This window comes from Nycticebus coucang, chromosome 4 (genome assembly GCF_027406575.1).
Source record: "Nycticebus coucang isolate mNycCou1 chromosome 4, mNycCou1.pri, whole genome shotgun sequence".
Taxonomy (NCBI): Eukaryota; Metazoa; Chordata; class Mammalia; order Primates; family Lorisidae; genus Nycticebus; species Nycticebus coucang.
Genome location: NC_069783.1, coordinates 137045886 through 137117974, shown reverse-complemented (window position 1 = coordinate 137117974; position 72089 = coordinate 137045886). Strand labels below are relative to the sequence as shown.

At 44.6% G+C, this 72089-nt stretch overlaps 1 protein-coding gene and 1 long non-coding RNA gene across 2 annotated transcripts; one reads left to right on the top strand and one right to left on the bottom strand.

Moving 5' to 3' along the window:
* Positions 1–25554: 25554 nt before the first annotated feature.
* LOC128583851 (transcription factor BTF3) lies at positions 25555–26319 on the bottom strand. Its single transcript, XM_053588473.1, has one exon. It carries the CDS (start codon positions 26302–26304, stop codon positions 25816–25818), a length of 489 nt encoding a protein of 162 aa, XP_053444448.1. The 5' UTR covers positions 26305–26319; the 3' UTR covers positions 25555–25815.
* Positions 26320–34291: 7972 nt separating this feature from the next.
* LOC128584951 (uncharacterized) lies at positions 34292–68384 on the top strand. The gene is made up of 5 exons (XR_008379771.1): positions 34292–34413; positions 36304–36551; positions 36989–37091; positions 63147–63283; positions 68257–68384. It is a non-coding gene; the product is annotated as an uncharacterized LOC128584951 (long non-coding RNA).
* Positions 68385–72089: the final 3705 nt, after the last annotated feature.

Sequence of the window (72089 nt, the reverse complement as noted above, 5' to 3'; positions counted from 1 at the left end):
AACAGAAACAACTACACAAAATATTTCAAAACCCATGTTATGTGGAATTAAAAGAATTTTAAAATAAGTTTTGCCTCATTCATTTGATAGGAAACATGTAACTGTCATCAGCATTTCCAAGAAATTACAATGCCTTTCACAGAGATCACAAGTTTTACTTCTTGAATTAATTAGCAATTTTCTTAGGATGGGGAACATTTTCAGTTCATCAATAATGATTCGGTTTTTTAGTAAAAGGAAGACATTGGAAACAGCCAGGATGATGGTGACAGAACTCACACACACAATTTCCCATTTCCTACTTGTTTCCCTTTATTTCCCTGAGCCCGCCCTCCAACACCAAGATCAAACACTTACACAGGATCCCAACATGTCCCCCAGTTTTTTCATATTCTGTAAGAAAGAGGCAAAAGCAGTTACATGACAAATAATTATTAGGACCTTTTGCTCAAGTTCAAATCTATTTGTAAATGTCTGAAGAATACTATCAGGCATTTTGAAGAAGACATCTCCAAAATTGCTATAAGGTCTGACTGACTATGGAAGCTTGTGCTTGTTGTGATGTGAGCAGGGCAGTCCCGTAGAGGAGGAGGCAGTCAGGGGTTACGTGAGATGAGCAATAGGAAAAAGTCCAGATATGAACTTGAGTGAGAAACCAGCAGGGGCCCAGGGACGTAGAGCTGCATCCCTGCCCTTGTGTGCAGACTGTGCAGTGCAGGCTGCAGGAGCCAGGCCAGCTGCAAGGGCTGTGTGCCTGGTGGCTCTCCCTGAGCAGAGGCCGAGCTTCCAGGGACAACCCAAGGCTCTTCAGGAACAGGCAAGGCAGCCAGCAATGGACCATGAGGCCTCATCTATAGATCAAAGTCTGTATTAAAGGCAATTGCTATGTAGAAATATAGACCTGTCTCTGAGCTGGCTTGCTTGGTTAAAAACAAACTGCAGAAAGTAATCAGCTGAGATAAAGTTCTCTGAAAGGAACTTATTATGTGTAATGTTTTATGAGAAATTTTCAAAATCATAGGGGATGTATTCTCCTAGTCTACAATGTGGGCCATTAGTAGTGACTATGGGATTGTTTTTTGATGGACCCTCTGAAAAATAATGACATGATAGTAATTTAAGAAAAACAAAATGCTCTTGTGGTTTCTGGATTCTAGTTAATTAACTTCTATTTGAATCCGAGATTGGTACATTTACAAATGTAATTGTATGACTCATGTTATCTTCTTACATGCACAAGAGAAGTTGCTGAACAAGTTGTGTGTGGGGAGGGATGTTGCTCACTTAGACCTAAGAGGGAGCTGAGCTCCTGTTGTTCCCTTTCCTGGCCTGAAGGGGGCAGTGTTCTGGTGAGTCTCCCCCGTGGGAGGGACTGTCCACAGCATCCCTACTCACACCAGGCACATGATTCTTCCTCTACCTACCATAGAGTTTCAGTTTGTACCTTGGAGAAAATACTCTTAATTGTTCTTTATGTTCCTGAAAATATTACTTTAAAAAACGTCACATACATTCTCCCTAAATCATCTATTTATAGGAAACAGTAATAATCCATAATTTAGATTGAAAGACGAAAGAGAGAAAATGCAATTACGTCCATGTTGAGGCAATCAAAGAGTCCATAATCGGATTTTGGCACCTGTGAAAGAGAAACAGTTAATGGAGACACTTCCAGCGATGATAATAAATTAAAACTTTAGACTCTGAGTTCCTTGAAGGGTAGGTCTCTGTGTGTCCTGGCACAGAATATGATTGTCTATCTCTACAGATATTCAAGAAAATCCTGTTTACAGAATGAATGAACTTGCACGCCATCCTCAGTCACTGATCCTGTCTAATGCCAGGACGTGTGATCTTCAATAGTCCTCAGTGATAATCACTCTGCCCGTTGTGCCATCTGAGCCCCAGTCCTGCACCACCTGCCACTCGGGTTCTGACTGTTTGCAAGTCTAGGTCCCCCAACACGACAGCTCCCTGAGAGCCATCTTGGCCATCTGAGGCGCTGCCCCCTGGAATAAGGACCTGGGCTGTTCAGAGAAATACTGATGCCTGGATCACACTCCAGACCCATGAAATCCAATTTTGGTGGGTGGGACCCAGACAGGCAAATTTTTGCCTTTGATCCCAAAGGGAAGCCCACCTAGAGAAGCACGGCTGTGGCTAGCACAGCGCCCACCCCCCATCTTGATCGAAATCCCTTATTTTTCTAAAAAGCAGAATCTCTTCAATAGGGTGAAGAGCAGCTTTCAGAGCCAAACCAACTCTAGTTATGAAGTTTGTGGCTTTGGCTCTCATGCTTTTTGTTTTGTCCCTGAGAATTTCCTATAACTGGAGCTCACAGTGTGTGGACCCAAGCTAATCTAAAGAAAGAGACATCAGAGGTTACTCACTGGTGTGCACTGGGCTGTGATGAAAAGGAAAGCGAGCAGAAGCACCACCTTCATCTTTCCCTGCTCAACCTACAAGCAGAACAATGTATTGTTTGCAAACTTAGCACATGTGAAGCTGTTTCCTGTCCTGCAGCCTGGCACTGGCTCAGGGGAGCTGTGAAGGCTCAGGGCTGAAGGTGGGGCTATTGGAAGCAAAGGATATGTAGACTGTAGACTTGGAGACTGGGGGAGATTTCACAGCTGGGACACAGATGATGATTCACATGCCTTAAGGCTAGTATGTGGCCCTAACCAGGATTTAATTCATTCAAGTACATTGTGAAGCATTTAATGCTTACCAGGAAGCCTTCCCGTTGAGTTTAAGAGAACATGGTTCATCTTGCTCAACTTCCTCTTGAACACCAATGATTCTGAGATTTTGTATTTTGAGGCAACTTTCTAAATCTCATGGGCAACCCTGGTGGCTTCTCCTTCTGTTGTGTTTCTCCTCTTTGTATTTTTGCTCAGCTGATATTTAAGCCTGCTGATTCTTTCCTCTCCTTGAATGAGTCTACTGTTGATCACCTCAAATGCATTTTTCACTTTAGCAGATATATTTCTCAGTTTTATGATTTGTTTGATTTTTTGTTATTATTTCAATCTCTTTGTTGTCTTACTCTGATAAATTTCTGAATTGTTTTCTATGTTAACTTGGAAATCACTGAGGTTCCTTAAAACTATCATATTGGGGTGAGCCTAGTGGCTCACAATTGTGATCTTGGCACTCTGGGAAGTTGGAGGGAAGAAGCCTTGTAATCAGGAGTTGAAGACCAGTCTGAACAATAGTAAGACCCATCTCTACTAAAATAGAAAACTCAGCTGGGCGATGTGGTCGGCACCTGTAGTCCCAGCTACTCAGGAGGCTAAGGAAAGTGGTGGTTTGCTTGAGCCACTGAATTTGAGGTTGCAGTGAGCTATGCTGACACCATGGCAATCTCGCTTGGGCCACACAGCGAGACTATGTCTTAAAGCAAAAGGAAGAAAGAAAACTATAATGATAAAAGAGGGAGTTACTGACCTTCAGGGAAGTGCAGATGGGACAAGGGTTTCCCTTGTGGGGCAACACCTCATGGTTGGGTAAGACCTCTGTGGTTGGGTAAGACCCCTGATCCCTGTTTGATTTTAATGGGTTTTTGTGTTTGTTCAAGGAATATGACTAATCCTTTCAGGAGCCTCCAGGCTCTTGTAACAAATAGTGACAACTGCAACATCTAGAAATTACCATAATGTATCAGCAGGTTGGCTGGGAAATGCAACTAAATTTTCAACTAAAAAGAGAATTTCAACTAAAAAGACTTAAAATAAGGGTGGCACCTGTGGCTCAAAGTGGTAGGGCGCCGGCCCCATATGCCAGAGGTGGTGGGTTCAAACCTAGCCCCGGCCAAAAAAGTGCAAAAAAAAAAAAAAAAAAAGACTTAAAATAAATCCACGCAATTATACAAATCATGCATTTACACAGGAGGTTTTGTCCTCAGCCCATTTGGTGTGGAGACAAGTTAGGTGGTGGCCTGAGGAGGGAGCCTCAGACTGAGCATCATTTCCCGTGTCACTGCCAGCCCAGCCTGTGTTGCTGCCACCTGCTGAAGGGCTGCTCAGCTCCCCACCGAGACATTCTCCAGGGCTGTCCTTCCCAGGGTCCAGGCCGCAGCTGACTGGGTGCCAGGGGAATAAGGAAATCCTTCCCTCCTCCCCGGAGTGCCCATCTCCTCCCAGTCTGCCTGACAGGATTAACACCGGTCCCCTTTAGAGGAGCCCCGCACTGTCCAGTTCTCCAGGATTCCCTTCTATGGTACAGAAAGATCAATGCGGGGTCCCCAGCATTTTACCAAAGTCTGTTACTTGGTTTTATATGAAGTCACCTGTGGCCACCGATACATCAGCCAAGTCAGTGCTTTGCCAAGTCCAAGCCCTTTCCCCAGAGTTGGATTCAAAGCAATGAAAGCATTTGTGTCTCAGTGTACTTCCCAGGGTGGTTCTGGTCTCCCAGTGCCTTCTGACCCAATGCCTCATCCCAATGGTTCATTATGATCAAATTAGAAACACAGAGCTCCCAGCAGAAACTCTTTCTGAACTAGGTCACTCCCAGAGTTTGACATTCATAACAGATGCCAATGGGGTTGCTGGGAACAGACACCCACATGATGAAAACAGCCATGAATCAAACTCCACCCTCCGCCAGGTGTGGAGAGACAGACCGCAGCGGGAGGGAGAGCACTGGGAGCAGAGTCAGGGGCCTGAGAGGCAGTCCTGGCTCCACAGGGGGTAGCTGTGTGGCCTTCCGGGACTCCAGCCTCTCTGACCTCAGTTTGTCCATCTATGAACTGGGCTTGCTATCTGTCCCATGGCGACCAGGGCTCTGCAAACCTGCTCCAGAGAGGCTGGGGGAGCCCAGAGAGAAAGACAGAGCCTAACACACCCCGCTCCTCAGGAAGAAGTAATGAAAAAGCACTTACAGACGGAAGCGATGTCTCAGTGGCTGAAGGATGTTGGTGCCTGCTACCTGCCTTGCTGGCCTTTATAAAGCAAGCTTTTAGGGTAAAATATGTGCGGTTGGTCACATCTTGAGATTTCAAACACACTTGTGTCCACTTGGGGTGGTTAGATAAGCATCTTTATCAGGGTTATCTCTGCTACAACTATTTTCTAGCGAGCTGAGAACAGGACACTTTGGTATGTGAGAGTCAAACGCTGATCATCACGGGGGTTTCACTCCAACATGCATCACTCTTGTCACGCAATAGGCTGTTTTCCTGCACTATCGCTGGTTCTTGTTACCCTAAGGGCTTCAGAAGACCATCTACGTGTTATATGAAAGTGACTTGAGAATTACAAAATGCTACACAAATAGCAAGCCGATTTAGTAATACTGTAATAGCTGCTTCCAAATCTGGGCTAGAGGCCTATTTACTTTAGTAAATACTGTGATACAGGGTTTCAAAGTTGAGAAATAGGAATTGAAAGATTATTTATTTCCTCCTATTATAAAAAGCCGTGGAAGTTCTCAGAGGACTGTCTTGGAACACAAAAAAGTGATGAATTTCAGATGCTTTTCAGGGAGCAGAAGACAGTCACAGAGGGAAGAAAACAAGGGAGGGACCCCTGAGAGGGGCCTCGCCCCCAGAGCCTGCCTGTCCCCGTCTTCTCTCCTTCCTTTGGCAAACGTTTCTTGTGAGGCTAGCAGATGTCTTGCACTGGGGACACAGACGTGGATGGTAGCTGCTTTGTGCATTGAGGACGGGAAAGTCTAACAGAGGAGACGGGGGATTCATGAATAATTAAAACCCAGTGGGACAGTGCGAGGATACAGGTGTGCCCTGCCTGTCCATGGGGTGCAGAAGAGGAACCCCTAGCTCAGAGGCTTCCTGGGGGAGAAGACGACTTCACGGGACCCTAAGTGCTGAGCATTATTCTCCTAGGAAGGACAGAGAAGGCACTGGAGGCAGAGGGGACAGTGTGAGCAAAAACACCAAGTGAGAAATGATCTGGGGCTCTGGGGGATGAGAACAGTGCAGTTCGGCTGAAGAATGCTGGGCAGGAAGGGGCAGGAGAGTCTGCACGTCTAGTGGGGGTGCAGGAAGTTCACGTGGGTGGGTGAATCTGAAGCCAGAACATGAAAGCAGAAACCTCAAGACAGTGGCTTTCACTTCTATCCAGGGAAGAGGCAACTTCAATAGTAAACAAAGTGAGAAGGAAAACATCAGAATGAGGGGGCTCTCAGTTCACATATCAAAGGACCGATTTTCTTCATATAAAGATCTTAAAATGAGTTAATAAAGGGTTGATCACAGTAGAAAAGTAGACCAAGAACATGAGTGAGCAGTTCCCAGAAGAGGAAATCCTGGTGCAATCCAGGTTGGCGACGTGGAGAACACACAGTGCTGGCCTGAAATTCCATGTCTAGGAATGGGCCTTGGCCGTGCGAGTGTCCAGCAGGAAAGGCAGACCTACAGAATGGTCAGTAATGTCCTCTGAGTGTCCAGCAGGTGAGGACTAGTCAAGTAGTTATAGTCACCCCTACACTGGGATGGACGGGGAGAACCATTAGAGAAAGCCGAGTAGATTCCCCTGTGAGAATATGAGAGAAATGACCAAGATACATTCTTAGGTGAAAAAAGCAGGAAATGTATCCTGTAACTTCACATGTCCTTTAAAAACGATATGTACCAAGATGCTAATGTGTCAACAGTTCTGGAAGGATGGGAACAGTGGTTTATGTCTGGAAGAATATACACTTTAAAAAGCCATTTAATGCATTATTTGAGTTGGATGTTACCTTTATCAGGAAATATTGAAATACACATCAGTAGTTGTTAATGAGCTGAGTGGGTTTTAAAAAGCTATACTTCTCTCAAAAGTGAGCATAATTTGCTGAGCAATGTTATGGACATTGCTTTAGAATAAACATCTAGAACATTCTGCTACTAGTATTTCAACAATGACTGTGGATCCCGCACTATGCTGCTTCTCCCCAGTTCCAAGGGGAGTGACACCAAATGACCTCATGTTCTGCTCTGGACCCTGGTTCTGTCCCTGCTTTCCCTGGGTCTTCTCAGAAATCTGCCCCTTTACTTGAGGTAACAAGACTTAGACCTTTCCCGTCAAGGCTAAAGTGAAAACATGTTTTAGCAAATTGGTGTTTTGGCAGGGATGCTGTCTGGCCTGTAATCTCAATACTTTGGGAGGCTGAGGTGGGAGGATCTCTTGAGGCCAGGAGTTTAAGACCAGACTGGGCAATACAGTGAGGCCCCATCTCTATAAGAAATATTTTTAACACTTGGTAGTTTAACTCCTTTATGTTCTTAAACATACATTTTCTGAGTGAGATTATAGCAAATATACTATTGCTTTAGCCATTTCCCAGATAAACTATATCTAAGGAGGTGTCAGTTGATCAGTGTTTGTTGCTGTCCAAATAAAATCAAGAAAGTTAAAAATAGGGTCACTCAATAAATAAAAATCATCTCGCCTGGGCACAATGCCTCCCTCTAATACCGGTATTCACAGAGGCCAAAGCAAGCAGATCTCTTGAGCTCAGGAGTGATGACCAGTATGAACAAGAGGGAGAGCTCACCTCTCCTGAAATAAAATCTAGCTGAGCGTTGTGGCAGGCGTCTGAAGCCCTAACTACTTGGGAGGCTGAGGCAGAAGGATTGCTTGAGTCCAGGAATTTGGGGTTGCTGTGAGCTAGGCTGAGGCCATGGAACTCTACCCAGAGTAACACAGTGAAACACTGTCTGAAACCAAACCAAACCATCCTGCTGTGTCTCTCTCCACTGAAGTGCAGCATGGGATAAGAATGACAAGGAACATGGGGTAGCTCCTGGGTAGCTGGGACGAATTGAACATATTTTACAAATTTAATTTTTGTCCAGGTGTAGGAAACTCTGGTTAGAATATGGCTTTACATCTATCCCTGAGAATGAATTTTAGGAAAATAAGTTATGTGAGTAAAAATGTTATATTTAGAGTTTTCATTTCTTCTAAAGTGAGTGAAACAACTAGTTTTCTTCATTGGGGGTGGAGTGTGTGTGTATTTGTGTGTGTATCTGTGTGACATAGTGATGAGGAATTCCAGAAATCACATTTTAATCTTGAATCTCTAACACATCAAATGTGTCAACTTCTTGCCAAATTCTCTTATGTTTTCTCTGTATTTTATGAAACATTTGATATTGCTCGGGTAAGGATCATCACTTACAAAATTCTCTTCCTAGATAATATCCTCTTTCTGTGAAAATTCATGTCCCCAGTCAGTATTCTGTGACCTTGTCCAGTGAGGGAGGCACTCCAAACCCCCTTCCCCTCCAGGTCCTCCCCAGGATAAATCATCAGCACACGGGGTCCTCAGGGGGCTCTGGGCATCTGCTGTGCTGTTACACAACAGCAAATTATCCTCAGTCTGGGCATGAACAGGCCGGTAGTTCAGTCCCTGAAGCTGCTGCTGAGCTCCGCCCCCAGTGTTTCTATTTCCTAATGAAAAGTTGGGAGTCCTGATGTTACATGAGGATTTTAGCTACAGCCTCTTTCCCTGCACCTGTAATTCCATCATCCTTGCTCTGATTAGGGGGGAAGTCCTCTGAGTTCGAGGTTCTCGCTGTGGCCATAGATGAGACTTGCCTTTGAAACCTGCTGTTGACGCTAGCTTCCATCCTGAGACCCTCTGATTCAGTGATCTAGCGTGAGGCCTGGGCCTCAATCCTTTTAAAAATACCTCCTGAGATGGTTTTAATGTGAAGAACCACAGGTCTAAGGGACTTGTAGCCTGGAGACCCTGTCCCATGTCCTCCTGTCCCTGAGCTGACACCCTGAGCACCTGGTTTGCTGCTTGCTGGACCGTCCAGGGAAGGTGGGTCACACAATGTGCTTCCCTCTAAGAATGGCAGAACCAACAGGCCATCCTGGTCTTTTGAGTGGAAGTCAGCATGGCCCCAGGACCTTGTGCTTTCTCCTAAAAGCTCAGGAAATAGACACATTTCTCTGAGGAAACTGTAATAACGAGAGGCCAAACCAGACGTCCATGAGGTTCCCAAATAGGAGGCAGCTGTCCTCACTAATTTGGGGCCTGTGTGTAGCTGTCTCGGGAACAACAATCTCCTGCTGGGAGATTAGGGAGGACGCCTGTGAGGACTGCTGGTCTCGGGGGCTCTGGGCTCTGCAGCTCACACAGGTGGCTTTTTGGGGCTCCCAGCTGTTTCCAGTTGCCAGTCAGTATCAGCGAGGACTGAACACTGATGGCCGGAGTTCCAAAGTGCCGTATGATGCCGCCAACAGACATGACCTCACAGCCGTCCAGGTGCCCTGTCATTCCCAATGGTGAAACACAGGGAAACATTCAAAGTAGGATTTGTCTTCCCCCTCCAGATTAGAGGGAGGGGAAGAATGCGGCAAAGTGAATGTGACCTGTTTGGTCTGGAGGGCCTCCCTGGACAGCACCGTGATGTCACTGGAGCAAGGACTAAGGTGACATGGGAGCATTTGGTTGGGGGACTTGGCCTTAGAAAGAGCAGTGGACGAGAGGGACCTACCTAACATATGCAAATATTTAACCTAATTGTATCCTCACATTAGCCTAAAATAAATAAATAAAAATAAAATTAAAAAAGGAAACAGGATCCTTAAAAAGAAAAGGGAATAGAGAATAAAAAAGAGCTATTAGAAATTAAAACAGTAGAGGATTGGAGAGCAAGATGGTGGCCGAGTAACAGCTTCTTTGCATCTGGGCACCTTGAGTCTGGGGAGATAAGACTCCAGGAATCTCTGGCTGGTGGGATCTGCCTATAATCATCTCTTTTAGGATACAGGGAGTCAGCGAGAGACTTCTGGACCCCAAGAGGAGGACAAAAACAGTGGAAAACTGTCACGGGAACTTAAAGAGCAAGAGGAAGTGAAAGGAAAATTAGGGCAAGGAAACAGATAAAAGAAATCACTCATGAGGAAGAATCAGCAGAAAACTCCAGGCAACATGAAGAACCAGTCCAGAACAACCCCGCCAAGGCACCATGAGGTAGCTACTGCAGAGGATTCCACCAATGAAGAAATGTTAGGAATGACAGAAAGGGAATTTAGAATACACATGATGAAAACAATGAAGGAAATGGTGGAAACAATGAAGGAAACTGCTAATAAAGTGGAAAATAACCAAAAGGAAATCCAAACACAGAATCAAATAAGAGCTGAATGATATGGAGAATATAGAAAGGATATAGCAGAGCTGAAGGAACTGAAGCAGTCAATTAGGGAACTTAAAGATGCAATGGAAAGTATCAGCAACAGGTTGGACCATGCAGAAGAAAGAATTTTAGAGGTAGAAGACAAAGTTCTTGAGATAACTCAGATAGCAAAAGAGGCAGAAAAGAAGAGAGAGAAAGCAGAACGTTCACTGTCAGAATTATGGGACCTTATGAAGCATTCCAACACACGAGTTATAGGAATCCCAGAAGGGGAAGAAGAATGCCCCAGAGGAATGGAAGCCATACTAGAGAATATTATAAAAGAAAATTTCCCAAATATCACCAAAGATTCTGACACTCTGCTTTCAGGGGGATATCGGACCCCAGGTTGCCTCAACTCTAACCGAGCTTCTCCAAGACACATTGTGATGAACCTGTCCAAAGTCAAGACAACAGAAAAGATTCTGCAAGCTGCCAGGAGTAAGCGCCAGTTGACCTACAGGGGCAAATCCATCAGAGTGACCGCAGACTTCTCTAATGAAACTTTCCAAGCAAGAAGACAATGGTCATCTACCTTTAATCTACTTAAACAGAACAATTTCCAGCCCAGAATTTTGTTAAGCTTTGTTCAGCTTTGCTAAGCTAAGCTTTAAAATTGACAGAGAAATCAAATCATTTACGGATATACAAGCATTGAGGAAATTCACCACAACAAGACCAGCTCTACAGGAAATACTTCAACCTATTCTGCACACTGACCACCACAATGGATCAGCAACAAATTAAGAACTCAGAAATTAAAGGACAGAACCTAACCTCCACACTGATGCAAAAGATAAAACTAAGCAATGGACTCTCACAAAATAAGATGAGTAGAACACTACCACACTTATCAATTATCTCAATAAATGTTAATGGCTTGAATTCCCCACTGAAGAGACATAGATTGGCTGACTGGATTAAAAAACACAAGCCGTCCATTTGCTATCTGCAAGAAACATACCTGGCTTCAAAAGACAAATTAAAGCTCTGAGTCAAGGGTTGGAAGACAAGTTTTTAGGCAAATGGTACTCAGAAGAAAAGAGGAGTTGCGATCTTATTTTCAGATACATGTGGATTTAAAGCAACTAACGTCAAAAAAGACAAAGATGGTCACTTTATATTGGTCAAGGGAAAAATACAACAAGAAGACGTTTCAATTCTAAATAGTTATGCACCCAATTTAAATGCTCCCAGATTCTTGAAACAGACCTTACTCAGTCTGAGCAATATGATATCTGATAATACCATAATAATAGGGGACTTTAACACTCCTCTTACAGAGCTGGACAGATCCTCTAAACAGAAATTAAACAAAGATATAAGAGATTTATTAATTTTTTTTTTTTTTTTGTAGAGACAGAGTCTCACTATATGGCCCCTGGTAGAGTGCCGTGGCATCACACAGCTCACAGCAACCTCCAACTCCTGGGCTTAAGCGATTCTCTTGCCTCAGCCTCCCGAGGATATAAGAGATTTAAATGAGACCCTAGAACAACTGTGCTTGATAGACACATATAGAACACTCCATCCCAAAGATAAAGAATACACATTCTTCTCATCACCCCGTGGAACATTCTCCAAAATTGATCATATCCTGGGACACAAAACAAATATCAACAGAATCAAAAGAATCGAAATTTTACCTTGTATCTTCTCAGACCATAAGGCACTAAGGGTGGAACTCAACTCTAACAAAAACGTTCAACCCCACCCAAAGGCATGGAAATTAAACAATCTTCTGTTGAATAACAGATGGGTGCAGGAAGAAATAAAACAGGAAATCATTAACTTCCTTGAGCATAACAACAATGAAGACACAAGCTACCAAAACCTGTGGGATACTGCAAAAGCAGTTTTGAGAGGAAAATTCATCGCTTTAGATGCCTACATTAAAAAAACAGAAAGAGAGTGCATCAACAAACTCACAAGCCATCTTATGGAATTGGAAAAAGAAGAACAATCTAAGCCTAAACTCAGTAGAAGAAAAGAAATATCCAAAATCAAATCAGAGATCAATGAAATTGAAAACAAAAGAATCATTCAGAAAATTAATGAAACAAGGAGTTGTTTTTTTGAAAAAATAAATAAAATAGATAAACCATTGACCAGACTAATGAGAAATAGAAAAGTAAAATCTCTAGTAACCTCAATCAGAAATGATAAAGGGGAAATAACAACTGATCCCACAGAGATACAAGAGATCACCTCTGAATACTACCAGAAACTCTATGCCCAGAAATTTGACAATGTGAAGGAAATGGATCAATATTTGGAATCACACCCTCTCCCCAGACTTAGCCAGGAAGAAATAGAGCTCCTGAACATACCAATTTAAAGCACTGAGATTAAAGAAACCATAAAAAATCTTCCAACCAAAAAAATGCCGTGGTGCAGATGGCTTCACGCCAGAATTCTATCAAACCTTCAAGGAAGAGCTTATTCCTGTACTGCAGAAATTATTCCCAAAAATCGAGGAAGAAGGAATCTTCCCCAACACATTCTATGAAGCAAACATCACCCTGATACCAAAACCAGGAAAAGACCCAAACAAAAAGGAGAATTTCAGACCAATCTCACTCATGAATATAGATGCAAAAATTCTCAACAAAATCCTAGAGAATAGATTATAGCTTATTATCAAAAAAGTCATACATCATGATCAAGTAGGTTTCATCCCAGGGATGCAAGGCTGGTTTAACATACGCAAGTCCATAAACATTATCCATCATATTAACAGAGGCAAAAATAAAGATCATATGATCCTCTCAATAGATGCAGAAAAAGCATTTGATAAAATCCAGCATCCTTTTCTAATTAGAACACTGAAGAGTATAGGCATAGGTGGCACATTTCTAAAACTGATTGAAGCTATCTATGACAAACCCACAGCTAATATTTTACTGAATGGAGTAAAACCCAAAGCTTTTCCTCTTAAAACAGACAAGGTTGTCCTCTGTCACCTTTACTATTCAACATAGTGCTGGAAGTTCTAGCCAATACAATTAGGCAAGACAAGGAAATAAAGGGAATCCAAATGGGAGCAGAGGAGGTCAAACTCTCCCTCTTTGCTGACGACATGATCTTATACTTAGAGAATCCCAAAGACTCCACCGCAAGACTCCTAGAAGTCATCAAAAAATATAGTAATGTTTCAGGATATAAAATCAATGTCCACAAGTCAGTAGCCCTTGTATACGCCAATAACAGTGAAGATGAGAAGCTACTTAAGGACACAACTCCCTTCACCATTGTTTCAAAGAAAATGAAATACCTAGGAATATACCTAACGAAGTAGGTGAAGGACCTCTATAAAGAAAATTATGAAATCCTCAGGAAGGAAATAGCAGAGGATTTTAACAAATGGAAGAACACACCATGCTCATGGATGGGCAGAATCAACACTGTTAAAATGTCTATACTTCCCAAAGCAATCTACCTATTCAATGCCGTTCTATCAAACTACCAACATCGTACTTTGAAGATTTGGAAAAAATTATTCTGCGTTTTGTTTGGAACCAGAAAAAACCCCCGTATAGCTAAGGCAGTTCTTAGTAATAAAAATAAAGCTGGGGGCATCAGCATACCAGATTTTAGTCTGCACTACAAAGCCATAGTGCTCAAGACAGCATGGTACTGGCACAAAAACAGAGACATAGACACTTGGAATCGAATAGAAAACCAAGAAATGAAACTAACATCTTACAACCACCTAATCTTCGATAAACCAAACAAGATCATACCTTGGGGGAAAGACTCCCTAATTCAATAAATGGTGTTGAGAGAACTGGATATCCACATGTAAAAGACTAAAACTGTACCCACACCTTTCCCCACTCACAAAAATCAATTCAAGATGGATAAAGGACTTAAATTTAAGGCGTGAAACAATAAAAATCCTCAAAGCATAGGAAAAACACTGGAAGATATTGGCCTGGGGAAAGACCTCATGAAGAAGACTGCCATGGCAATTGCAACAACAACAAAAATAAACAAATGGGACTTCATTAAACGGAAAAGCTTCTGTATAGCCACGGAGACAACAACCAAAGCAAAGAGACAGCCTACACAATGGGAAAGGACATTTGCATATTTTTAATCAGACAAATGCTTGATAACTAAGATCTATAGAGAACTCAAATTAATCCATATGAAAAAAGCCAACAATCCCATATATCAATGGGCAAGAGACATGAATAGAACCTTCTCTAAAGAAGACAGATGAATGGCTAACAAACATATGATAGAACCTTCTCTAAAGAAGACAGACAAATGGCTAACAAACATATGAAAAAATGTTCATCATCCCTATATATTAAAGAAATGCAGATCAAAACCACCGTGAGATACCATCTAACCCCAGTGAGAATGGCCAACATCACAAAATCTCAAAACTGCAGATGCTGGCGTGGATGTGGAGAGAAGGGAACACTTTTACACTGCTGGTGGGACTGCAAACTAGCACAACCTTTCTGGAAGGAAGTATGGAGAAACCTCAAAGCACTCAAGCTAGACCTCCCATTTGATCCTGCAATCCCATCTGGGCATCTACCTTTTATCTGTCCTTTTATCATAAGGACACTTGTACTATACTGTTTATTGCAGCTCAATTTACAATCGCCAAAATGTGGAAACATCCTAAATGCCCACCAACCCAGGAATAGATTAACAAGCTGTGGTATATGTATACCATGGAATACTATTCAGCTATTAAAAAAAAATGGAGACTTTACATCTTTTGTATTAACCTGGATGGAAGTGGAAGACATTATTCTTAGTAAAACATCACAAGAATGGAGAAGCATGAATCCTATGTACTCAATTTTGATATGAGGACAATTAATGACAGTTAAGGTCATGGTGGGGGGGAGGAAAAGCAGAGAGAGGGAAGGAGGGAGAGGAGTGGGGCCTTGGTGTGTGCCACACCTTCTGGGGGCAAGACACGATTGCAAGAGGGACTTTACCTAACAATTGCAATCAGTGTAACCTGGCTTATTGTACCCTCAATGAATCCCCAACAATAAAAAAAAGAGAAAAAAAAAGAAAGAGCAGTGGAAACAAGGAGACATGAGGGGCCCTGACATGCTGTCCTCTGTGCACAGCCCTGATGTAGTGTGAATGTCTACTGGCCAACAGCCTGGTGTTGTCTGCAGGTGACAATGAGGATCATATGGGGCAGACAGAGTAGCACATGCTGTCACCGTGGATAGCCCGGAGCCAGGAACACAGTAATGCCATCGTCACCTGTAATGGGTAAGACCTACGTGTACACTGCCTAGACCCCATGGTAGGAGGAGCTGTGTAACCAAGGTCATCGCCTTACCTAGGAGTTTGCTATCAATGCTACTGAATGTGTTTAAAAAATGATTTTGCAGTAAAATAAACCTAATGCAAAGTTTACCATTTAACCATTTTGGAGTCCGCAATTCCTTGGTATTAAGTACATTCACATCGTTGTGAAACCCTAGCCCATCCATCTCCAGAACCTGTCGCCTTCTCAAGCTGAGACCTTGTGCCTGGAGTGTACTGTCAAACCAGATGTCCAGGTGACTGCTGTGCACACGAAAGGTGGAGGCACCAGCCGGGGGCTTGTAGTCCTGCAGATCTGATCACAGCTTGGAGCGTGGACAGTGGACTCCACATTCTTGAGGCCTCATCTCATCAGATCCTCCCAGTGACCTGACAAAGGTCCCATCATAAACTCCCAGCACAGATGGGGAGAGACCTGGGCAAGGTTGCACACCTGGGGGGTGCACCTGGGCTGTCACCTGGGGCCAGTGATTCCTGAGTGTGCCTCCCCCCTCCAGATCATCCAGGTGTCTTGCATGTGAGAATGTGCACTGAGGAGGGAAGATGCCTGAGAAAGTAGAGGGAGGAAGATAAGATCCCCCTGCTCATAGTCTGCATTTCTGTAGTTTTACACAATTCGTGCTTCTGTGAAAGAGTTTGGGAAACCTGGGAGTCTGTTCTCCTAGCTTTATTTTCTTTTGTCTCTCTGGAACCTTTACCCTCCTGAGCCAGATTTTCTTTCCTTGCTTAGGCATTTCAATTCATCCTAATCCTTAGTTTTCAGACCCCTCCGTAGAAAACAGGGAGGTTAAAGGGGATGTTTGTGCTAGATGGGGAGGTGCAGCCAGGAGACCTGCTCCTCTATATCAAACCCCAAAGTCTCAGAGCTCAGCACGAATTAGGTGCCAACTTGGGAATGTAAGACTTGAAAAGCAGGTCAGGAACCCTGACTGGTTTCCCAAGCTCATATCTGAAACTTGGAAATTTACAAAACCCAGAGGTTTGTTTGATTAGAAAGGGTAACTCCCCTGTAAGGAAGAGAAAGCCAATAGAACATTCCACCGGGGATATCTGAAAGTTATAGACCCTTGTGTCAGCAACTAGCAGGTCAGTTGGGGCCAATGGCCACACAGCGTGTTGACCAGGTCTGTGCTTCCAGGGATTAAACACCTAGAAGTTACCTCTGCTCATTAAAGTTGCCCAAGAACTTTGTAAACTAAGACCTAGTCTTCCTGATGGCTGTCTCAGAACTGTTCATTGAACAAAGATCAGTCTGACAAGTGGTTCTCCAGCCTGTCTAGACAGTAGAATCAGTCACCTGCCAAGATTTATTTCTTTTATTATTATTTTTTGAGACAGATTCTAAATTTATCACCCCTGTTAGAGTGCCCTAGCATCATACCTCCCTCAAACACTTGCGCTCAAGTGATTCTCTTCCCTCAACTTCCCAAGTAGCTGGGACTATAGGCACCCACCACAACACCTCGCTCTTTTTTTTTTTTTTTTTTTTTTTGTAGAGACAGAGTCTCACCTTATCGCCCTCAGTAGAGTGCTGTGGCATCACACAGCTCACAGCAACCTCCAAATCCTTGGGCTTAGGCAATTCTCTTGACTCAACCTCCCAAGTAGCTGGGACTACAGGCGCCCGCCACACGCCCGGCTATTTTTTTGTTGCAGTTTGGATGGGGCTGTGTTTGAACCCACCACCCTTGGCATATGGGGCTGGCGCCCTACCCATGAGCCACAGGCGCCACCCACCTCGCTCTTTTTTAAAGATGGGGACTCGCTCTTGCTCAGGTTGATCCTGTGAGTAACCTGTGAGCTCAGGCAATCCACCCGCCTTGGCCTCTCAGAGTGCTAGGATTAAAGGCATGAGCCACCAGGCCCAGCCTGTGAAGATTTATTTAAACATCACATTGCCTAGGACTCATGCCCAAAAGTTCTGTGTTTTAGTCTGTGCTGACACCAAGGCCCAAGTGTTTTTCTAATGTCTATCTAAGTTTGAGGAACACTGAATTAGACAAAGTAGAGCCAATGTCCTGCTCATCTTTGTATGTGCAGTGCCTGACACAGTATCTAGTGGCAACTAGTAGTTGGGTGCTGTGTAAAGATTCATGGAATGTGTGTCTGAAGAAATGGTCCAGTGTCACCACATAGAGAGAGATTTATCAACACTTGGGTTGCATTTCATGGGTTTCAAAATAGTGTTGTAGCCCCCTGTCATTTAGTGTTGAAAAGGAAAATGGAGGCTCAGCATGGGAGCTTATGCCTCTAATACATACTGTGTTGGGAAGCGGAGGTGAGAAGACTGGCAGGAGTTTGACACCAGACTGGGAAACACAGTGTGTTTGTATCTCTATAGGTCTCCAGCATCTCTATAGAACTATAGTTCTAGCAAATTGAAAGGCTGAGAGGGAAGTATGGCATGAGACCGTGTGTTAAAGGTTACAGTGAGCTATGATTAGGCCTGGATACTCCAACCTGGGTGACAGAACAAGACCTTGCCTCTAAAACACACAAACAAATAAACAAACAAAAAAAGACCACAACAAACCAAAACCCGGGAACTTGGGTATAATCCACTTTTTTTTTTTAATAGTTTGAGCAAACAGCAATTCATGAATTGGGCAGCTCCAAAATAGACGTGGTTCAGGGCCTCCACTGAAGTAGCTTCAGGGATAGTCTCTTACAGAGTGAATGCATCAGTAATGGAAATAAAATATTTCATTGGTTACAAAGTTGCCTTAATTGGCCTGGGTGGCTGTTAGTCTCCAGTTAGGTAAGTTTGTTGGTTCCTTCTTATTAGTTGAGCTTACATTCTGTTTTTCTTTAGCACAGCCTTGTACAAAAAATATCTGTTCATGTTTTACTTCTGTTTGCAAATCAAGCCAGGGGAAGGTCACTTCTGAGGAGTAACTGGTTTTGTTTGTTCAAGGTTTCTTTGGGACTGTCTCAATTTTCATTTACTTTATTTATTATTATTATTATTACTACTATTATTATTTTGCAGTTTTTGGCCAGAGCTGTGTTTGAACCTGCCACCTCCAGTATATGGAGTCAGCGCCCTACTCCTTAGATCCACAGGTGCCGCCCAATTTTCATTTACTATTAAACAAGTCTCATAGGCCTTGCTAAGTGGCTCACACTGAGAGGCCTAGCACTCAGGGAGTATGACTTGGGTGGATTGCTTGAGGTCTGGTGTTCAAGAGCAGCCTGAGCCAGAGTGAGACTCGGTCTCTGAAAAAACCTAGCATGAAAGTGGGTGCCTGTAGTCCCGGGTACTCGGGAGGCCTAGGTAAGAGAATCACTTGAGCCCAAGCTCATAAGTCTCCTTTGAGCTATGAGCCAACAGCACTCTACCCAGGGCTACTGACTGATACTCTATCTGAAATAAAAGAAAAATAAAGAAACAAATCTCTGCCCATTTTATAGATGAGGAAGATGAGATTTAATGAGATTAGGTAATTTCACCCCAAAATAAAAAAAAAAAAAACGTGACATGGACTCTGTTTATCTGACTCACAGATTTAATGACTGACTGGGATGGTTCTCATCTGGATCCAGTTGGTTTTGAGCAAGTTTGTTTGAGTATTTGCCTTGGCAAGTGTATCATTTATTCCTCCCACCATAACATCAAGGTCTAAGTATTGAGAAAATGCTCATTGCAGAAGGATTCAAACACAAAAATCTATGAAAATGGTGTAATAACACACTCTGTAATCATCATCCTGCTTCAACAATGACCACATTCAGGGCCAGCCTGGTTTTGGTCAAAGCCCCACGTATTGGCCCCTTTTTTGAAATAAATCCCAGAAAAGATATCAGTATGTATGTCCTGGGACTTAACAAATCCTCAGTGTCATTACTATATCTAACAATTAATAATTCCCTCCTATCACAAATGGTCAGTATTCACATCTGTGTCTTATTAAAAACAGCCAGGTTCTTTGAATAGGGACCCAAGTAAGTTCAATGCACTACAGTTGGTTATGACTCTTATGCTTCTCTGGGTCTATAGGTTTCCCATCCATCTACTTTTGTTGATCTCCCTATAATTTATCTGATGGAGAAACCCTCTGTCCTGTAGAGTGCTCATAGTCTGAATTGTGCTGACTGCAACCTCTGCAGATTCCTCTTGGCTGTGTAGCTCCTGTAGTTTAATAGGTGGAGCCAAACGCTTGGGTACACTTAGGATTGTTTTTTTCCAAACTCCTTCCTAGGTGATTGAAGTTTTGTTAAAGGTAAACTTGCTTTGTCATGTTGTTAAGTTGAGGCAGCTAATATAAGTCAATTCAGGGCCCAGAATGACAGAGGGACCTCAAGGTCTCCCTTGAGGCTGAGAGCCTCCCTTTGTCCTAGCCCTAGCCCTCCTCACCCCTGTCACTGTCCCCACCCCCACCTCTGTGTGTTGAGGGCTCCCCTCTTCTGACCGGGCCGCCTGGCTCCAGCACAGGCTGCGGTCTATGGGGACTCTTCCTGGGAGTCAGCATTTCACCAGGACCTGATAAGGTGGCTGTTTCTAGCTAGCTGGTGACAAGGGACCAGCATTTTTGTAGCAGGTACTATTATAACACAGAGCATTTACTCATAGTGACATCCAGGGGCTCTTAGAAAATAATCTCTTGAGGTATAGTGGTCCTTTTTGTAGGGGACGTTGAACTAGTTTCATTTTAAATAGGTATTTAGATGGTATTTTTTCTTTCTTTTTTTTTTTTTTTTGCAATTTTTGACCAGGGCTGGGTTTGAACCCACCACCTCTGGCATATGGGGCCGGCACCCTACCCCTTTGAGCCACAGGCGCCACCCTATATGGTATTTTTTAATGACAAAAGTGTGTTCCAGAATTTCACTCCAGGCTTTCCTGGTGTCCCATCTGAACCAAAGGTGGAGGTGGCAGAGCCAGCAACTCCCAGAGTAAGTGCAGCTGCCTGCAAACCATCCGTGAGCGGCTGCTCAGTCCCTGACAGTAGGGGGCGGAGGGTAATTCCTCATCCCATCCCTCGTTCATAAACTTTGGAGCAGATGCCACTTTTTCCCTATTACAAACCGTGCTCTCAGGAATTTCCCTGTGTGTAATACTTAAGTTCCTTAGAGATTTCTGAAGATAGTCATGGAGAAGTGAGGTTACCGTGTGCCAGGGAGTGAGCATGGGCTGTGCCCACACACACCTGTGCCAACACTGTGTGAGGCTGCCTGTTCCTCCGTGTGTGCTCAGCCCCAGAATATTATCACCCAAATACAAATCTTTTTCTTGTTGGGGTTTTTATCTTTCTGAGCAGAAGAAAAAAGAATTTTCTTCATTGTTGTTACCAGGATAAGGTCAGGTTCTGTGTGATGACAATTTGTTATGCTCATTAACCTCCCTTGAAACATTTCGGAGTGAGTTTGTCACTGGTGGTGAATTCCAACTGAGACCCAGCACGGTTATATTCATGATGTCAGATTGCACTTGTGGCGTGCCCACTGTGTGCCTGAGCAGATGCAGAGGAGAGAAGGTGAAGAGGACAGGAAACCACCCCTGTCTGGGGAAGGAGGAGGACTGGGCAGGCTGGGGGGCAGAAGGCAGTGGGGGCGGCAGAGAGGGGCGAGTTTCCTGGAGGAGAAGGCCTTTGAGCTGGATGTTGAGGAATGAGGGCCAATCCCACAGGACGGTGGGTGAGTCCTGGACAGGGAAGCAGAATGGGAGAGGGGCTGTGATTGGAGTGGGGAGGGAAACCCAGGTGGCTGGAAAGGGTTTGAGAAGTCGCTGTGAGGGAGCCTCAGGTGTGGCACAGGCTGCATCACAGAGTTTGGCCCTTATGTGCAAGGCTGATGTTTCTCAACCTCTGGATACACTTCTTTCACTTTTTACTTTTATATATATTTCTTGAGACAGAGTCACGCTCAGTTGCCCTAGGTAGAGGGCCGTGGCATCATAGTTCACAGCAACCTCACTCTCTTGGGCACAAAAGCCGTCCTTCTGCCTCAGCCCCCTTAATAGCTGGGATGATGGTCACCCACCACAGGGTCCAGCTAGTCAAACTTATAGTGAAGTTTAAAGATAAGAAGAACTTCCAATAGGATGTGATGCCAGTGAAACGTTTTGTCTGGGTTTGCTCTTTGCCAGTGAAATGTTTTGTAATGAACATATTGTTTACCGCAAAGAAAGAAACATGTTTCTTCCCCTGCCCTCGTCAATAATGCCTGTGGTACTAGGAGGGAGGGAATATTCCATTGATGCTTTCTAAGCAAGGTACAAAAATGCCTCCTCTCTGCACCCTCAGGGACTAAGGTGATCTTCAGTGAAGGCTCTAGATTACAGATCCTTGTAAACACTGATAGTTAGATGTGTTAGGATATGTTTGGAAATCTTTGTGTTACACAACTCTACGTTGTCAGCTAGAGCAGTGGTGTCCAAACTGCGACCCGAGGGCTGGGTGCTGATTTTCTGAGGACTTTTTTTGCTTATCTGTGCTGTTGGAAATCACATAGACTATGCACGGACCTTTTCTTTTCTGTTTTTGCTAATGAGCTTTCATTAGTGTTGTGTATTTAGTGTGTGGCCCAAGACAACTCATATTGTTCCAGCTTACAGCAGAGAAAAAAAAGTTGGCTTCTCCTGAACTAGAGCACAGTGAACAACTTGCCTCTGCGTCCTGACCTGTGTCTGTGTTAACACCATTTCTCTGCTGGCACACCGTGGGGGACCTGCAGGGTGTTCACGGTGAGGCCCGTAGTCCCTTCCGTAAAGGGCCCTAAGCTGCAGTTTGCAGTCAGACACATGTTGGTTTGTGATATTGGTGGGGGTGGTGGTGTTGTGGCTGTGTAGTGCTGTGTGATTTGTGTGTGTTTATCTGGTCTCCCCACAATCAGAAGCTCCAGCTATTTATTGACAGAAGTTTATGGGACATAACTGATGAATGTGTTAAAGCCAGCCCCAGAGACCAAGCAGAGCATGCTATAGGAGAGGATTTGATTAAGAAGAATAAAGGAAATGGATGAAATATTAGATTCAAAATTCAGTTCGTAGAGAGGATTCTTCAAACACAAAACCTGTGAAGGGACGAGATTTGCTTGCAGCTCAAAAACAAAAAAGGAGGCTTGGCGCCCGATTCTCAGTGGTTAGGGCACTGGCCACATACACTGAGGGAGGCGGGTTGGAACCTGGCTGGGCCTGCTAAACAACAATGACAACTGCAACAATAAAATAGCCAGGTATTGTGTAGGCAGCTGTAGTCCCAGCTACTTGAGAGGCTGAGATAAGAGAATTGCTTAAGCCCAACAGTTTGAGGTTGCTGTGAGCTGTGATGCTATAGCACACTATAGAGGGCGGTATACTGAGACTCTGTCTCAAAAAAAAGGGGGGTGTTGTTAGTAGCAGAAAGATTAAAAATGTGATTTCTATACTTTCCAAGTTCTATTCCCACTGGAATGTTTTATGAGGCTATGATTGCAGTTTCACTGGGGGGCGTGGGGGGCGTGACAGGGACAGCCACATGCAATCCAGAACTCCAGAATCTTTTCTTTAGAAAGCTGCAGTGGCTGAAAACATTTTAAATGCAAAAAGGGGGTGGTGCCTGTGGCTTAGTGGGTAGGGTGCGGGCCCCAGATACCCAGGGTGATGGGTTCGAACTCCACCCCAGCCAAACTGCAAGAAAAAATAACTGGGCATTGTGGCAGGCACCTGTAGTCCCAGCTTCTCCGGAGGCTGAGGCAAGAGGATTGCCTAATCCAGGAATTGGAGGGTGCTGTGAGCTTAGACTCTTGAAGGGTCACGTGACTCCAAAAGCAGTGAGGACAGTGGTATAGAGCATGGGGGACAAGCCTGGTGCCCCAGCACATTCTCAGCACCCAGGTGGTGTCTCCGGAGCATTTTGTGTGGAAACTGCCTGTGGTCGCGACTAGAATGGTGTGCTGAGCCCACACCTACCACTAGTGAGACTGATTCAGTGAATGCATGGGCTGGAACTGCTGAACTAGCTCATTGGTTTATTTTTTTCTTTTTCTTTTTCTTTTTTGAGACAGAGGCTCACTTTGTGACCCTGGGTAGAATACTGTGCCGTCCTCATAGTTCACAGCAACTTCAAACTCCTGGGCTGAGGCAATCCTCATGCCTGAACTTCCTGAGGAGCTGGGACTATAGGCTCCCACCACAAAAGCCAACTAATTATTTTGAATTGTTTAGTGGAGACAGGGATGTCACTCTTGCTCAGGCTGGTGTGAATTCCTGGGCTCAGGCAACACATCCCCCTGGACCCCTGGTGCGATTATAGGCGTGAGCCACCGAGGCCATCTTAAACTGGCCGATTCTAACTTTGCAGTACTTAATCCTCATTTCTTCATCTGTTAGAAAGATGAAGGAGACCTGGTTTGTTTTTTTCACTCTGTACAGTTTAAGAATAATATTTAGAAGAGAATTCAATCATGATTTCTACACAAACATATCAGGAATAGGGTCAGAAATTATATTTAACTCACAAACTGAGAACTGGCAAGAGGGTACAAAAGGTTAAAAAGAGAACTCAAAGCACTACGAGTTTATGCTCAGAGAAGGAAGGGGAAACGGTGTACACAGTGCCACACGGGCAAGAGCGAGTTCTCGGCCCTAAGGGGATCATCAGTTGCGTCCTGCCAGGTGCAATTTCCATTTCTAGGCAGAGGGTTTAATTACATTGCTATCAGTTTGTACAAGGGAATGTGCAGCCTTACTGAGTCCTAAAATAGTCACAGTCATGGGGGAGACGACAGGAATAGGTCACTACCAGAACACCTGAGAAATTTCACTTTTCCTCACAGCCCCTTTTCTCTTAGGATTTTTTTTTTTTTTTATAGAGACAGAGTCTCACTGTACCGCCCGAGAGTAGAGTGCCGTGGCGTCACACGGCTCACAGCAACCTCCAGCTCTTGGGCTTACGCAATTCTCTCGCCTCAGCCTCCCGAGCAGCTGGGACTACAGGCGCCCGCCACAACGCCCAGCTATTTTTTTGTTGCAGTTTGGCCGGGGCTGGGCTTGAACCCATCACCCTCGGTATATGGGGCTGGCGCCCTACTCACTGAGCCACAGGCACCACCCATCTCTTAGGATTTTTTTTATGACGAGCCTCATATGTGAGCGGCCACCAATTTAGAGTGACTCGAGGTATTATCGCCCCAAGACATTCCTCCTGCTGGAAGGCCCCTGATTTCCTCCCAGGAGCTGTGGTCTCCCTGAGGACCTTGAGCTACCGGGTTCAGAGCACCCCAAGGCAGCATCTGCAGGGCACCCCAGATCCACACACACTTTCATGTGCACTGACATGAGAACCCATTTTATAAATGATGAGACTGGGAGGAGAGGGGATCAGGACACACCACCCCCCAATCTGCCACTTGGCATGAGTTCAAGGCAAGTGAGTAACAGCAGAGGCAGGAGGAGCTCCCTGCCCTTCCCTTTCCATCTCAAAGCAGGGCATCAATTTCCCTCAGTGACGGGGTCCTCCCTTCCCACTCTTGACTTGAAGACACTTCTCCCTGGAGACAGTGTCCTCTGGAGTCTGCATGACAAACCTTATTAAATGACCCTTACTTCCATTAGTTCCCCCCACGCTTACGTGCCCACCATTGACCAGGTGCCTAGAAGCCCCAACCCCTCGTCCTCTGTCCTGTGGCTCCTCTCAACTCATCACTCTTTGTTAAATGGCAAATAAGCCTCCAGGCCCAACAAGTTTGTGACGGTTTTACCTCTTTGCTGTGAGGCCTCCCATGCTCACACAAATTACAAATTTTCTCCTATTATTCAGCCTTTGCTCAGTATAACTTATAGGCCGTGGTACTGTCCCTCAACGGGTAGGAGAAACTTTCATCCTTTCCCACAGAGCAGACCCAGTGTCACACAGGCCTAGTGAGCACTTGCACCCAGAACTTCTGATTTCACCAGGTGTCTACTTTCTGCTATGCTAACATGCTCTAAAATTCTCTGCTCCTCGCAGAGCTTCCGTACTGCTTGTTCATTTGAGACAGGGTCTTGCTCTCTGGCCCAGGCTGGTGTGTAGTGGCATGATCATAGCTCATTGTAAACTTGAATTTCTGGGCTCAAGCAATCCCATCTCAGCCTCCCCAATAGCTGGGACTAGGACGCCATACCTAGCTAATGTTTTTAATTCTTTTTTTTTTTACTAGGCAAAGAACTTTATTAACCTTTCTTTCAAACTTTATTCCCAGGCTTCTTCAGCTTAATTAGCTGCAAAGAATGAATTATGTATAAGCAAAAACTGAAAAGAGCTGCAATGTCCAAGGGCTTGGGCTTAAAAATATTAGAGATCTAGATTTTATTAGATCCATAAACAAAAACAATTTTAAAAAGCAGTCATAATATAAAATAGCAGCTCCCAGTAACTTCTTCAAGTTTCATCTTCAGAAGTTGACTCAATTCAGTTTGCCTCATTCTTGGAAGCCTCGTCAAAATTCTCCACAAGATCTGGAACTTCATCATCATCATCCTCTCCAGTAGCAAGTGGTGCTTTTCCATCCACAGATTGTTTAGGCAGAGCTTCAGCCAGCCTCCTCAAGCTTGTCAGACTGTCTGCACCAAGCTGGTTTAAGATGCTGGGTAGCATTTCTGTCAGCTGCTTTGTCTCAGCATGGCCTGTAATGGTGAAAGTGTTTGCTGCCAGAGATGCCTGAACTTTAGGGTTGTTAAAGTGGATCACTGTTCCTTGGTTTGTAAACATATTCACCTCTTCAATACCAGAGATATTGTTTACCCCTAACTTCTTTAAGGAGAATTGAAGTTTTTTATCATCTGCTGTAGCTGTTCTATGAACCACCTTCTTCTTTCTGCGAGCAGTTCCTTTCCCACCAATGCGCACTTGTGCCTGTAGCTTGGCAAGTTTCTCTTGGTTCATGATAGTTTCTTTCATCTTGTCGGAGCGTAAAGGGGGCCGCGGTGGGGACTAGGGTTGGTGCCCAGGGGGTCTTGGGTGGACCAGCTGAGTTTAAGCGCACACACGCGGAGACGCAAGATCTGTTTTTAATTCTTTACTGTGTAGAGACCAGGTCTTGCTGTATTGCCCAGTTTGGACTCAAATTCTTGGCCTCCCATGTGGTAGGTGCAGGTTTGAGCCACAACACCAGGCTAGGAGGAGAGGTTCTCTTTATTCAGATGGAGGCGAGCAAGGAAGAAGCGAATTTGCACTTGCTTGCAAAGTCCATGGACACAGTCACCAGAAAGGGGAGATTCATTCAACAGTGTTCTTTCTTCTTTCTTTTTTTTTTTTTTTTTGAGCTGGAGACTGTATTCCTAGATAGAGTCCACATGTCCTCATAGCTCACTGCAACCTCAAACACCTCCTACCTCAGCGCCTCCCGCCTCCCCCCAGTAGCTGTGACTGGAGCCATGTGCCACCACGCCCAGCTAATTTTTCCAATTTTAGGAGAGACAGAAATCTCATTTTTGCTCAGGGTGGTCTCAAACTCCTGAACTCAAGCCACTCTCCCACCTTGGCCTAGCAAAGTGCTCGGGTTATAGGCGTGAGCCACGGCGTCCAGCCTCATTCAACATTCTTTTCTCTGATATTTATTGAGCCCTATTGCAGGCTATGTCCTGGGGTCATAGGATTGAACAAACCAGATAGCGTCCCTGTCCTTGGGATTTATATTCTAGAAGGGACAATAGACACCAAACAACTAAATCGCTACGAGTTATCCCGTTAGACTATTAGAAGTGCTACCAAGAAATGTGTGAGTGCCCTGAGAATATCTGGGATGACCTGACTTAGGGGATCCGGAGGGAGGGTCGGGGAAGTGTTCCTTAGGTAGCAGTTCTTACTGGGCTGTGGGGACAGGGGAGGGCTGCAATGGGGGCGACATGGAAGGAAAAGTGTTAGGCAAAGAGACCATCATGTCACAGACTGAGACAGATCCTCACATCTATCATTGTCCTTTTCTATCTCCCTCTAACATCTTCAGAGATTAAACCTACACCTAAAGCTTTTTCCCAGGTGGAAGGGTTGTGGAGATGCACTTGAGCACCAGGGCCTCCCCCTCATCCAGTTTGCACCCCATCTTTCTACTCCGGGAGGAGAAGGTCAGTAACTTGACCGTCATTGCTGAGAGTTTGCTGACTCTCGGGGTAATTTTTGTCTCCCTCATTTGAGCATAAATGAACTTAGACCTTTTATGAAAGGAGGAATGGATATGCCAGGTGTGAAGTGGGGGAAATAATGAACATAGTCAATCCTCTATGCAGAGGATCAGACGTCTGGATGCCCCGTAGCCTTTGTAGTACCCAGTCTGTTATCCCAGAGCTGAGTCCGGACGTCTGCAAGGGGAGGAAGCGGGAGGGCAAGGATGAGTGTGTCCTCAGCCCTGAACTGTGAGACCTGTGTGGAGAGAGAACAGAAGCCACGTCCGGGCTCCTGCTGAATGACAGGGAAAATGACAGGGGAAACCCTTCCAGATAAACGTGTGTGTGTCTGTACTTAGGTGACGTCTTCTCAGTCAGTCTTTGTTTTTATTGATATAAAGAGACAGAGTGCTGCTGTGTTTCCCAGGCTGAATTTGAACTCCGAGACTGAAGAGACCCTCCCACCTCTGCCTCCTGAGTAGCTGGGATGACAGGGGCACACATTATATTTTATTTTATTTTTTATGGTTACACTAACTGTGTACAGTGGGGGCTGGAGAGGGTGGTGTGGAGGCAAAGGCAGGAGAGGGCAGTGTCAACAGGAGGTGGGAGAGTCAGGGTCTTAGTAGTGGACAGGACTTGGCACCCTGACTTTGTAACCTCTGAGAACCTCACTTTCCTTGTCTGTAACATGGGGACAGGACTAATGGCTGCTGTATTTCACAGGGCAGTGGCAGCTAGTAAGAACTCAGCCAACACTGGGGAGCAGCAGACGCAGGAGGAGGCGCTTGGATCGGGGCCTCAGCACCTGCAGTTCGGGAGACACAGGTCACTAGCCAGGAGCCGAGTCACATTCCCTATAGGTAAGGCTGCGCAGGAGCTTAGGAAGGTTCCTGTAAATTTCTGTGTCTGGAAGGTTCTACCATAGCCCACAGACCATGGAGATTAACAGCTTAGGATGTCTCTGGATGAACATCAGTTGGGGTTGGTGCAGCTGTCTCTCCGGGAGGAGAGTGACCAGCCCAACATACAAAGATCAATTGCAGGCCAGTTCAGCAGGTCAAGGGAGGGGACCGGATTCTTGTTTTTTTTTTTTTTTTTTTTAGTTTTTGGCCGGAGCTGGGTTTGAACACGCCACCTCCGGCATATGGGGTTGGTGCCTACTCCTTTGAGCCACAGGTGCCACCTGGGACCGGGTTCTTAATCCTGGTGCTCTCCCGGCTCCTTTCACACTCCTCCCACATCCCCACCCTGTCCTGGATTTCCCCTTCCCCGTGGGTGTGGGAGAGAGGGACGGGTGGGTGCTGTGAAGCCCGTCCTGGGGCCTGGGACACAGGCAGCCCTGCACAGGCTTTCAGCTTCTCTCCTGACTGCTGGGCTGTGAGCTGGGCAGCGTGCAGACATAGAGGTGAATACAACAAAGGCCCCGCTGTCAGGGAAGTCAGAGTCTACGTAAGAGAGGAAATGAGGGACTGGACATTGGCCACCCTGCCTCCTGCATGTTCCTCACAGTCACCACTCATCACACGTCTGGGAGAGAAAGCGTAACCCGAGTGTCCCCAGGCCGAGTGACCCTGAGCAGAACCCAACACAGCTGTCTGTCTCCATCAGAAGGTGGAATTTTCTAAGCAAGAAATACTGAAATAAGAGTGGTCTGACAATCAGGCCCTGAGGAAGCACTCGGCACCACTACGTCCTGGGTGTTTGCTCCCCCGGGTCGCTGCAGCCCTGTCACAGGAGCACATGCAGGTGCCCTGTGTCCACGGCTCTGCCCTCGTGGAGTCACCCAACACCGAGGTGACATTCCAGGGGGATTGGGGAATGGAGGTGGTGTCTGTACTGAACACGTTGCAGACTTTCTTCTCCCTGTCATTACTGCCTAGACAGGGCTGTCCAACCCTCCGCTGAGGGCTGTATGTGCCCAGGGTGGCTGTGAAAGTGCCCAACACAAAACCCTAAACTTTCTTCTGGCCCCACAATTCTCCCGCCGAAGCCCTGGTCCCTCATTTGACAGCCATCTGTATTGGAGGAGGGGCCTGTGGGTGGGAATTAGGTTTGGATGAGGTCATGAACGTGGGGCAATCTCTTCAGCCCTCGAGCCCAAACTGAAAAAGACTCTGTGGCTTTGTGTGCTTTCTGACAAGGGACTGACACGGGCGTGACGTCGCCTGGACAGCACCCGTCTGTTCTCAGGATTGGTTTGGGGACATCGTGCTTCCCCCAGCTCTGCAGCCAGCTGAGGCCCTGTCATGGCACCTAATTACACAGGGGGAAGCTCGGGCTCCAGAGCCAGGCCAGGCCAGAGTCTGAGCTCACACATCTGTGTTCCCCAATACTGGGGATCCTCAGAGCAAACCCAGCCACATCTTGTGGACAAGTGGCATTTGAAATTCTGTGAGTGCCATTGTACTTTTATTCCATCTGCTGATAAAAAGTCACACTTGTTGTCAATTGTAAGAAAAAGATAAGGAAGTTGTCAAATCATAATTAGATGAACTTGTATCTCACCCGTTGTAGTGATCTTTGTCTCAGACTGTTCTGTATGCAGAGATTTGTGATCTGGTTGGTGGTGACTGTAAAAGTTCTACTCAGGACATAAACAATGCTCCCTTCTCCCCATTTCCTGTGATGCCTCTCACAAGGGCCATGGATACACGGAACATGGGTGTTCTGCGCTGAAAGCAGAAACACGGGTGTCTGTCGCCAGGACACTCATCAGCAGGACTGTCCACAGCAAACTTGCACAACTTACAGGAGAATTACTTTGACTAATGTCTTTTTATTTGTTCATCTCCAAGACAGACAAAGGAGACCCTTATAACTTTCTTCCCATGAAAGACAAAGGGAAATTTTAAGGGTATTTCTACTTGGCTTGTGAACTCCTGGTCCACTTACAAGGGCCAGAAACTCTCTTCTTGCTAGAAACTTCTTAAGTCTCTCCTCCTTGTTTGGATGTGTGATGGGCACAGGATCGTTCTGTCACCCACCTGTTCCCCAAGCTGAGGAGAGACTGCAGCTGATCCCTCTACCCAATGCTGTTCCATTTTTGTATTAAATCTTTCATTCTCAGCCTGGCGTATGACTGCCCAAAAGAAAGACTGCATTTCCTAGATTCCCATGCTCATTTTCCTGATCCCTCTTACAATTCTCAGAATGATGGAAAAACACACTGGACTGGGGATAATATGACGATATGAAATTTTATTGAAGCCTTGCCCTTTAACCAGGACACTGCAAAGGGCAAACTGTGTCACAGCAGCAGTGCCCTGTGTTTGATCTTCAGACTGTGCTATCACGGGATGCCTGGGGGAAGAAGCTGCTTGTGGCCGTGGAGCTCCTGGAGAGCGTCATCCATCAGGACTGTTCTTTCCTTCAAGGGGAGGAGGAGGGAGGTGCCGAGCTAGATTTTGGAACAGGATACTCGTCTTCTGTTACTGATGACATAGCGGCTAGGAGCATCCTCTCCAATGGTGAAAGTTGGAACTGATAAGACAGACACATTTATGCATGCCTGACATGGAAAATCACATAGCTATTATTGACACAACGAAGTATCATAAGTGCATTGGTACGGAGAGAAGAATTTTCAACCACTGCCGTATTTTCTTGGTTTCATTAACTTATAACCAACATCCTCTGCTCTTCCTCGTGAGCATGAGAGGTAATCAATGACATTTAAAATAGTTTATTTCTTAAAAAAATGGAGATTTCTGTTTGCAACCTTGTCAGTTCAGGTAATCCTTTGGGGAGTTGGATAAACAAATATTTGCAAGAACAGCATCTGTTTGAAGGTCACAGAATCCTAAGAATGAGGGCTTGGAGATCAGGGTGGCAGAGAAGCAAGGATCCTAGGAAGACACCTGACCCTACTCTGTCCCTCAAGGCACTTGGCATTTCCAGAAGTACCAGCAAGATGCTGAGCACAGCCTGTGACAGACTCCCAGGTCTGGGCAAAACATTTTCAAATTCAAGAGCTGCCAGAGAGAAGGGGACCTGGCTAGTGGCCAGGGTTTAGGATAGAAGGCCAAGGCCTCCCCTGGGAGTGGGCTGAGGCAGCGGGAGCTGGTCTACTTCTCATCCTCTGTTAGCATGAGGTGCTGTGTGGACGCTGTGCCTCCCGTCCACAGCACGCCACGTTTTCAGGAGACAATATCACCCGGAACCTCACACTGTCTCTATAGTTCTCATTAACCAGGTTTTCTGTTGACTCAAAAATGACAAGGCCCCTGCCCGAAGGAATCCAAAGGGGAAGCAGAGGCAAGATTCTACTGAAAAATAAAAAAATTAACAACAGAAGGTTCCCCTGAGGACATCCTGGATAGTTATTAGACACTGACTTTCAATAAGAGTGATTAACGTGGTCAGATTACAAGCTAAAATGGTAACTTTTGGCATTAAATGGACATATAGAACTAAACATATAACAGTAAAATTAAGGCTTAATACACAAGTTTAACATGACACTATGTACAACTGAAGAGAAAATTAATGAACCAGGAGATGGATCAGAGACGAGATTTAGGCTGAAGCAGAGAGGAACAAAAGCACCGAAAACGCATAAAAGGGCCAGAGAGACATGCGGAAAGTAGCACAAGGATAGGGAAGAGGTAACGTTTCATGAGATATTAGCTCAACATGCTCCCAAATGATGAAAGACACTAATCTACAGTCTCAAGAATCACTGTGAACCCCAAGTAAGAGAAACAGAAACAACTACACATTACAGTAAATCTGCAAAAAGGAGAAAATAATTTAATTCTACATATATTTCAAAAACCCACGTTATGTTGAGATAAAGGAATATTTCTTCTTAAAATAATTTTTGTCTCATTCATTTGATAGGAAACTGAAGTCTGAGAGGAGGAAGGGTTAATAACTGTCATCAGCATTTCCAAGAAATTACAATGCCTTTCACAGAGATCACAAGTTTTACTTCTTGAGTTAATTAGCAATTTTCTTAGGATGGGAAACATTTTCACTTCATCGATAATGGTTTGGTCTTTTATTAAAAGAAAGACATTGGAAAGGAAACTAGGATGATGATGACAGAACTCTCACACACAATTTCCCATTTCTCACTTGTTACCCTTTATTTCCCTGAGCCCGCCCTCCAACACCAAGATCAAACACTTACACAGGATCCCAACATGTCCCCCAGTTTTTTCATATTCTGTAAGAAAGAAGGAAAAGCAGTTACATGACAATTCATTATTAGCACCTTTTGTTCAAGTTCAAATCTATTTGTAAATGTCTGAAGAACACTATCAGGCATTTCGAAGAAGACATTTCCTAAATTGCTTTAAGGTCTGTCTGACTATGGAAGCTTGTGCTTGTTGTGAAGTGAACAGGGCAGTCCCGTAGAGGAGAAGGCAGTCAGGGGTTACGTGAGATGAGCAATAGGAAAAAGTCCAGATAGGAACTTGAGTGAGAAACCAGTAGGGGCCCAGGAACGTAGAGCTGCATCCCTGCCCTTGTGTGCAGACTGTGCAGTGAAGGCTGCAGGAGCCGGGCCGGGCACAGGGGCTGTGTGCTTGGTGGCTCTCCTTGAGGAGAGGCCAAACCGCCAGGGACACCCCAAGGCTCTTCTGGAACAGGCAAGGCAGTCAGCAATGGACCACGAGGCCTCATCTAGAGATCAAAGTCTGTATTAAAGGCAATTACTGTACAGAAATACAGACCTAAGACCTAAGAGGCGAGTTGGGCTCCTGTTGTTCCCTTTCCTGGCCTGAAGGGGGCAGTGTTCTGGTGAGTCTCCCCCGTGGCAGGGACTGTCCACAGCATCCCTACTCACACCAGGCACATGATTCTTACTCTACCTAACAGAGTTTCAGTTTGTACCTTGGAGAAAATCCTCTTAATTGTTCTTTATGTTCCTGAAAATATTACTTTAAAAAACGTCAAATACATTCTTCCTAAATCACCTATTTATAGGGAACAGTAATAATCCATAATTTAGATTGAAAGACGAGAGAGAGAAAATGCAATTACGTCCATGTTGAGGCAATCAAAGAGTCCATAATCGGATTTTGGCACCTGTGAAAGAGAAACAGTTAATGGAGACACTTCCAGTGATAGTGATAAATTAAAACATTAGACTCTTGAGTTCCTTGAAGGGTAGGTCTCTGTGTCCTGGCACAGAATATGATTGTCTATCTCTACAGATATTCAAGCAAAACCTGGTTACAAAATGAGTGAACTTGCACGCCATCCTCAGTCACTGATCCTGTCTAATGCCAGGACGTGTGATCTCCAATAGTCCTCAATGATAATCACTCTGCCCGCTGTGCCATCTGAGCCCCAGTCCTGTGCCACCTGCCACTCGGGTTCTGGCTGTTTGCAAGTCTAGGTCCCCCAACACGACAGCTCCCTGAGAGCCATCTTGGCCATCTGAGGCCCTGGTTCTCACTGTTGGCTGCCCCCAGAATAAGGACCTGAGTTGTTTAGAGAAATACTGATGCCTAGATCACACTCCAGACCCGTGAAATCCAATTTTGGGGGGTGGGACGCACATAGCTAAATTTTTAAGTTTACCCCATGATTTCAAAGGGCAGCCAACCAGGAGCAGTGCTGCTGTGCCCTGAGGCCAGGACAGTGCCCTCTGTCACCTGTCTTGACGGAAATCTCTTATTTTTCCAAAAGGCAGGATCTCTTCAATAGGGTGAAGAGTGGCTTTCAGAGCCAAACCAACTCCAGTAATGAAGTTTGTGGCTTTGGCTCTTATCCTGCTTTTTGTTCTTTCCCTGAGAATTTCCTATAACTGGAGCTCACAGTGTGTAGACCCAAGCTAATCTGAAGAAAGAGACATCAGAGGTTACTCACTGGTGTGCACTGGGCTGTGATGAGAAGGACAGCGAGCAGAAGCACCACCTTCATCTTTCCCTGCTCAACCTACAAGCAGAACAAGGTATTGTTTGCAAACTTAGCTCATGTGAAGCTGTTTGCTGCAGTGCAGCCTGGCACTGGCTCAGGGGAGCTGTGAAGGCTCAGGGCTGAAGGTGGGGCTGTTGGAAGCAAAGGATGTGTAGACTGGAGACTTGGAGACTCTGGGGGCAGATTTCACAGCTGGGACACAGATGATGATTCACATGCCTTAAGGCTAGTGTGTGGTCCTAACTAGGATTTGATTCATTCAAGTACATTGTGAAGCATTTAATGCTTACTAGGAAGCCTTCCCGTTGAGTTTAAGAGAACATGGTTCATCTTGCTCAACTTCCTCTTGAACACCATGATTATGAGATTTTGTATTTTGGGGCAACTTTCTAAATCTCTTGGGCAACCCTGGTGGTTTCTCGTTCTGTTGTGTTTCTCCTCTCTGTATTTCTGCTCTCCTCTCTGTATTTCTTAAAGATCTGCTCAGCTGATCTTTAAGCCTGCTGATTCTTTCCTCTTCTTGAACTAGTCTGCTGTTGATCACCTCAAATGCATTTTTCACTTTAGCAGATGTATTTCTCAGTTTTATGATTTGTTTGATTTTTTGTTATTATTTCAATCTCTTTGTTGTCTTACTCTGATAAATTTCTGGATTGTTTTCTGTGTTAACTTGGAGATCACTGAGGTTCCTTAAAACTATCATGTTGGGGTGAGCACAGTGGCTCACACCTGTGGTCCTGGCACTCTGGGAAGTTGGTGGGAAGAAGCCTTGTAATGAGGAGTTGGAGAGCAGTCTGAGCAGAGTAAGACCCATCTCTACTAAAAACAGAAAATTCAGCTAGGAGCTGTGGTTGGCACCTGTAGTCCCAGCTACTCAGGAGGCTGAGGAAGGAGGATTGCTTGAGCCAATGAATTTGAGGTTGCTGTGAGCTATGCTGACACCATGGTACTCTTGCTTGGGCCGCACAGTGAGACTATGTCTTAAAGCAAAAGAAAGAAAGAAAACTATGAGAAAAGAGGGAGTTACTGACCTTCAAGGGTGTGCAGATGGGACAAGGGTTTCCCTTGTGGGGCAACACCTCATTTTCTGTTTGGGTAAGACTCCTGATACCTGTTTGATTTCTTCAGTTTTAGTGTTTGTTCAAGGAACATGACTAATCCTTTCAGGAGCCTCCAGGCTTTTGTAACAAATAGTGACAACTGCAACATCTAGAAATTAGCATAATGTATCAGCAGCTTGGCTGCAAAATACAACTAAAAATTCAACTAAAAAGAGAATTTCAACTAAAAAGACTTAAAATAAATCCATGCAGTTGTACGAATCATGCATTTACACAAGAGGTTTTGTCCCCATCCCATTTGGTGGAGAGACAAGTTAGGTGGTGGCATGAAGGGGGAGCCTCACACTGAGTGTCGGTTCCTGTGTCACTGCCAGCCGAGCCTGTGTTGCCACCACCTGCTGAAGGGCCACTCAGGTCCCCACCGAGACCCCCTCCAGGGCTGTCCTTCCCAGTGTCCAGGCCGCAGCTGACTTGGTGCCAGGGGAATAAGGAAATCCTTCCTTCCTCCCCCAAGTGCCCATCTCCTCCCAGTCTGCCTAACAGGATTAACACTGTTCCCCTTTAGAGGAGCCCCCCACTGTCCAGTCCTCCAGGTTTTCCTTCTGTGGTGCAAACAGATCAATGCGGGGTCCACAGCATTTTACCAAAGTCTAAGTTATTTTGTTTTATAGGAAGTCACCTGTGGCCACTGACAAGTCAGCCAAGTCAGTGGTTTGCCAAGTCCAAGCCCTTTCCCCAGAGTCAGCTTTGCAGTCCTGAAAGCATGTGTGTCTGAGTGCACTTCCCAGGGTAGTTCTGGTCTCCTGGTGCCTCTGACCCAGTGCCTCTTCCCAATCTTTCATTATGACCAATTGGAAACACAGAGCAATGGAGAAAGCATTGACCTTATGCTCAAGCCCCAGGGGCCAGTTACCAGTGGACAAGACTTGCTTTATCCCGGGCGTGCCAGCTACACAGCTATCTCCGGGGATGAAGGGCTGGAGGGTCAAGCTACAACATCATGCCCCTTGACAACATTATGCAGGACGGGAAGGAGCCAGGCCCAGAAGAGCACCATTGTCTGCTCCTGTGTACATGAATATTCAGAAGAAGCAAACCCCTAAGGCAGAAGGTAAGTTAATAGTTGCCAGGAGCTACAGAGAGGGGGAAAGGGGGGGTGACTGCTGACGCATTTGATGCATTTGGGATTTCTTTAGGGGGTGGTGAGAGTCTGTTGGAAGTGTGAGGAAGGGTTCACACCTCTGGGGAGGTACTGAAGACCACTGAACTTCACAGACTGCAAGTTCTACGTCAGGAAAGTTATAGTAAGAAACTACACACGTGCATATGAACAAAAGGAAAAAGAGAATCACTCAGAATCGCAAGACTTAGAGAAAGCTATTAGGATGTTTTTGATGCCTTTCCCTGTAGTCTTTTCCTTAGTATATTAATTATGCAGCTGAAATTGCTGAAGTCTTCCCTTCTTGGAAAAATAGAGTGTCATAACTAGGTAATTCTAAACTCTTTGTGAACATTAATTTTATATTATCTTATATTATTTCTTTTGAGTCTTAGTCGTAATCTGTCACCCAGCCTAGTGTGCAGTGGCATCAGCTCAAGAAATGTCAACCTCCTGATCTGAAGTGATCCTCCTGCCTCAGGGTCCTGAATGGTGAGACTGCAGGCACCCGCCACAATGCCCGGCTAATTTGTTCTATGTTTTGTAGAGACAGGGTCTCACTCTTCCTCATGCTGGTCTTGAACTCCTGGTGACAAATGATCCTCCTGCCTTGGCATTTCAGAGCTATGATTACAAGTGCAGGCCACCAGGCTCCCAGCAGAAACTCTTTCTGAACTGGATCACTCCCAGAGTTTGACATTCATAAGAGATGCCAATGGGGTTGCTGGGAACAGAGACCCACATGATGAAAACAGCCATGAATCAAACTCCACCCTCCGCCAGATGTGGAGAGACAGACCGCAGCGGGAGGGAGAGCACTGGGAGCAGAGTCAGGGGCCTGAGAGGCAGGCCTGGCTCCACAGGGGGTAGCTGTGTGGCCTTCCGGGACTCCAGCCTCTCTGACCTCAGTTTGTCCATCTATGAACTGGGCTTGCTATCTGTCCCATGGCGACCAGGGCTCTGCAAACCTGCTCCAGAGAGGCTGGGGGAGCCCAGAGAGAAAGGCAGAGCCTAACACACCCCGTTCCTCAGGAAGAAGTAATGAAAAAGCACTTACAGACGGAAGCGATGTCTCAGTGGCTGAAGGACGTTGGTGCCTGCTACCTGCCTTGCTGGCCTTTATAAAGCAAGCTTTTAGGGTAAAATGCGTGTGGCTGGTCACATCTTGGGATTTCAAACAGAATTGTGAGCACTTGGGGAGGTTAGATAAGCATCTTTATCAGGGGTTATCTCTGCTACGACCATTTTCTAGCGAGCTGAGAACAGGACACTTTGGTATGTGAGAGTCAAACGCTGATCATCACGGGGGTTTCACTCCAACATGCATCACTCTTGTCACGCAACAGGCTGTTTTCCTGCACTATCGCTGGTTCTTGTTACCCTTAGGCGTTCTAGACGACCATCTATGTTTTATGAAAGTGACTTGAGAATTGCAAAACCCTACACAAATAGCAAACCGACTTAGTAATACTGTAATAGCTGCTTCCAAATCTGGGCTAGAGGCCTATGTACTTCAGTAAATACTGGGATACCTGGTTTCAAAGTAGAGAAATAGGAATTGAAAGATCATTTATTTCCTCCTATTATAAAAAGCCATGGAGGTTCTAACAGAACTGTCATGGAACACAAGAAAGTGACGAGTTGCAGATGCTATTCGGAGAGCAAAAGACAGTCACAGAGGGAAGAAAACAAGGGAGGGACCCCTGAGAGGGGCCTCGCCCCCAGAGCCTGCCTGTCCCCATCTTTTCTCCTTCCTTTGGCAAACGTTTCTTGTGAGGCTAGCAGATGTCATGCACTGGGGACACAGACGTGGATGGTAGCTGCTTTGTGCATTGAGGATGGGAAAGTCTAACAGAGGAGACGGGGGATTCATGAATAATTAAAACACAGTGGGACGGTGCGAGGATACAGGTGTGCACAGCCTGTCCATGGGGTGCAGAAGAGGAACCCCTAGCTCAGAGGCTTCCTGGGGGAGAAGACGGCTTCACGGGACCCTAAGTGCTGAGAAGGCACTGGAGGCAGAGGGGACAGTGTGAGCAAAAACACCAAGTGAGAAATGGTCTGGGGCTCCGGGGAATGAGGACAGTGCAGTTCGACTAAGAACGCCAGGCAGGAAGGGGCAGGAGAGTCTGTACGTCTAGTGGGGGTGCAGGAAGTTCACGTGGGTGGGTGAATCTGAAGCCAGAACACGGAAGCAGAAACCTCAAGACAGTGGCTTTCATTTCTATCCAGGGAAGAGGCAACTTCAATAGTAAACAAAGTGAGAAGGAAAACATCAGAATGAGGGGGCTCTCAGTTCACATATCAAAGGACCGATTTTTTTCTTTATATAAAGATCTTAAAATGAGTTAATAAAGGGTTGATCACAGTAGAAAAGTAGACCAAGAACATGAGTGAGCAGTTCCTAGAAGAGGAAATCCTGTTGGAATCCAGGTTGGCGACGTGGAGAACACACAGTGCTGGCCTGAAATTCCACGTCTAGGAATGGGCCTTGGCCGTGCGAGTGTCCAGCAGGAAAATACAGAATGGTCAGTGCAGTGCTGTCCAGAATGGTGAGGAATGTCCTCTGAGTGTCCAGCAGGTGAGGACTAGTCAAGTAGTTACGGTCACCCCTACACTGGGATGGACGGGGAGAACCATTAGAGAAAGCCGAGTAGATTCCCCTGTGAGAATATGAGAGAAATGACCAAGATACTTTGTTAGGTGAAAAAAGCAGGAAATGTATCCTGTAACTTCAGATGCCCTTTAAAAACAATATGTACCAAGATGCTAATGTGTCAACAATTCTGGAAGGATGGAACAGTGGTTCATGTCTGGAAGAATATACACTTTAAAAAGCCATTTAATGCATTACTTGAATTGGATGTTATTTTTATGAAATAATATTGAAATACACATTGGTAGTTGTTAATGAGCTGAGTGGGTTTTAAGAAGCTGTATTTTTCTCAAAAGTGAGGATAATTGCCGAGCAATGTTATGGACATTGATTTAGAATAAACATCTAAAACATTCTGCTACTAGTATTTCAACAATGACTGTAGATCCCGCACTATGCTGCTTCTCCCCAGTTCCAAGGGGAGTGACACCAAACGAGCCCATGTTCTGCTCTGGACCCTGGTTCTGTCCCTGCTTTCCCTGGGTCTTCTCAGAAATCTGCCCCTTTACTTGAGGTAACAAGACTTAGACCTTTCCAGTCAAGGCTAAAGTGAAAACATGTTTTAGCAAATTGGCGTTTTGGCAGGGCATGCCGTCTGGTCTGTAATCTCAATACTTTGGGAGGCTGAGGTGGGAGGATCTCTTGAGGCCAGGAGTTTAAGACCAGACTGGACAATACAGTGACGCCCCATCTCTATAAGAAACATTTTTAACACTTGGTAGTTTAACTCCTTTATGTTCCTAAACATATGTTTTCTGAGTCAGATTATAGACAGTATAGTATTGTTTTAGCCATTTCCCAGATAAATTATATCTAAGGAGCTGTTTGTTGATCAGTAAAGGGTTATAACCAAATTGCTGTCCAAATGAAATGATGAAAGTTAAAAATAGAGTCACTCAATAAATAAAAATCATCTTGCCTGGGCACGATGACTCCCTCTAATACCGGCATTCACAGAGGTCAAAGCAAACAGATCTCTTGAGCTCAGGAGTCATGACCAGGTAGAACAAGAGGGAGAGCTCACCTCTCCTGAAATAAAATTTAGCTGAGTCTGTGGCAGGTGTCTGAAGCCCTAACTACTTGGGAGGCTGAAGCAGGAGGATTGCTTGAGTTCAGGAATTTGGGGTTGCTGTGAGCTAGACTGAGGCCATGGAACTCTACCCAGGGTAACACAGTGAAACACTGTCTGAAACCAAACCAAACCATCCTGCCGTGTCTCTCTCCACTGAAGTGCAGTGTGGGATAAGAATGACAAGGAACGTGGGGTGGCTCCTGGGTAGCTGGGACTAATTGAACATTTTTTTACAAATTTTATTTTTGTCCAGGTATAGGGAACTCTGGTTAGAATATGGCTTTACGTCTATCCCTGAGAATCAATTTTAAGAAAATAAGTTATTGAGTAGAAACATCTATTTAGAGTTCTCATTTCTTGTGAAGCATGTGAAACAACTAGTTTTCAGGATTGGGAGTGGAGTGTGTGTGTATTTGTGTGTGTATCTGTGTGACATAGTCACGAGGAATTCCAGAAATACTGTTTTAATCTTTAATCTCTAACACATCAAATGTGTTAACGTCTTGCCAAATTCTCTTATGTTTTCTCTGTATTTTATGAAACATTTGATTCCAAACTTACTGCTCAGGGAAGGATCGTCACTTACAAAATTCTCTTCCTAGTTAACATCCTCCTTCTGTGAAAATTCAGTGTCCTCAGTCAATATTCCGTGAGCTTGTCTGGCGAGGGAGGCACTCCAAACCCAGATCCTCCCCAGGATAATTCGGCAGCACACGGGGTCTTCAGGGGGTTGTGGGCCTCTGCTGTGCTGTTACACAACAGCAAATCATCCTCAGTCTGGGCGTGAACAGGCCTGTAGTTCTAGTCCCTGAAGCTGCTGCTGAGCTCAGCCCCCAGTGTCTCCATTTCCTAATGAAAAGCTGGGAGTCCTGATGTTACATGAGGATTTTAGCTACAGCCTCTTTCCCTGCACCTGTAATTCCATCATCCTTGCTCTGAATAAGGGGGAAGTCCTCTGAGTTCGAGGTTCTGGCTGTGGCCATACATGAGACTCACCTTTGAAACCCGCTGTTGACGCCAGCTTCCATCCTGAGACCCTCTGATTCGGTGATCTAGCGTGAGGCCCAGGCCTCAATCCTTTTAAAAATACCTCCTGAGATGGTTTTAATGTGAAGAACCACAGGTCTAAGGGACTTGAGCCTGGAGACCCTGTCCCATGTCCTCCTGTCCCTGAGCTGACACCCTGAGCGCCTGGTTTGCTGCTTGCTGGACCGTCCAGGGCAGGAGCCGACTGGTGGGTCACGCAATGTGCTTCCCTCTAAGAATGGCAGAACCAACAGACTCAGACTATCTGAGTGGAAGTCAGGATGGCCCCAGGATCTTGTGCTTTCTCCTAAAAGCTCGCGAAATGGACACATTCTCTGAGGAAACAGAGTAATAATGAGAGGCCAAGGCCAACGTCCACGAGCTTCCCGAATAGGAGGCAGCTGTCAGCACTAATTCGGGGCCTGTGTGTAGCTGTCTCGGGAATAGCGATCTCCTGCTGGGGGATTAGGGAGGACGCCTGTGAGGACAGCTGGTCTCGGGGACTGTGGGCTGTGCAGCTCACACAGGTGGCTTTTTGGGGCTCCCAGCTGTTTCCAGTTGCCAGTCAGTATCAGCGAGGACTGAACACCAATGGTCAGAGTTCCAAAGTGCCATCTGACGCCACCAACAGACACGACCTCACAGTCGTCCAGGTGCCTGTCAGTCCCAATGGTGAAACACAGGGAAACCTTCAAAGTTGGAGTCGCCTCCCCCCTCCGGATTGGAGGAGCGTGAGAATCCACGGGCAAAGCGCTTGTGGCCTGTTTAGGCTGCAGGGCCTCCCTGGACAGCACCGTGACGTCACTGGAGCAAGGAGTAAGGTGACGTGGGAGCATTTGGTTGGGGGACTTGGCCTTAGAAAGAGCAGTGGAAACAGGGAGACATGAGGGGCCCTGACGTGCTGTCCTCTGTGAAGAGCCCTGATGTCGTGTGAATGTCTACTGGCCAACAGCGTGTGTTGTCGGAAGGGAACAACAAAGAACATTAGGTGCAGACAGAGTAGCACATGCCCCTGTCACTGTCGGCAGCCCAGAGCCAGGGACAGAGCAATGCAGTAGTCACCTGTAACGGGTGAGACCTACTTGTGCACTGCCTAGAAGCCCATAGTAGGGGGGGCATGTAACCAGGATCATCGCCTTACCTAGGAGTTTGTTCGCAATGGTACTGCACGTGTTTAAAAATGATTTTGTAGTAAAATAAACCTAACACAAAGTTTACCATTTAACCACAATGAAGTGTGCAGTTCCTTGGCATTAAGTACATTCCCATCAGTGTGCAACTTTAGCCCATCCATCTCCAGAACCGTTCACCTTCCCAAGCTGAGACCCTATGCCCTGAGTGTACTGTCAAACCAGATGTCCAGGTGACTGCTGTGCACATGAAAGGTGGAGGCGCCAGCAGGGGGCTTGTGGTCCTGCAGATCTGATCACAGCTTGGAGTGTGGACAGTGGACTCCACATTCTTGAGGCCTCATCTCATCAGATCCTCCCAGTGACCTAACAAAGGTCCCATCATAAACTCCCAGCACAGATGGGGAGAGACCTGGGCAAGGTTGCACACCTGGGGGTGCACCTGGGCTGTCACCTGGGGCCAGTGATTCCTGAGTGTGCCTCCCCCCTCCAGATCATCCAGGTGTCTTGCATGTGAGAATGTGCACTGAGGAGGGAAGATGCCTGAGAAAGTAGAGGGAGGAAGATAAGATCCCCCTGCTCATAGTCTGCATTTCTGTAGTTTTACACAATTCGTGCTTCTGTGAAAGAGTTTGGGAAACCTGGGAGTCTGTTCTCCTAGATTTATTTTCTTTTGTCTCTCTGGAACCTTTACCCTCCTGAGCCAGATTTTCTTTCCTTGCTTAGGCATTTCAATTCATCCTAATCCTTAGTTTTTAGACCCCTCCGTAGAAAACAGGGAGGCCAAAGAGGATGTTTGTGCTGGATGGGGAGGTGCAGCCAGGCGACCTGCTCCTCTATATCAAACCCCAAAGTCTCAGAGCTCAGCACGAATTAGGTGCCAACTTGGGAAGGTAAGACTTGAAAAGCGAGTCAGGAACCCTGACTGGTTTCACAAGCTCATATCTGAAACTTGGAAATTTACAAAACCCAGAGGTTGGTTTGATTAGAAAGGGTAACTGCCCTGAAAGGAAGAGAAACCCAATGGAACATTCCCCCGGGGATATCTGAAAGTTATAGACCCTTGTGTCAGCAACTAGCAGGTCAGTTGGGGCCAATGGCCACACAGCATGTTGACCAGGTCTGTGCTTCCAGGAAGCAAACACCTAAAAGTTACCTGTGTTCATTAAAGTTGCTCAAGAATTTTGTAAACTAAGACCTAGTCTTCTTGATGGCTATCTTAGAACTGTTCATTGAACTAAGATCAGTCTGAAAATGGTTCTCTAGCCTGTCTAGACAGTAGAATCAGTCCCCTGCCAAGATTTATTTCGTTTATTATTATTTTTTGAGACAGATTCTAACGTTATCACCCCCATTAGAGTGACCTAGTATCATACCTCCCAGCAACCTCAACACTTGGGCTCAAGTGATTCTCTTGCCTCAGCCTCCCAAGTAGCTGGGACTATAGGCACCCACTACAACACCCCGCTATTTATTAAAGATGGGGACCTGCTCTTGCTCAGGCTGGTCTCCAACCTGTGACATCAGGCAATCCACCGGCCTTGGCCTTTTAGAGTGCTCGGATAAAAGGTGTGAGCCACTGCGCCCAGCCTGTGAAGATTTATTTAAACATCACATTGCCTAGGACTCATGCCCAGAAGTTCTGTGTTTTAGTCTGTGCTGACACCAAGGCCCAAGTGTTTTTCTAACGTCTATCCAAGTTTGAGGAACACTGAATTAGACCAAGTAGAGCCAATGTCCTGCTCACCTTTGTATGTGCAGTGCCTGACACAGTATCTAGTGCTGACTAGTAGTTGGGTGCTGCCTCAAGATTTATGGGATGTGTGAAGAAATGGTCCCGTGTCACCACATAGAGATCTACCAACACTTGAGTTGCATTTCATGGTTTTCAAAATAGTTTTGTAGCCCTCTGTCATTTAGTGTTGAAAAGGAAAATGGGGGCTCAGCATGGGAGCTCATGCCTCTAACACATACTGTGTTGGGAAGCGGAGGTGGGAAGACTCCCAAGAGTTTGACACCAGACTGGGAAACACAGTGTGTTTGCATCTCTATAGTTCTCTGGCATCTCTATAGAACTATAGTTCTAGCAACTTATAAGGCTAAGAGGGAAGGATGGCATGAGACTACGTGTTGAAGGTTACAGTGAGCTATGATGAGGACAGGATACTCCAACCTGGATGACAGAACAAGACCTTGTCTCTAAAACACACAAACAAACAAACAGAAAAGACCATGACAAACAAAAACCCAGAAACTTGGGTATAATCCACTTTTTTTTTTTTAATAGTTTCAGCAAACAGCAATTCATGAATTGGGCAGCTCCAAAACAGACGTGGTTCAGGGGCTCCACTGAAGTAGCTTTAGGGACAGTCTCTTACAGAGTGAATGCATCAGCAAAGGAAAGAAAGTATTTCATTGGTTACAAAGTTTCTTTAATTGGCCTGTGTGGCTGTTAGTCCCCAGTTAGGTAAGTTTGTTAGTTTCTTCTTGTTAGTTGAGCTTACATTCTGTTTTTGTTTAACACAGCCATGTACAAAAAGTATCTAAAGTCATGTTTTCCTTCTGTTTGCAAATCAAGCCAGAGGAAGGTAACTTCTGAGGACTAACTGGTTTTGTTTGTTCAAGGTCTCTTCAGGACTGTCTCAATTTTCATTTACTTTTATCATTATTATTATTATTATTTTTTTTTTTTTTGGAGTTTATGGCCAGGGCTGTGTTTGAACCTGTCACCTCCAGTGTATGGGGCCGGCGCCCTACTCCTTAGATCACAGGTGCTGCCCAATTTTCATTTACTATTAAGTAAGTCTCATAGGCCTGGCTAAGTGGCTCACACTGAGGGGCCTAACACTCAGGGAGGACGAATTGGGTGGATTGCTTGAGGTCCAGTGTTCACGACCAGCCTGAGCCAGAGTGAGAATCGGTCTCTGAAAAAACCTAGCAGGAAAGTGGGTGCCTGTAGTCCTGGGTACTTGAGAGGCCTAGATAAGAGAATCACTTGAGCCCAAGTTCATGCAGTTCCTGTGAGCTCTGAACCAACAGCACTCTACCCAGGGCTGCTGAGTGATACTCTATCTCAAATAAAAGAAATATAAACAAATCTCATACCAATTTTATAGATGAGGAAGATGAGATTTAATGAGATTAAGCAATTTCACCCCCAAATCTGAAAAAAACGTGAAATTGTCTCTTTATCCGACTCAGGACAATTCACAGATTTAATGACTGACTGGGATGGTTCTCCTCTGGATACAGTTGGTTTTGAGCAAGTTTGTTTGAGTATTTGCCTTGGCAAGTGTATCATTTATTCCTCTCACTGTAACATCAAGGTCTAAGTATTGAGAAAATGCTTATTGCAGAAGGATTCAAACACAAAAATCTATGAAAATGGTGTAATAACACACTCTGTAATCATCACCCTGCTTCAACAATGACCACATTCAGGGCCAGCCTGGTTTTGGTCAAAGCCCCACATATTGGCCCCTTTTTTGAAAAAAATCCCAGAAAAGATATCAGTATGTTTGTCCTGGGACTTAACAAATCCTCAGTGTCATTACTATATCTAACAATTAATAATTCCCTCCTATCACAAATGGTCAGTATTCACATCTGTGTCTTATAAAAAACAGCCAGGTTCTTTGAATAGGGACCCAAGTAAGTTCAATGCACTGTAGGTGGTTATGACTCTTAAGCTTCTCTGGGTCTGTAGGTTTCCTCTCCATCTCTTTTTGTTGATCTTCCTGTAATTTATCTGATGGAGAAACCCTCTGTCCTGTAGAGTGCTCATAGTCTGAATTGTGCTGACTGCAGCCTCCTGGCATCACTTGACACATTCCTCTTGGCCGTGTAGCTCCTGTAGTTTAATAGGTAGAGCCAAACGCTTGGGTACACTTAGGATTGTTTTTTTCCAAACTCCTTCCTAGGTGATTGAAGTTTTGTTAAAGGTAAACATGCTTTGTCATGTTCTTAAATGGAGGCAGCTAATATAAGTCAATTCAGGGCCCAGAATGACAGAGGGACCTCAAGGTCTCCTTTGAGGCTGAGAGCCTCCCTTTGCTCTAGCCCTAGCTCTCCTCACCCCTGTCACCATCCCCACCTCCACCTCTGTGTGTTGAGGCCTCCTCTCTCCTGACTGGGCCACCTGGCTCTAGCGCAGGCTGTGGTCTATGGGCATTCTTCCTGGGAGTCAGCATTTCACCAGGACCTGATAAGGTGGCTGTTTCTAGCTAGTTGGTGACAAGGGACCGGCATTTTGTACTAGCTACTATTATGACACAGAGCATTTGCTCAAAGTGACCTCTAGGGGCTCCTAGAAAATAATTTCTTAAAGTGTACTGGCCCTTTTTTATACAGGACGTTGAAATAGTTTCATTTTAAATAGTATTTAGATGGTATATTTTAATGACAAAAGTAACTCATGACTATAAGAAAATCCTCAAAAGATACTGACTAATAATGACCTTGGCAATCAGATGTGTTCTAGAATTTCACTCCAGGCTTTCCTGGTGTCCCATCTGAACCAAAGGTGGAGGTGGCAGAGCCAGCAACCCCCAGAGTAAGCGCAGCTGCCTGAAAACCATCTCGGTGAGCGGCTGCTCAGTCCCTGACAGTAGGGGGCGGAGGGTAATTCCTCATCCCATCCCTTGTTCATAAACTCTGGAGCAGATGCCACTTTTTCCCTATTACAAACCGTGCTCTCAGGAATTTCCCTGTGTGTGATACTTAAGTTCTTTAGAGATTACTGAAGATAGTCATGGAGAAGTGAGGTTACCGTGTGCCAGGGAGCGAGCATGGGCTGTGCCCACACACACCTGTGCCAACACTGTGTGAGGCTGCCTGTTCCTCCGTGTGTGCTCAGCCCCAGAATATTATCACCCAAATACAAATCTTTTTCTTGTTGGGGTTTTTATCTTTCTGAGCAGAAGAAAAAAGAATTTTCTTCATTGTTGTTACCAGGATAAGGGCAGGTTCTGTGTGATGACAATTTGTTATGCTCATTAACCTCCCTTGAAACATTTCAGAGTGAGTTTGTCACTGGTGGTGAATTCCAACTGAGACCCAGCACGGTTATATTCATGATGTCAGATTGCACTTGTGGCGTGCCCACTGTGTGCCTGAGCAGATGCAGAGGAGAGAAGGTGAAGAGGACAGGAAACCACCCCTGTCTGGGGAAGGAGGAGGACTGGGCAGGCTGGGGGGCAGAAGGCAGTGGGGGCGGCAGAGAGGGGCGAGTTTCCTGGAGGAGAAGGCCTTTGAGCTGGATGTTGAGGAATGAGGGCCAATCCCACAGGACGGCGGGAGAGTCCTGGACAGGGAAGCAGAATGGGAGAGGGGCTGTGACTGGAGGGGGAGGGAAACCCAGGTGGCTGGAAAGGGTTTGAGAAGTCGCTGTGAGGGAGCCTCAGGTGTGGCACAGGCTGCATCACAGAGTTTGGCCCTTATGTGCAAGGCTGATGTTTCTCAACCTCTGGATACACTTCTTTCACTTTTTACTTTTATATATATTTCTTGAGACAGAGTCACGCTCAGTTGCCCTAGGTAGAGGGCCATGGCATCATAGTTCACAGCAACCTCACACTCTTGGGCACAAGCCGTCCTCCTGCCTCAGCCCCCTTAATAGCTGGGATGATGGTCACCCACCACAAGGTCCAGCTAGTCAAACTTATAGTGAAGTTTAAAGATAAGAAGAACTTCCAATAGGATGTGATGCCAGTGAAATGTTTTGTCTGGGTTTGCTCTTTGCCAGTGAAATGTTTTGTAATGTACATATTATTTACCACAAAGAAAGAAACATGTTTCTTCCCCTGCCCTTGTCAATAATGCCTGTGGTTCGAGGAGGGAGGAAATATTCCATTGATGCTTTCTAAATAAGGTATAAAAATGCCTCCTCTCTGTACCCTCAGGGACTAAGGTGATCTTCAGTGAAGGCTCTAGATTACAGATCCTTGTAAGCAGTGATAGTTAGATGTGTTAGGGTATGTTTGGAAATCTCTGTGTTACACAACTCTACGTTATCAGCTAGAGCAATGGTGTCCAAACTGCGACCCGAGGGCTGGGTGCTGATTTTCTGAGGACTTTTTTTGCTTATCTGTGCTGTTGGAAATCACTTAGACTATGCACGGACCTTTTCTTTTGGTTTTGCTAATGAGCTTTCATTAGTGTTGTGTATTTAGTGTGTGGCCCAAGACAACTCTTATTGTTCCAGCTTGCAGTAGAGAAAAAAATATTGGCTTCTCCTGAACTAGAGCACAGTGAACAACTTGCCTCTGCCTCCTGACCTGGGTGTGTGTTGACACAATTTCTCTGCTGGCACACCGTGGGGGACCTGCAGGGTGTTCACGGTGAGGCCTGTAGTCCCTTCCGTTAAGGGCCCTAAGCTGCAGTTTGCAGGCAGACACATGTTGGTTTGTGATAGTGGTGGGGGTGGTGATGTTGTGGCTGTGTAGTGCTGTGTGATTTGTGTGTGTTTATCTGGTCTCCCCACAATCAGAAGCTCTGGCTATTTATTGACAGAGTTTATGGGACATAACTGATGAATGTGTTAAAGCCAGCCCCAGAGACCAAGCAGATCATGTTATAGGAGAGGATTTCATTAGAAGAAGAAAAGAAAGGAATGAAATATTAGATTCAAAATTCAGTCCGTAGAGAGGATTCTTCAAACACGAAACCTGTGAAGGGAAGAGATTTGCCTGTAGCTCAAAAACATAAAAGGGGGCTTGGCGCCCGATTCTCAGTGGTTAGGGCACTGGCCACATACACTGAGGGAGGCGGGTTGGAACCTGGCCTGGGCCTGCTAAACACTAATGACAACTGCAACAATAAAATAGCCAGGCATTGTGTAGGCAGCTGTAGTCCCAGCTACTTGGGAGGCTGAGATAAGAGAATTGCTTAAGCCCAACAGTTTGAGGTTGCTGTGAGCTGTGATGCTACAGCACACTATAGAGGGTCTATCACAAAAAAAAGAAGGGGGGGAATCCATAGTGGCACAAAGATTAAAAACATGAGTTGTATACTTTCCAAGTTCCATTCCCACTGGGATATTTTATGACGCTATGATTGCATATTCACTGGGGGGGTGGGGTTCAGGCGTGACAGGGACAGCCATAGGCAATCCAGAACACCAGATTATTTTCCTTAGAAAGCTGCAGTGGCTGGAAATTATTTAAATGCAGAAAGGGGGTGGCTCCTGTGGCTCAGTGGGTAGGGTGTGGGCCCCAGATACCCAGGGTGGGGGCTTTGAACACCACCCCAGCCAAACTGCAAGAAAAAATAGCTTGGCAATGTGACAGGCACCTGTAGTCTCAACTACTTGAGCGGCTGAAGCAAGAGGATCGCCTAATCCAGGAATTGGAGGGTGCTGTGAGCTTAGACTCTTGAAGGGTCACATAACTCCAGAAGAGGTGAGGACAGTGGTATAGAGCATGGGGGACAAGCCTGGTGCCCCAGCACATTCTTAGCGCCCAGGTGGTGTCTCCAGAGCATTTTGTGTGGAAACTGCCTGTGGTCTCGACTTGAATGGTGTGCTGAGCCCACACCTACCACTAGTGAGACTGATTCAGTGAATGCATGGGCTGGAACTGCTGAACTAGCTCATTGGTTTATTTTTTTCTTTTTCTTTTTCTTTTTTGAGACAGAGGCTCACTTTGTGACCCTGGGTAGAATACTGTGCCGTCCTCATAGTTCACAGCAACTTCAAACTCCTGGGCTGAGGCAATCCTCATGCCTGAACTTCCTGAGGAGCTGGGACTATAGGTTCCCACGACAAGACCTGACTAATTATTTTGCATTGTTTAGTGGAGACAGGGATGTCACACTTGCTCAGGCTGGTGTGAATTCCTGGGCTCAGGCAACACATCCCCCTGGACCCCTGGTGCGATTATACGCATGAGCCACCGAGGCCATCTTAAACTGGCTGATTCTAATTTTGCAGTACTTAATCCTCATTTCTTCATCTGGTTTGTTTTTTTCACTCTGTATGGTTTAAAAATAATATTTAGAAGAGAATTAAATCATGATTTCTATACAAACATATCAGGAGTAAGGGTCAGAGATTATATTTAACTCACAAATTGAGAACTGGCAAGAGGATCCAACAGGTTAAAAAGAGAACTCAAAGCACTGTGAGTTTATGCTCAGAGAAGGAAGGGGAACAGTGTACATAGTGCCACACGGGCAAGAGCGAGTTCTCGGCCCTAAGGGGATCATCAGTTGCATCCTGCCAGGTGCAGTTTCCTTTTCTAGGCAGAGGGTTTAATTACATTGCTATCAGTTTGTACAAGGGAAAGTGCAGCTTTACTGAGTCCTAAAATAGTCACAGTCGTGGGGGAGATGACAGGAACAGGTCACTACCAGAACACCTGAGAAATTTCACTTTTCCTCACAGCCCCTTTTCTCTTAGGATTTTATTTTTTTTCTTTTGAGACAAGCCTTATATGTGAGCAGCCACCAATTCAGAGTGACTCGAGCTATTGGAAAGAGTCCCTATTATCGTCCCAAGACATTCCTCCTGCTAGAAGGCCCCTGACTTTCTCCCAGGAGCTGTGGTCTCCCTGAGGGCCTTGGGCTACCAGGTTCAGAGCACCCCAAGGCAGTATCTGCAGGGCGCCGCAGATCCACACACACTTTCATGTGCATTGATATGAGAACCCATTTTATAAATGATGATACTGGGAGAAGAGGGGATCAGGACACACCACCCTGCAATCTGCCACTTGGCATGAGTTCAAGGCAAGTGAGTAACAGCAGAGGCAGGAGGAGCTCCCTGCTCTTCCCTTTCCATCTCAAAGCAGGGCATCAATTTGTCAGTCACATGTCCTCCCTTCCCACTCTTGACTTGAAGACACTTATCCCTGGAGACAGGGTCCCCTGGAGTCTGCATGACAAGCGTTATTAAATGACCCTTACCTCCCATGCTTATGTGCCCACATTTGACCAGGCACCTAGAAGCCCCAACTCCTTGTCCTGCGTCCTGGGGCTTCTCCACAATGCATCACCCTTTGTTAAATGGTAAATAAGCGTCTCACTAACCCAACAGCTTAGTGAGGGTTTTACCTCTTTGCTGTGAGGTGTTGCATGACTGGAGATGCGAATGAACAGTAGCTTTGCCATGGGTGTAAACTCACTCCTGTAATTACTAACTCAAGAAACAGACTACATGAAATGAGATGAGATGGCGTGTAGCAAAAATCTTTATTCCAGGTTTTGACTTTATATTTTTTCTTGTCATGTACACATTTAATTTATTATCTATTAGTTCCATCTTTATCTTATTTTACCTATCTGAAATTAACTTGAAAGGAAATATTTTGTTATCATATCAATACAATCACCTTTGCAGTAAACCTCTTTTTCTAAACATTGACTAATTTTTGGGTAGGTATTTAAAGAAAGATCACAAAGAAGAAAGTAGCCACTGGGGAATAGAGTAAATAGAAGAATATCTTCAAGCATTCACGTAGTTTACTAAGTATGAAGTAATGACTGTGTCTTCCTTCATGGAAGAGTACCTATAGACCTCTGAAAATACATTGTTAACATACGTTAACTCTCTGGCCCGTATCTCTGAGGAAGGGTGGCATGCCATTTGATCTCAGGCTTCACGGGGTATACAGCTTCAGAGAAAAGGCTTAAGGAATTTTACAACTCCAAGGAAGCCAACTCTATATGTAACCCAGGGGGGTCCAAGTCCCTTAAGCCTCAGGAGAAAAGTAAGTCATTTTAAACTCACACGGAATTCACTTTATGCGCTTGATGTAGGATATGTTTGTTTCTAAACATTATCCTACATTTTCCCTTTTTGTTTTTTGACGAATATTATTCATATCTGTCATCATTTAAGCAAACACCTGCACATAATGTTCATTTTCACTTTGAGCATGTTTTATTTTTTATAAATTAAATATAAGATGAATCCAATAATTAAAAATAATGCTAATGATCCTACTGAACTTCCTATAAGTCCCTGTATTTTTGGAATAGGATTCATTTGTTCAATTCCATCAGCTATGCCTTGTAAAATCTGATGTCCATCTATTTTTTGTAACTTATTTTCAAAAGTGGAATATACCTCATGTTGTAAAATTACAATTTCCTTAGTTAAATTATCATGGTTTAACAAATGCTTTCTAACATTTTCCCAAGGAAATTTACTCTCATTGTATTTAACAGGGGTTATACAAAAAGTAGTTATATTCCAATCACATTTTAACTTCATTTGTTTCTTTAAGCTGACTAACTGATCTCCCAACATAACAACACTTTGTTCTAAATCAGTAATTTCATTATATAATTCAGTGTCAATTTGTTTTTGAGCAGTCCATAATTGTTCAGAGTCTTTATGCCAATCAGCCACAAAATTATGTGTTCTGATTCCTTGAGTTAAAGACACCCCAGAGGTGGCAGTAGAAGCTTTCACAGCAATAATTCCTAAAATTGCAGGAATCAAAAGTCCAATAAATCTCCTCATTTTTTTCAAAATTTGATCAGCCAGAAGTTGAAGGAGTGTCAGGGCAGGAGATTCTTGTCACGGTCTGGTCAAATTCGCTGGCATCCATACACCTGTCCTGGTTCTCAACAAATACAGCTGTTCCTTTTGAGGATCAAAACATAGAGAACTATTAATACAAGTTAACAGTTGACACATAGGACAAAATAATTCTCCTGCTTTTTCATTCCACTCTATGTTGCCCTTAAGCCATACAAAGGGCAATTGAACACAAGCTTGAATGTATCTTTTATCATGGACAGTAAATTCCATACCATAAGTATGAGGTGTAGTGGTTTGATTATAAAACAATCCACCAGTCCAACACTTCATGTTTTAGGGCTGTTGCTACTTTCCACAAATGATTTCGTTTAGGAAAGCCATAAATTCCAGGTGCAGGGGGTGCAAACCCAACATCTGTCCAACTCATAGGTGTTATCATATTAATATTAATTTTATTTTTATTTATAGGATAGGTAGACTCATCTCTTGGCAACTCAGTGTTAATAGGTCTTTTATTACTGTTAAGTAAAGTTGCCTTTGGATTTAAATTTTATTCTGGGTGGCAGGAGTTTGCCGTCTTTATCTTTAATATATCTACATTCATTAGTCCAATGTTTACCTTTTCTGCAGCGGTGGTATAGGCCAGGTGCTTGCGGCTTGATATCCTGAACTACTGCAGCTGGGGCACTTTCAATTTTAGCTTTGCGACATTCAGAACGCAGATGCCCTATTTTTCCACAATTAAAACACTTTGTCTTCTTTTTAGTCCCATTAAGTGCCTCTGCCAAGGTGGCAGCATTAAGCTTTGTCTGAAATGTTCCAGAGCCAATATTCCTACAAGTGTGGAGATATTGTTCAATGGAAACATTGTCCTGATTCTTGATAGGGGTGAGGGCCAATTTACAATCTGAATTGGCATTCTCAAATGCTAATTGTAATAAAAGCATCTGTCTGGCCTGTTCTTCAGGAACAGACCTTTCAATTGCTGTCTAAAGTCTAGCTACAAATTCAGAATATGGTTCATTGTTGGCTTGCATGATTTTTGTAAAAAACTGCTTAATCCCATTTTTTTCAAGCTCTAATACAAACATCTTTAACTTGCATTAATAAGTCTTGTGTTAATTGCAGCTGTTGGTGAATGTCAGCCACAGGGCCAGAACCCATTAAAGAGTTAACTGGAGTTCCCTGAGCTCGGTTTTGCAAAGTTGCCTCTTTCAGTCACCAAGCCTTGAATTGTAAAAATTGACCAGGCTCAAGGTAGTAGAGCTAAAGTTTCCCAGTTAGCAGGAATAAAAATATGATTTGTGCAATATGAATTTAAAATGCCAATTACAAAAGGAGAAGTAGATCCATAAGCATAAACAGCATCTTTCATTGTTCTTAAAAATTTTACTTCTATAGGAGCATGTTGAGCAGCTCCTGATTGATCATTCTCTCGAATTTCCCTGAAAACAGGATATGCTGGTATAATAGGCTCTTTATTATTACCCAATTCTGAAATTTGAACTGAGTTCTCATTAGATATACCCAATTCAGAAATATCTAAAGGAAAGTGATACTGTGCAGTGAAGCGAGTATCTGGGGGATTAGGCCACACAGGATAAATTCCTGTTGAGGCATTATGACGTAAGGGGCCTTCCCTCCAGGCTTTAGGACCTGCTGGTGCAGAAGGAGTTAGAGGCTTGTAAGGTGGAAGCACATTTTTACCAGAACCTGCTTTAGAGCTTGCTCTAGAGGAGAGTATTTCAGCTCTCTTCTTTTCTAAGAAGGTAATTCTTTGATTTATTATTTGAAAAATTTCAGCCATAACCTTTTTAAGATGTTCAAACTCAGACTCTTTTTGAGCTGATTCATCAGTCATTTCCACTAGTTCCGGACAGCTCTCTGCGTCACTGTCAAGACTAATTAAGTCACCCACATATTTCTTTTGAGGCTTATTAAATTGAGGTTCAGAATGGGAATTGGGTGAATCATATTCATGTCCAGAATTTCTGAGATTTTCCACCATCTGCTCTGGCTGGCCTAACTGATCCAGCTCGGGCAAAGGAGGCGGGGGTGGCAACTCATAAGCACCAATGTCCTCAGTCTCAGAATCTTTCTCCGAACACGTTTGAAATGGTTCCAACGCAATTTGAACCAGTTTATAGGTTGCCCATATTTCCCTATTTATAAAATTGCCTTTTTGGTGGGCATGATGCAGGGCCCGACCCACTTTGTTCCAGACTTTCAAATTTAGCTGGACTTTTCAATCAGGCGTAAACCAGTGGCAATGTTTAACAACCACACGGAAAAGTTCCTTCAGGTTACTGGTTTTTACCGGAATTTTAGTGGTAGAAATCAGAGTTTTTAAAATGGCAATATACTGATCCTCCAAAGAGGAAGAGAGCTGAAGACTCATATTATTTCCTCCCATGTTTCTTGTTATGCTGGAGACGTCTCACGTACTCTGAGTGGCAATTGCACCATCCCAGTTACAGGGTTCTCAAGCTTACCTCAAACAGCTTCAGCGAAGATCTCTCCAAGGTGTCCTGGCGGAGGCGGCCGTCCTCCAGCCTGGCATCCAGAAAGTCTTTCTGCTCCTTTGCCATCCCCTGATCCTGCCGACTATGCCAATATGTTGTGTTACCAAAGACGCGAATGAACAGCAGCTTTGCCATGGGTGTAAACTCGCTCCTGTAATTATTAAGTCAAGAAACAGACTACATGAAATGAGATGAGACGGCGTGTAGCAAAAATCTTTATTCCAGGTTTTGACTTTATATTTTTTCTAGTCACGTACACATTTAATGTATTATCTATTAGTTTCATCATTATCTTATTTTATGTATCTGAAATTAACTTGAAAGGAAATATTTTGTTATCATATCAATACAATCACCTTTGTAGTAAACCTCTTTTTCTAAACATTGACTAATTTTTGGGTAGGTATTTAAAGAAAGATCACAAAGAAGAAAGTAGCCACAGGGGAATAGAGTAAATAGAAGAATATCTTCAAGCATTCACTTAGTTTACTCAGTATGAAGTAATGACTGTGTCTTTCCTTCAGGGAAGAGTATCTATAGACCTCTGACAATATGTTGTTAACATACGTTAACCCTCTGGCCCGTATCTCTGAGGAAGGGTGGCATGCCATTTGATCTCAGGCTTCATGGGGTGTACAGCTTCAGAGAAAAGGCTTAAGGAATTTTACAACTCCAAGGAAGCCAACTCGCATGTAACCCATGGGGGGGGGGTCCAAGTCCCTTAAGCCTCAGGAAGAAAAGTAAGTCATTTTATTTTATTTTATTTTATTTATTTATTTTTCAATTAATTTATTTTTATTGTTAAGTCATAGCTGCGTACATTAGTGCAATCAAGGGGTATAATGTGCGGGTTTCATATACAATCTGAAATATTCTCATCAAACTGTTCAACGTAGCCTTCATGGCTTTTCTTAGTTAGTGTATGTAGGCATTTGTATTCTGCATTTAGTAAGTTTCGCCTGTACCCATTCTAAGATGTACCATAGATGTGGCCCCACCCATTACCCTCCCTTCACCAAAACCTCCCCCCTCCCTCCCCCTTCCTTGGCCCTTTCCCCATAGTCTTGTGCTATAGTTGGGTTATAGCCTTCATGTGAAAGCTATAATTTAGCTTCATAGTAGAGCTGGGTACATTGGATACTTTTTCTTCCACTCCTGTGATACTTTGCTAAGAAGAATATGTTCCAGCTCCATCCATGTAAACATGAAAGAGGTAAAGTCTCCATCTTTCTTTAAGGCTGCATAATATTCCATGGTATACATGTACCACAATTTGCTAGTCCATTCGTGGGTCAATGGACACTTGGGCTTCTTCCATGACTTAACGATTATGAATTGGGCTGCAATAAACATTCTGGTACAGATGTCTTTGTTATATTGTGAGTTTTGGTCTTCTGGGTATAAACCTAGTAAAGGAATTATAGGATGGAATGGCAGGTCTATTTTTAGGTCTCTAAGTATTCTCCAAACATCCTTCCAGAAGGAACATATTAGTGTGCATTCCCACCAGCAGTGTAGAAGTGTGCCCTTTTCTCCACATCCACACCAACATCTCTGGTTTTGGGATTTTTGTTATGTGGGCTACTCTTAGTGGGCTTAGGTGATATCTCAAAGTAGTTTTGATTTTCATTTCTCTGATGATGAAGGATGATGAGCTTTTTTTCATGTGTTTGTAGATTGTGCATCTGTCTTCTTTAGAGAAGTTTCTCTTCAAGTCCCTTGCCCACCCTGAGACAGGATCACGTGTTCTTTTGTTGCTAATACGTTTGAGTTCTCTGTGGATTCTTGTTATTAGACCTTTATCGGAGGTATAACCTGCAAATATTTTCTCCCATTCTGAGGGCTGTCTGCTTGCTTTACTTACTATGCTCTTGGCTGTGCAGAAACTTTTTAGTTTGATCAGGTCCCAGTAGTGTATTTTTGATACTGCTTCAATTGCCTGGGGAGTCCTCCTCATAAAATATTCACCCAGGCTGATTCCCTGCACTTTCTTCAAGTATTTTTATAGTTTCATGTCTTAAGTTTAAATCTTTTATCCAGTGAGAGTCTATCTTAGTTAATGGTGAAAGGTGTGGGTCCAGTTTCAATCTTCTATAGGTTGCCAGCCAGTTTACCCAGCACCATTTGTTAAATAGGGAATCTTTTCCCCACTGAATGTTTTTAATTGGCTTGTCAAAGATCAAATAATGGTAATTATTCATCTCTTGGTTCTCTATTCTGTTCCAGACATCTACTTCTCTGCTTTTGTGCCAGTACCATGCTGTTTTGATCACTATCGATTTATAGTACAGTCTCAGGTCTGGTAGTGTGATTCCTCCTGCTTTGTTTTCATTGCTGAGTAATGTTTTGGCTATTCGAGGTTTTTTCTGATTCCATATAAAATGAAGTATTATTTTTTCAAGATCTTTAAAATATGACAATGGAGCTTTAATAAGAATTGCATTAAAATTATATATTGCTTTGGGTAGTATGGACATTTTAATGATGTTGATTCTTCCCAGCCATGAGCATGGTATGTTTTTCCATCTGTTAACATCTTCAGCTATTTCTTTTCTTAAAGTTTCATAGTTCTCTTTGTAGAGATCTTTCACATCCTTTGTTAGGCATACTCCCAAATATTTCATCTCCTTTGCACTACTGTGAAAGGAATAAAGTTCATGACTGTTTTTTCAGCTTAGTTATTGTTGGCATATATAAAGGCTACAGATTTAAGGGTGTTGATTTTGTAGCCTGAGACATTGCCATATTCCTTGATCACTTCTAAAAGTTTTGTAGTAGAATCCCTAGTGTTTTCCAGATATATGATCATATCATCTGCGAAGAGTGAAAGTTTGATCTCTTCTGACCCTATGTGGATACTCTTGATCGCCTTTTGTTCTCTGATTGCAATGGCTAAAACATCCATTACAATGTTAAAGAGCAATGGAAACAATGGGCAACCTTGCTTGGTTCCTGATCTAAGTGGAAATGATTTCAATTTAACTCCATTCAATACGATATTGGCTGTGGGTTTGCTGTAGATGGCCTCTATTAGTTTAAGAAATGTCCCTTCTAAACCAATTTTTTTCAGTGTTCTGATCATGAAGGGATGCTGGATATTATCAAAAGCTTTTTCTGCATCAATTGAAAGAATCATATAGTCCTTATGTTTTAGTTTGTTTATGCGTTGAATTACATTTATAGATCTATGTATATTGAACCAGTCTTGAGAGCCTGGGATAAATCCCACTTGGTCGTGGTGTATAATTTTTTTGATGTGTTGTTAGATTCTGTTTGTTAGGATCTTATTGAGTATTTTAGCATCAATATTCATTAGTGATATTGGTCTATAATTTTCTTTTCTTCTTGGGTCTTTCCCTGGTTTGGGGATCAAGGTGATGTTTGCTTCATAGAATGTGTTGGGTAATATTTCTTCCTTTTCTATATTTTGGAAAAGGTTTAGTAGTATAGGTACTAGTTCTTCTTTAAATGTTTGGTAGAATTCTGACGTAAAGCCATCTGGTCCTGGGCTTTTCTTTTTAGGGAGATTTTGTATAGTTTATGCTATTTCAGAACTTGATATAGGCCTGTTCAACATTTCCACTTCGTTCTGGCTAAGTCTTGGTAGGTGGCATACTTCCAGGTATTGGTCGATTTCTTTCAGATTTTCATATTTGTGAGGGTAGAGTTTCTTGCAGTATTCGTTAAGGATGTTTTGAATTTCTGAGGGGTCTGTTGTTATTTCATCTTTACCATTTCTGATTGATGAAATTAGAGATTTTACTCTTTTTTTCCTGGTTAGGTTGGCCAAAGGTTTATCTATTTTATCGATCTTTTCAAAAAACCAACTTTTGTATTTATTGATCTGTTGTATAATTCTTTTGTTTTCAATTTCATTTAGTTCTGCTCTGATTTTGGTTATTTCTTTTCTTCTGCTGGGTTTGGGGCTGGAGTGTTCTTTTTTCTCCAGTTGCTTGAGATGTCCCATTAAGTTATTAACTTCCTCTCTTTCCGTTTTCTTGAGGAAGGCTTGCAGTTCTATATATTTCCCTCTTAGGACTGCCTTTGCAGTATCCCAGAGTTTCTGGTAATCGTGTCTTGATTGTTGTTTTGTTCCAAAAATTTGGTCATTTCCTTCTTAGTCTCGTCTATAACCCATCTATCCTTCAGCATAAGGTTGTTTAGCTTCCATGTTTTTGTATGGGTATGCAGGTTCCTGTTGTTATTGAGTTCAACTTTTATTCCATGATGGTCTGAGAAGATGCAAGGAATAATTTCTATTTTTTTTTAAATTTGCTGAGGTTAGATTTGTGGCCTAGGATGTGGTCAATTTTGGAGTATGTTCTGTGGGCTGAGAAGAATGTGTATTCAGTTTTGTTGGGATGAAATGTTCTGCAGATGTCTGTTAAGGCAAGATGTTGAATGGTTGAGTTTAAATCTAAAATTTCTTTGCTTAGCTTCTTTTTGGAGGATCTATCCAGCACTGCTAAAGGGGTGTTAAAAATCTCCAACTACTATGGAAGTGGAGGAAATTGAGTTGCTCATGTCTGTTAGAGTATCTCTTATAAATTTAGGTGCGTTCTGGTTGGGTGCATAAATATTAATAATAGAGATCTCATCATATTGAGTATTACCTTTAACAAATATGAAGTGTCCATCCTTATCCTTCCTTATTTTGGTTGGTTTAAAGCCTATTGCATCTGCGAACAGGATTGCAATGCCTGCTTTTTTCTGCTTTCCATTTGCCTGGAATATAGATGACCATCCCTTCACCTTGAGTCTGTATTTGTGTTTTAATGTAAGACGTGATTCTTGTATGCAGCAGATATCTGGCTTGAGTTTTTGTATCCAGTCAGCCAACCTGTGCCTCTTAGAGGACAGTTTAAACCATTCACATTAATTGAGAATATTGATAAGCCTTTCAAGAGTCCGGTGGACATTTTTAATCCTTTTGCAACTGTGGAAGTTGGAATTTGATCAAAATTTTCTGGGTGAGTTTACTTTTGTGGTGGAGGATTACGCTGGTCTTTATGGACGATAGGTCTGAGAATATCCTGGAGAGCTGGTTTAGTTATGGCAAATTTCTTCCAACATGTGAATGTCATTGAGGTATTTAATTTCTCTGTCATAAATGAAACTCAGTTTAGCTGGGTATAGGATCCTGGGTTGAAAGTTATTTTGTTTTAGGAGATTAAAAGTCGATGACCATCCTCTTCTAGCTCTTTCAGCAGAGAGATCTGCAGTTATTCTAATATTCTTCCCCTTGTAGGTAATGGTTTTCTTTCGTCTGGCAGCTTTCAGAATTTTCTCCTTCATATTAACTTTAGTGAAATTGATTATGATGTGTCTGGGGGATGTCTTATTCAGGTTGAGTCATGCTGGAGTTCTGAAACTGTCTGCTATCTGAAAGAAAGTCATTTTAAATTCACACTGAATTCACTTTGTGTGCTTGATGTAGGATATGTTTGTTTCTAAATATCCTACATGAGGCCTCCCATGCTCACACAAATTACACTTTTTCTCCTGTTAATCAGCCTTTGCTCAATATAACTTACAGGCCTTTTGTACTGACCCTCAGGGGGTAGGAGAAACTTTCATCCTTTCCCACAGAGGCAGACCCAGTGTCACACAGGCCTAGTGAGCACTCACACCCAGAACTTCTGATTTCACCAGGTGTCTACTTTCTGCTATGCTAACATGCCCTAAAATTCTAATGCTCCTTGGAGAGCTTTCTTACTGTTTCTTCATTTGAGACAGGGTCTTGCACTCTGGCCCAGGCTGGCATGCAGTGGCATGATCATAGCTCATTGTAAACTTGAATTTCTAGGCTCAAGCAATCCTCCCATCTCAGCCTCCCCAGTAGCTGGGACTAGGACACCACACCTAGCTAATGTTTTTAATTCTTTCTGTGTAGAGACCAGGTCTTGCTGTATTGCCCAGTCTGGACTCAAATTCTTGGCCTCAACAATCCTCCCTCTTGGCCTCCCATGTGCTAGGTGTAGGTGTGAGCCACAATACCAGGCTGGGAGGAGAGGTTCTCTTATTTTAGATGGAAGCGAGCAAGAGAGAAGTGAATTTGCACTTGTTTGCAAAGTCCATGGACACAGTCACCAGAAAGGGGAGATTCATTCAACAGTGTTGTTTCTCCTTCCTTTTTTTTTTTTTGAGCTGGAGACTGTATTCCTAGATAGAGTCCACAGGTGTCCTCATAGCTCACTGCAACCTAAAACTCCTCCTACCTCAGCACCCCCTCCGTCCCCAGTAGCTGTGACTGGAGCCATGTGCCACCATGCCCAGCTAATTTTTTCAATTTTAGTAGAGACAGGAATCTCATTTTTGCTCAGGGTGGTCTCAAACTCTTGAACTCAATCAACTGTCCCACCTTGACCTAGGAAAGTATGAGGGTTACAGGACTGAGCCTCATTCAACATTCTTGTCTCTGATATTTATTGAGCCCTATTGCAGGCCATGTCCTGGGGTCATAGGATTGAACAAACCAGACAGGTCCCTGTTCTTGGAATGTATGTTCTAGAAGGGACAATAGACACCAAACAACTAAATCGCTTTGAGTTATCCCGTTAGACTGTTAGAAGTGCTAACAAGAAATGCGTGAGTAGCCTGAGAATATCTTGGATGACCTGACTTAGGGAGTCCGGAGAGAGGGTTGGGGAAGTGTTCCTTAGGTAGCAGTTCTTACTGGGCTGTAGGGGTAGGAGGGAGCTGCAATGGGGGAGGGGAAATGGAAGGAAAAGTGTTAAGCAAAGAGACCATCATGTCACAGACTGAGACAGATCCTCACATCTATCATTGTCCTTTTCTATCTCCCTCTAACATCTTCAGAGATAAACCTACACCTAAAGCTTTTTCCCAGCTGGAAGGGTTGTGGAGATGCACTTGAGCACCAGGGCCTCCCCCTCATCCAGTTTGCACCCCCTCTTTCTATTCCGGGAGGAGAAGGTTAGTAACTTGACTGTCATTGCTGAGAGTTTGCTGACTCTTGGGGTAATTTTTGTCTCCCTCATTTGAGCATAAATGAACTTACATCATTTCTGAAAGGAGGAATGGATATGCCAGGGTGTGAAGTGGGGGAAATAGTGGACATAGTCAATCCTCTATGCAGAGGATCAGACGTCTGGATGCCCATTAACCTTTGTAGTACCCAGTCTGTGTTGCCACAGGTGAGTCTGGACGTCTGGAAGGGGAGGAAGTGGGAGGGCAAGGATGAGTGTGTCCTTAGCCCCAAACTGTGAGACCTCTGTGCAGAGAGAATAGAAGCCACGTCTGGGCTCCTGCTGAGTTGCTGAATGACAGGGGAAACCCTTCCAGATAAACATGTGTGTGTCTGTACTTAAGTGACGTCTTCTCAGTCAGTCTTTATTTTTATTGATGTAAAGAGACAGAGTGCTGCTGTGTTTCCCAGGCTGAATTTGAACTCCAAGACTCAAGCAACTATGCCGCCTCAGCCTCCTGAGTAGCTGGGAAGACAGGGGCACAGTTTTCTTTTATTGTTACACTAACTGTGTACAGTGGGGGCTGGAGAGGGCAGTGCCAATAGGAGGTGGGAGAGTCTGGGTCTTAGTAGTGGACAGGACTTGGCACCCTGACTTTGTAACCTCTGAGAACCTCACTTTCCTCGTCTATAACATCGGGACAGGACTAACAGCTGCTGTATTTCACAGGGCAGTGGCAGCTAGTAAGAACTCAGCCAACACTGGGGAGCAGCAGACGCAGGAGGACGCGCTTGGATCGGGGCCTCAGCACCTGCGGTTCGGGAGACACAGGTCACTAGCCAGGAGCCGAGTCACATTCCCTACAGGTGAGGCTGCGCAGGGGCTTAGGAAGGTTCCTGTAAGTTTCTGTTTGTGGAAGCTTCTACCATAGTCCACAGACCATGGAGATTAACAGCTTAGGATGCCTCTGGTTGACCATCAGTTGCTGTTGGTGCAGCTGCCTCTCCGGGAGGGGAGTGACCAGCCCAACATACAGGGTACGAATGCAGCCAGTTCTATCCTTGGGACAGTTTGAAGGTCAGATTCCATCTGTCCCCAGGAGAGGACCGGGCTCTTAATCCTGGTGCTGTCCTGGCCCCTTTCACACTTCTCCCACATCCCCACCTGGTCCTGGATTTTCCCTTCCCCGCGGGTGTGGGACGGAGGGACAAGTGCGTGCTATGAAGCCCGTCCTGGGGCCTGGGACACAGGCAGCCCTGCACACGCTTTCAGCTTCTCTCCTAACTACTGGGCTGTGAGCTGGGCAGCAAGCAGACACAGAGGTGAGTACAACAAAGGCCCCGCTGTCAGGAAATTCAGACTGTACGAAAGAGAGGAAATGAAGGACTGGACGTTGGCCTGCTCCAGAGCCAGGCCAGGCCAGAGTCTGAGCTCACACATCCGTGTTCCCCAATACTGGGGATCCTCAGGGCCAACTCAGCCACATCTTGTGGACATGTAGCATTTGAAATTCTGTGAGTTCCGTTGTACTTTTATTCCATCAGCTGATAAAAAGTCACACTTGTTGTCAATTGTAAGAAAAGATAAGGAAGTTGTCAAATCATAATTAGATGAACTTGTATCTCACTTGTTGTAGTGATCTTTGTCTCAGACTGTTCTGTATGCAGAGATTTGTGATCTGGTTGGTGGTGACTGTAAAAGTTCTACTCAGGACATAACAATGCTCCCTTCTCCCCATTTCCTGTGATGCCTCTCACAAGGGCCATGGAGACACGGAACATGGGTGTTCTGCGCTGAAAGCAGAAACACGGGTGTCTGTCGCCAGGACACTCATCAGCAGGACTGTCCACAGCAAACTTGCACAACTTACAGGAGAATTACTTTGACTAATGTCTTTTTATTTGTTCATCTCCAAGACAAAGGAGACCCTTATAACTTTCTTCCCAAGAAAGACAAAGGGAAATTTTAAGGGTATTTCTACTTGGCTTGTGAACTCCTGTTCCACTTACAAGGGCCAGAAACTCTCTCTTCTTGCTAGAAATTTCTTAAGTCTCTCCTCCTTGTTTGGATGTGTGATGGGCACAAGATCGTTCTGTCACCCACCTGTTCCCCAAGCTGAGGAGAGACTGCAGCTGATCCCTCTGCCCAATGCTGTTCTGTTTTTGTATTAAACCTTTCATTCTCAGCCTGGCGTATGACTGCCCAGACTAAAGAAAGACCGCATTTCCTAGATTCCCATGCTCATTTTCCTGATCCCTCTTACAATGCTCAGAATGATGGAAAAACACACTGGACTGGGGATAATATGACATATGAAATTTTATTCAAGCCTTGCCCTTTAACCAGGACACTGCAAAGGGCAAACTGTGTCACAGCAGCAGTGCCCTGTGTTTGATCTTCAGCCTGTGCTGTCACAGGATGTCACGTGGAACTCCTGGAGAGCGTCATCCATCAGGACTGTTCTTTCCTTCAAGGGGAGGAGGAGGGAGGTGCCGAGCTAGATTTTGGAACAGGATACTCGTCTTCTGTTACTGATGACACAGTGGCTAGGAGCATCCTCTCCAATGGTGAAAGGTGGACCTGATAAGACAGACACATTTATGCATGCCTGACATGGAAAATCACATAGCTATTATTGACACAACAAAATATCGTAAGTGCATTGGTACGGAGAGAAGAATTTTCAACCACTGCCATATTTTCTTGGTTTCATTAATTTATAACCAACATCCTATGCTTTTCCTCGTGAGCATGAGAGGTAATCAATGACATTTAAAATAGTTTATTTTTTTAAAAAAATGGAGATTTCTGTTTGCAACCTTGTCAGTTCAGTTAATCCTTTGGGGAGTTGGATAAACAAATATTTGCAAGAACAGCATCTGTTTGAAGGTCACAGAATCCTAAGAATGAGGGCTTGGAGATCAGGGTGGTAGAGAAGCAAGGATCCTAGGAAGGCACCTGACCCTACTCTGTCCCTCAAGGCACTTGGCATTTCCAGAAGTACCAGCAAGATGCTGAGCACAGCCTGTGACAGACTCCCAGGTCTGGGCAATATATGTTCAAATTCAAGAGCTGCCAGAGAGAAGGGGACCTGGCAAGTGGCCAGGCTTTAGGATCGAAGGCCAAGGCCTCTCCCGGGAATGGGCTGAGGCAGCGGGAGCTGATCTACTTCTCATCCTCTGGTGGAGTGAGGTGCTGTGTGGACGCTGTGCCTCCCGTCCACAGCACGCCACGTTTTCAGGAGACAACGTCACCTGGAACCTCATGCTGTCTCTGTAGTTCTCATTAACCAGGTTTTCTGTTGACTCAAAAATGACAAGGCCCCTGCCCGAAGGAATCCAAGGGGAAGCAGAGGCAAGATTCTACTGAAAAATAAAAAAATTAACAACAAAAGGATCCCTGGAGGACATCCTGGGTAGTTATTAGACACTGACTTTCAATAAGAGTGATTAACATGGTCAGATTACAAGCTAAATGGCATTAAATGGACATATAGAACTGAAAATATAACAGTGAAATTAAGGCTTAATAGACAAGTTTAACATGACACTATGTACAACTGAAGAGAAAATTAATGAACTGGAAGATGGATCAGAGACGAGATTTAGGCTAAAGCAGAAAGGAACAAAAGCACCGAAAACACAGGAAAAAACTCAGAGAGATGTGGAAAGTAGCATGAGGACAGGGAAGAGGTAACGTTTCATGAGATATTAGCTCAACATGCTCCCAAATGATGAAAGACACTAATCTACAGTCTCAAGAATCACTGTGAACCCCAAGTAAGAGAAACAGAAACAACTACACATTACAGTAAATCTGCAAAAAGGAGAAAATAATTTAATTCTACATATATTTCAAAAACCCACGTTATGTTGAGATAAAGGAATATTTCTTCTTAAAATAATTTTTATCTCATTCATTTGATAGGAAACTGAAGTCTGAGAGGAGGAAGGGTTAATAACTGTCATCAGCATTTCCAAGAAATTACAATGCCTTTCACAGAGATCACAAGTTTTACTTCTTGAGTTAATTAGCAATTTTCTTAGGATGGGAAACATTTTCACTTCATCAATAATGATTTGGTCTTTTATTAAAAGGAAGACATTGGAAAGGAAACCAGGATGATGATGACAGAACTCTCACACACAATTTCCCATTTCTCACTTGTTTCCCTTTATTTCCCTGAGCCCGCCCTCCAACACCAAGATCAATCACTTACACAGGATCCCAACACGTCCCCCAGTTTTTTCATATTCTGTAAGAAAGAGGCAAAAGCAGTTACATGACAATTCATTATTAGCACCTTTTGTTCAAGTTCAAATCTATTTGTAAATGTCTGAAGAATACTATCAGGCATTTTGAAGAAGACATCTCCAAAATTGCTTTAAGGTCTGTCTGACTATGGAAGCTTGTGCTTGTTGGGAAGTGAACAGGGCAGTCCTGTAGAGGAGAAGGCAGTCAGGGGTTACGTGAGATGAGCAATAGGAAAAAGTCCAGATATGAACTCAAGTGAGAAACCAGTAGGGGCCCAGGGACGTAGAGCTGCATCCCTGCCCTTGTGTGTAGACTGTACAGTGAAGGCTGCAGGAGCCGGGCCAGGCACAGGGGCTGTGTGCCTGGTGGCTCTCCCTGAGGAGAGGCCAAGCCGCCCGGGACACCCCAAGGCTCTTCAGGAACAGGCAAGGCAGTGAGCAATGGACCACGAGGCCTCATCTAGAGATCAAAGTCTGTATTAAGGGTAATTACTGTACAGAAATACAGACCTAAGACCTAAGAGGCGAGCTAGGCTCCCTTTCTTCCCTTTCCTGGCCTGAAGGGGGCAGTGTTCTGGTGAGTCTCCCCCGTGGGAGGGACTTTGCACAGCATCCCTACTCACACCAGGCACATGATTCTTACTCTACCTAACATAGAGTTTCAGTTTGTACCTTGGAGAAAATCCTCTTAATTGTTCTTTATGTTCCTGAAAATATTACTTAAAAAAACATCAAATACATTCTCCCTAAATCATCTACTTATAGTGAACAGTAATAATCCATAATTTAGATTGAAAGACGAGAGAGAGAGATAGGAAATACAATTACGTGGAAGTTGAGACAATCAAAGAGTCCATAATCGGATTTTGGCACCTGTGAAAGAGAAACAGTTAATGGAGACACTTCAGTGATAGTAATAAATTAAAACATTACACTCTGAGTTCCTTGAATGGTAGGTCTCTGTGTGTCCTGGCACATAATATGATTGTCTATCTCTACAGATATTCAAGCAAAACCTGGTTACAAAATGAGTGAACTTGCACGCCATCCTCAGTCACTGATCCTGTCTAATGCCAGGACGTGTGATCTCCAATAGTCCTCAGTGATAATCACTCTGCCCGCTGTGCCATCTGAGCCTCAGTCCTGTGCCACCTGCCACTCGGGTTCTGGCTGTTTGCAAGTCTAGGTCCCCCAACACGACAGCTCCCTGAGAGCCATCTTGGCCATCTGAGGCCCTGGTTCTCACTGTTGCCTGCCCCCAGAATAAGGACCTGAGTTGTTTAGAGAAATACTGATGCCTAGATCACACTCCAGACCCGTGAAATCCAATTTTGGGGGGTGGAACGCACATAGCTAAATTTTTAAGTTTACCCCATGATTTCAAAGGGCAGCCGACTGGGAGCAGTGCTGCTGTGCCCTGAGGCCAGGACAGTGCCCTCTGTCACCTGTCTTGACGGAAATCTCTTATTTTTCTAAAAAGCAGGATCTCTTCAATAGGGTGAAAAAGCGTCTTTCAGAGCCAAAGCAACTCTAGTTATGAAGTTTGTGGCTTTAGTTCTCATCATGCTTTTTGTTCTTTCCCTGAGAATTTCCTATAACTGGAGCTCACAGTGTGTGGACCCAAGCTAATCTGAAGAAAGAGACATCAGAGGTTACTCACTGGTGTGCACTGGGCTGTGATGAGAAGGACAGCGAGCAGAAGCACCACCTTCATCTTTCCCCGCTCAACCTATAAGCAGAACAAGGTATTGTTTGCAAACTTAGCTCATGTGAAGCTGTTTCCTGTCCTGCAGCCTGGCACTGGCTCAGGGGAGCTGTGAAGGCTCAGGGCTGAAGGTGGGGCTGTTGGAAGCAAAGGATGTGTAGACTGGAGACTTGGAGACTCTGGGGGCAGATTTCACAGCTGGGACACAGATGATGATTCACATGCCTTAAGGCTAGTGTGTGGTCCTAACTAGGATTTGATTCATTCAAGTACATTGTGAAGCATTTAATGCTTACTAGGAAGCCTTCCCGTTGAGTTTAAGAGAACATGGTTCATCTTGCTCAACTTCCTCTTGAACACCAATGATTATGAGATTTTGTATTTTGAGGCAACTTTCTAAATCTCTTGGGCTACCCTGGTGACTTCTCATTCTATTGTATTTCTCCTCTTTGTATTTTTGCTCAGCTGATCTTTAAGCCTGCTGATTCTTTCCTCTTCTTGAACAAGTCTGCTGTTGATCACCTCAAATGCATTTTTCACTTTAGCAGATGTATTTCTCAGTTTTATGATTTGTTTGATTTTTTGTTATTATTTCAATCTCTTTGTTGTCTTACTCTGATAAATTTCTGAATTGTTTTCTTTAACTTAGGTTTCACTGAGGTTCCTTAAAACTATCATATTGGGGTGAGCACAGTGGCTCACACCTGTGGTCCTGGCACTCTGGGAAGTTGGAGGGAAGAAGCCTTGTAATCAGGAGTTGGAGACCAGTCTGGACAACAGTAAGACCCATCTCTACTAAAAACAGAAAACTCAGCGGGGCATTGTGGTCAGCACCTGTAGTCCCAGCTATTCAGGAGGCTAAGGAAGGAGGTTTGCTTGAGCCACTGAATTTGAGGTTGCTGTGAGCTATGCTGACTCCATAGCACTCTCGCTTGGGCCACACAGTGAGACTATGTCTTAAAGCAAAAGGAAGAAAGAAAAGTACAATGGGAAAAGAGGGAGTTCTACTGACCTTCAAGGGCGTGCACAGGGAACAAGCATTTCCCTTGTGAGGCAACACCTCATTGTCTGGTTGGCTAAGAACCCTGATCCCTATTTGATTTTAATGGGTTTTTGTGTTTGTTCCAGGAACATGAATAATCCTTTCAGGAGGCTCCAGGCTTTTCTAGCAAATAGTGACAACTGCATCATCTAGAAATTACCATATTGTATGAGGAGCTTGGCTAGGAAATACAACTAAAACTTCAACTAAAAAGAGAATTTCAGCTAAAAAAGACTTAAAATAAATCCATGCAATTGTACGAATCATGCATTTACACAAGAGGTTTTGTCCCCATCCCATTTGGTGGGGAGACAAGTTAGGTGGTGGCATGAGGGGGGAGCCTCAGACTGAGCGTCAGTCCCCGTGTCACTGCCAGCCCAGCCTGTGTTGCCGCCACCTGCTGAAGGGCCACTCAGCTCCCCAGTATATTAATTATGCAGCTGAAATTGCTGAAGTCTTCCCTTCTTGAAAAAATATAGTCTCATAACTAGGTAATTGTAAACTCTTTGTGAACATTAATTTTATATTATCTTATATTATTTCTTTTGAGTCAAAGTTGTAATCTGTCACCCAGGCTAGTGTGCAGTGGCATCAGCCTAGCTCAAGAAATGTCAACCTGCTGATCTGAAGTGATCCTCCTGCCTCAGGGTCCTGAATGGTGAGACTGCAGGCACCCGCCACAATGCCCGGCTAATTTTTTCTATGTTTTGTAGAGACAGGGTCTCACTCTTCCTCATGCTGGTCTTGAACTCATGGTGATGAATGATCCTCCTGCCTTGGCATTTCAGAGCTATGATTACAAATGCGGGCCACAGGCTCCCAGCAGAAACTCTTTCTGAACTGGGTCACTCCCAGAGTTTGACATTCATAAGAGATGCCAATGGGGTTGCTGGGAACAGAGACCCACATGATGAAAACAGCCATGAATCAAACTCCACCCTCGGCCAGGTGTGGAGAGACAGACCGCAGCGGGAGGGAGAGCACTGGGAGCAGAGTCAGGGGCCTGAGAGGCAGGCCTGGCTCCACAGGGGGTAGCTGTGTGGCCTTCCGGGACTCCAGCCTCTCTGACCTCAGTTTGTCCATCTATGAACTGGGCTTGCTATCTGTCCCATGGCGACCAGGGCTCTGCAAACCTGCTCCAGAGAGGCTGGGGGAGCCCAGAGAGAAAGGCAGAGCCTAACACACCCCGTTCCTCAGGAAGAAGTAATGAAAAAGCACTTACAGACGGAAGCGATGTCTCAGTGGCTGAAGGACGTTGGTGCCTGCTACCTGCCTTGCTGGCCTTTATATAGCAAGCTTTTAGGGTAAAATGCATGCAGTTGGTCACATCTTGGGATTTCAAACAGACTTGTGAGCACTTGGGGAGGTTAGATAAGCATCTTTATCAGGGGTTATCTCTGCTACGACCATTTTCTAGCGAGCTGAGGACAGGACACTTTGGTATGTGAGAGTCAAACGCTGATCATCACGGGGGTTTCACTCCAACATACATCACTCTTGTCACGCAACAGGCTGTTTTCCTGCACTATCGCTGGTTCTTGTTACCCTTAGGGGTTCTAGAAGACCATGTATGTTTTATGAAAGTGAGTTGAGAATTGCAAAATCCTACACAAATAGCAAGCCGATTTAGTAATACTGTAATAGCTGCTTCCAAATCTGGGCTAGAGGCCTATTTACTTCAGTAAATACTGGGATACCTGGTTTCAAAGTAGAGAAATAGGAATTGAAAGATTATTTATTTCCTCCTATTATAAAAAGCCATGGATGTTCTAACAGAACTGTCATGGAACACAAGAAGGTGATGAGTTTCACATGATTTTCAGGGAATAGAAGACAGTCACAGAGGGAAGAAAACAAGGGAGGGACCCCTGAGAGGGGCCTCGCCCCCAGAGCCTGCCTGTCCCCGTCTTCTCTCCTTCCTTTGGCAAACGTTTCTTGTGAGGCTAGCAGATGTCATGCACTGGGGACACAGACGTGGATGGTAGCTGTTTTGTGCATTGAGGATGGGAAAGTCTAACAGAGGAGACGGGGGATTCATGAATAATTAAAACCCAGTGGGACAGTGCGAGGATAGCCTGTCCATGGGGTGCAGAAGAGGAACCCCTAGCTCAGAGGCTTCCTGGGGGAGAAGACGAATTCACGGGACCCTAAGTGCTGAGCATTATTCTCCTAGGAAGGACAGAGAAGGCACTTGAGGCAGAGGGGACGGTGTGAGCAAAAACACCAAGTGAGAAATGATCTGGGGCTCCGGGGGATGAGGACAGTGCAGTTCGACTGAAGAATGCCGGGCAGGAAGCGGCAGGAGAGTCTGTACGTCTAGTGGGGGTGCAGGAAGTTCACGTGGGTGGGTGAATCTGAAGCCAGAACACGGAAGCAGAAACCTCAAGACGGTGGCTTTCACTTCTATCCAGGGAAGAGGCAACTTCAATAGTAAACAAAGTGAGAAGGAAAACATCAGAATGAGGGGGCTCTCAGTTCACATATCAAAGGACCGATTTTCTTCATATAAAGATCTTAAAATGAGTTAATAAAGGGTTGATCACAGTAGAAAAGTAGACCAAGAACATGAGTGAGCAGTTCCCAGAAGAGGAAAGCCTGGTGCAATCCAGGTTGGCGACGTGGAGAACACACAGTGCTGGCCTGAAATTCCACATCTAGGAATGGGCCTTGGC

What these genes read in the sequence shown, in the direction of transcription:
- LOC128583851 (XM_053588473.1), bottom strand. Translation starts at nt 26,304, where the DNA reads ATGAAAGAAACTATCATGAACCAAGAGAAACTTGCCAAGCTACAGGCA.